This window comes from Platichthys flesus, chromosome 23 (genome assembly GCF_949316205.1).
Source record: "Platichthys flesus chromosome 23, fPlaFle2.1, whole genome shotgun sequence".
NCBI classification, from domain to species: domain Eukaryota; kingdom Metazoa; phylum Chordata; class Actinopteri; order Pleuronectiformes; family Pleuronectidae; genus Platichthys; species Platichthys flesus.
Genome location: NC_084967.1, coordinates 9,020,240 through 9,082,931, shown reverse-complemented (window position 1 = coordinate 9,082,931; position 62,692 = coordinate 9,020,240). Strand labels below are relative to the sequence as shown.

Below are 62,692 nucleotides of genomic sequence, written 5' to 3'. Positions count from 1 at the left end.
ATAAGTGTGCTTATGGGGCCTGTTCTAATCCATAGTTACAGATTTTAGTTTCAATCACAGACAATTGACATATAATTCCTTTATTAATCAGAATACCATATTTATACACCTTTGCAACTCCCTTAGGATGTTAGAAAGATAGGTGTCATTTTTTTTTTACATGATTGGTTGGTTAAGAGTAATTTTTCACAGAGCATTTTCCCCTGACCCCTTTTGTTATGAAAGGGTTATCTAAGACACTAATAGGATTAGACAGAATTGCCCTCTTAAAGCTTCACGTTTGATTCTTTAGTGTCTCACACAGACATAACTCCATCCTAACAACACACACATACACACTCAGACATCAGCACCCCTCCAGCTCACCCCTGACCTCTTCCTACGCTGAATTGTTCCCGCAAAAGCGGAGATCAGACTGTCCCAATAATTGACACACAGAACAAAAACACAGACCACTTCTGGATAAAACATATCATAATCCCTCAAGGTGGGGGTGCAGAGGGGGTTTCAAGGCCACCAAGATTGCTATTCACGGCATCCAGAGTCGTGGAGAGACCTCCGGGAAAGACATTGTGAGGTGTTGGTATGAGACGTGGTATGACACTCCTGGGAAGAATGGTGATTAGGAACGAAGAGGATTGACTTCGCTTGAGGACATTGGTCACCATCTGGTAATGCATTTTGAAACTGACTAATGATCTCTACATGCTCTTCATGGTTGTGAGCCAGTAAAGATGCTGCATTTGATGGAAACAAGCTGGTTTTTGTAGCCATTTAATCTGTAAGTCTTATTTTGTGATGATACATGATCATAGATCCATTCTCACCAACGTGTTGTGTGGCCTTGAGCGTCCAACAACCTACTTGGTTGATCCACATTCCTAATGTGACATTGGTCATATGGATTAATGTCCTCTTCATATCATGCAATATAATTTACTAGATATTAGGTTCATATAACTAAACAGCAGACTTAGTGGCAAAATGTTGATACTTAAATACACTGTTTGCAATTTGTTTCTTCTGCTTCGGTACAAATATGAAAGTTTTGTTAAAGTTTAGGAACGACTGTGATCTTGTCCAGTACAGAATATGATAATAGTATATTTACAATCAACTTAAATCATGACCTTAACCAGGAAAACACTGACAACACAGTATCCTTGTTACAAAGTTTTCACCAGGAAAACTTGATTGCCTCAGGACACTGCTTTGCATTGTGTCAAAAAGGAGGCCCTTCTTATCCGCATGTTTTCCTTTTAGATTGGTATAGATGCTGCCAGTGATGGTCAGAGGTTAATATCTAAATTCAATGAATGGATGATGGGAGCTGAATCTCTCTAAATTAATTTGGGCATTCATTTTATATACTGTACGGCCTTACCTCAGGAGCCTGTCTGGGGCATTGGGTTTGCCCTAATTGTAAATTAAGATTGAAAAATTGACTGCACATTTGACATTAGAGCTTATATATTTTGTAATTACATCAGAAAGGTTTTTTTGTCCTGTCTCTCAACACGTGTTTAATGTCACATCTGTGCTCTGCCTATCCTCCTGCTTCTACTTTCCACTTTCTATCACTCTGTTCTTTCTGGGAACTCAGCTCTTCAACCCCACATTAACTTATTGTAGCGTCTGTATGTAAGGAGCACTCAGTTGCATCCCTTCTTTGCACAAATTAAAATTACACTCTGTAATGTTTCATATATAGGCGAATGGTATAGGAGTTCAAGTGATTGGGTTTTGTGTGGATGAGATCAAGCTGTAAAGCAATCAGTGACATGGTTAGAGGACCATTTGTCCCTGTGTATTAAGAGACAATGACTGTTGGTAATTATCTTAACAACACAGGCCTGATCAGGCCCCTCGACTCTCCCCCACTCTTATCGAAACCCTCTCTGTTTACATTCACGCCTTCCTTCCCTTCTACCACCATCCCCAGGGTGGGTTTGTATTTGACCATGATTTAATGCATCCATGTAGTTACACTAGTTAAATATAATTTCAGACAAAGAATGTTAATGGCTAAGTATGGTTGTACAGTCTGAACAATTTGGAGAACATGAAGATCAAATTAAAATTGTGTGAGCTCTCTTATTGAAGTGCAAATGTTCCATAACCAAGCTCGAGTGGAATATTTGACAAAATTAAATTACAACATCAATACACATATTTCTCTGATATATATATATATTGATACATTTCTTGAATGTACAGACAAATTATCAATATTCATGTCATCAATTGCTTACGATCCATTGTTACACATCGCATCATAATATCCTCAAAAAAGCTTGACCAACTGCTATTAACTTGTTATTATGTTTATACGACTAGAATAAGTATAACAATAACGAGGATCTTTTTCTAAAATATGTTAATAAACATACATTACAAATAGACTGTGGCCATCCGACTTATATTCCTATCTACTTGATAGTTTTTACAACACAGAAGCAGCATGATATTATCTAAATGCCATGATATGATCCCCAAGACAGTTGAAGAACACTTTGAGACTTTCCCTCAACTCATTTACATTGACTGTGTCCTGAAGTGGATTTAGTGCTTATCTCAACATGTTTATTAGGTTTTATACCTGCAACCGTTTGGTTCGGTGATGCCCTCTTCCCCCCCTTGGGCCACATTTCGTCTACTAATGCCATCAGGGCTGATACCCATGCACCTAGCACAGCCGGGGCCCCTGCATACTCCATAGCCTTTATAAGATTAATGCAATGGATGGAGCAGGTGTCTGCCAAAATTCCATTCCTATTTAAACCTCCAGGCCCATACCAGCAAGCCTAATCCTTTTAGGCCTAATTGAGTGAAGTCGACAGTCTTTTTCAGTTAAACTAAGTTTACACACTAATAGGATTCAAAATGGGGGCAAAAAAGTACAATGTGTGGAGAGTAGTAGTGAGTGGTGTTTGTGTTCGTGTGTGGCTGCATAGGGAAGTGGACAGGGTGCAACAGGGAGAGAGGGTAAACAGGGACTGTGTGTTGGGACCAGTGGAGGCTCCCTGCTGGGATTGAGGAACTGTGTTTAAGAAAGAGGGATTGAGTGGGCTGGGGGTCTCCCCGGAGGCTAGATAAGCTCAGAGGGGGGAACAAGAACAACATCATTTGTATTCGGGAACCCCTATTGTGTTTGTGTGTGTCTGCATGTGTGTGTGTTTGGGATCCAGGTGTAATAAACTGTGCACTGTATGAGGAAACCTGGTGCGTAGCCTTGGATATTTAAATCAAGACAGAAACAAAGAGTGTGTGTGAGTTTGAGGGGATTTAGATATTATTGCTGTCATGAAAATACAATGTCACATCACAAGAAACACTAATAGAACCATGTCTGGCAAAGTGGCAAAGGAAATGGAAAAATGATGTGGTTTAAAAGCATTAGCGGAATGGATCCCAGTCGAGCAAACATTCGTTTGAATGTCAGCACATGCAGCGGATTTTGGAAAGTCAAAACAGAGGGACATATTATATTCATTAAGCCTTTCATAGGGGTAATGTGATTTATGTCATTGTTAAACAAGGAATGCAGCTCAGGAAAAGGGTTTTAAAATTTTTTTTACCACTTGTATTAAGCAGCAGATATAAAACATAGATAAGCGGTAGGAACTTTGACTTCTCATGAGACTTAAAAAGCCAAATCAACACTTTCAGTCTTTAAGATATCTACACTTCCATCAAAAACTTCCTGGTAAGAAAGCAAGCACATGATACAATCTATTGAAACTTCCTAAAGTCGAAAAAGACACTAGGAAATGCCAGGCTGGGCCTTGAGAAGGAATCAAAGAGCTTGTCCCCTCATTGAATCCTTGTTTTTGGCTTGTGGCTACTACGTGATCTTATCAAAGCCCTTTGTCAATGTCCCAGCCCCTTTGTTCCACCGCTGAAAGACAAGATGAGCAGTTGTGATAGGCAACCCCCCCCCCCCCACACACACACACACAGAGACAGCAAATTATCAGGAGGTCAGAGTGGGACACAGTGTTTAGCCAGTGGCGTCAGGGACACAGACATGGCCCAAGGACCTAACCTTTCAGGGCTCCCCGTAGCAAGAGGTGCTTCGTGGGACCCCCCTTTGAAGAAATCACTTCACACAGAAGGGGTTAGCGTAGAGTTTAGCCTTTCAGTGATCTTACACGGCCGATGTCTTGAAAGACAAATTGACAACAAAGGCACGGAAGGGTCAACTTGCATCTAACAGGAGGTGATCAAGCAGATGTAATCTAGGTGTTTTAATGACACCAAGTTAACGGATTAATGATGAGTTTATTATTATCTGAGACAGATTTCTCGACCAGAGGTGTTCGATTTGGCTCCTCGTTTTGGTTTTATAACTTAAACTGATTCAATCAGACTTTATTCATTACGTTTTTTTTTTTTCTAGTGAAAGTTGCAAAGTGCTTAACAATTCTGTTAAAATACAACAGCTGAATACAATAAAATATACAGCAATACAATGAACAATCAATTAATAGATAAAACACAAATCTAATAAAAAAAGGTCTAAATGCCTAATAAAATGGATTAAACTAAGAAATTAGTAAAATTGAATTTAGAAAATGCTAAGAAAAAGGTAGCAAGTGAGGTTAAACTCTTTTTCTGCCGTCATGAAGAGATAGAACTGATACTGAAGCGTCATTTAAAAAAATAAGCTTAATAAATACAAATCAGTGAATTCTATTCTATCTGCTCATATAGACAGGATTTCCTCCGTGGTCTTTACAGCGTTGTTTGCTGACGTCTACTTTAAGAGACCTTTAAAAAACAATACATCTGTAATGCAGCCCTCCACATTCACGCTTCAGATAATGGGACTTATAAGTGGACAGATAATTAAGCTATTATATCCTGTCAATTCTCCTAATCAGGTTAAAGGGCTGTTATAGAGGTTTACAATTCAATTCACATTTCACCTCTTGTGGCAGCAGCAGACCGCACAAGACAAAACTAAGACAAGATGATCCTATACTGTGTATTTACCTCAATGTGACAGCTATATGTTGAATGTCATCTACTCTCGTGTTGGAGTTAAGATAGATAGATTACTTTATTCATACCCGAAGGGAAATTAAGTCGTCATAGCAGCCAGTACATTTGAATACAATAAAATACAATACAATACAATAAAATATAAAATATAAAATATAAAATATAAAATATAAAATATAAAATATAAAATATAAAATATAAAATGTTAAGAGGTTAAGAGGTGTTTGTAAAAAAAACAGCCAGAAATGATGATGTTAGTCATCACATTTTTCAAGAGTTACAGCAGCTTTGGAAACAGGATGACTTTGAGTAGGCTTGTCTGTGACTACCACTAAGTAAGCTAGCTGCAGGCTGTGGCTTCATAATTACTATAACACGACAGTGGCATCAATCTTCACATTACATTTTTTAGCAAGTATGTGGCTTGCAAGAAACTGTGCTGGGTTCCTTGCTAGTTAAACAAGTTGCATCGGCCTCAAACCTGTAGGGGACAGGTTTGATTCCTCTCACAGTGGTTGCAGGCTTGATACTGACCAGCCCTTCTCTCCCCAAGATTTCATGCATATATTTTCCTATCATAAAGGCAAAACGCCCCAAGAACTATCTTAAAACGTGGTATTACAACACCTTGTGATCGGTAAATACACTATAGGAAGTATTAAGCTGTGTCTCAAATATGTGGCGGCATCGTTTATGGGCTCCATTTTTAAAACTGATTGCGAGCTGTCACATTTTGACGGCTCTTTCAAATGTGTCCTTCCATCCCAGAGAAACAAAGAGTCCAACAAGTGGATCCTACCCGGCCCAACAGATCCCAGGATTCATTGCGCTTCAGTGCTGAACTGTTTTTCAACTGTCTCATTTCGGCTCTTCTGTCACGGTCTACCTGGCCTGCGAAGGATTTGGTCTTCGTGGTCGGGGGAGAACGCGTCCTTCCAAGGATGCAGCCCCTCAAACTGAGACACAGCTTGAGGACCATCATTGCAACATTTGAGCGCTGAGCAAGACACAGCATGAAAAGATGATTCTTGATGTAAAGATAATCATAACGCAAGAATGCAGTCTGATCTGAGAGAGATCATCTGCAGTTTAACCTCCGAGGACCATTACTGTCCAGAGTCTCGCTAAAATACCCACGCTCCTTGTCAAAATGTGTGTGTGTGTGACTAATAGTGAGAGATCCCACTAATTGAGACTGAACTACTACGAGTCAGGATGGGTGGGGGACAGATAGAGCTTAACGCAATGATAGAACAGAGAGAAGAAGGGGGGGAGGGGGAAATCAAAGAATTGGAATAATTGGCATAATTCAAGGTGGCTGGGCACAGTCAGGGGGAGTGTCAGTGTCGGGTGAATCTTTTGCCATCCTCAAAGAGAGACGGTCTGCACAATTAGCCACACGAACTCTGAACCCGCTCAGAATAATTAATGAATAACAGAGGGGATAAAGACAAAAGGCGCGGAGCGGTCTGGTTGAGTGGCGAGCGAGGGTAATACATCAAAGAATGCCGTTAATTGGCCCTGTGGCTTTCATTCTTTGCCCTATTTCTTTCAATTCATTGACTCAAAATAATGGGTTCAGGGTCATTATCAACAGGTCGTAAGCCCTGGGAGTGCCAAAATTCAACAGGAGAGTCGGGGATGTGTGCGCGAGTGGGTGTGTGCGCTCGCCAATGCATGTGTACAAAAATGTGTGTAATGGCTTAGCCTTTTTTCTTGCCTGCAGCCCCCCCAAAGTCCTGACGACATCAATTCCACACGGGGGAAAGCCAGAGTGGTGTTGGGATGAGAGCGACAGGACACAACTCTTAAGGTTGTTTTTTGGGGGTTTTGAGTTGTGCAAGAGTTTAGACGTACACCTTCCACTGCATCTGTTATGCAACAAGTGTCATCAAGATGCTGGAATATAACTGGTACGGACAGGTAAGTGCAACTAATACTGTGAAGTAAATGTCTGTCGGTGTAAACGGGTGTTGTGAAAGTCTGCGGGGTGGCTAAGGTCAAGTAGGAATATTGCAACGTGCAATGGAACTGTACGACTTGTATATTACGCACTGCACACAATGTAACTTAATCACATTATTTTTAAATGCCTCCGACTGAACTTCAATTTTATTAGTTCAAATTCAATTTTCAAACAATACGCTTGTGTCATGTGCCCGCTCTTTATCTTTGTCTGAATCCTTCAGAGAAAGAGCGGCCTTTGTTACTGATTCTGTGGCAGCGCTGGGACAGTGAAGACTCAGTAAGAGATAAGGGAGGTCGCTCAAGTCGCATTTCAAGCTTGATAATGTGCATTTAAATTGAGGCAGACTTCAGAGAGGGACTAAGTCAATACGACTCTGATGGAGTGGTAATACCAAAATAAACAGAATCACAGCACTGCAAGTGTTGCCTGTGTGGGTGCAGACTCTTGAACATTATGTAGTAAGTGCAGTATAATAATAATAATAATAATAATAATAATAATAATATTACATATTTGTTTCAAAATGTTGGGTTTATTTAATTGAAAAATTCAATATGATTTTGTCAGAAATAATTTTTTTAATGTCCAGTATAAGCCATGTTATTCTGAGCATGTATGTATGTATGGTGACTATCAAGTCTGTGAAACTGCATTTATATCAATATGGAAAAATATTGCTTGACATTATGGCAAAAACTTTGAGAACTTTAAGTAAACATTGGTTGTGGGCTTTAGTTAACTCTTGATGAATCAAAGAGAGAAATGCATCATTATTTCCTCGTCTATGTGGTCTGTCTTCCTTTGGGCATTGGTTTGAAATTTCTAATCAGATGGCATTTTCTGTAAAACAGCACGTAAGGTAGCTCCATATATTTATGATACAACTCTGGAACAAACTCAGACCTAAGTCAAAAGTAGGATTTACCATCGGTCACATCAGGGCGCCTGTCTCTCACTTTATCTGTCTGTGGCTCTCGTGCCCTTGTCTTTCTGTCTGTCTTTTGTCTCATAAATCTCATTTGCTGATATCTGTCAAAGGCAAAGAGTGAAGATTTGGAGCGAAAACCTCTGGTCATGTGAAATTACTCCCCCTCACGTACAGAACCAGACACACCATGAAAGAGTGAGGGCGAAGGAGGGGGCGGATAACTTAATTACCATAACTTTGTCATCTCACCACACGTGATTTTGTTAGAAATACCTCGCCGCTTGTTACACACGCTGAAGCATTTCAGCCATCCTCTTGGCCGTCTACAGCCCATGTCCAACCCCCCCACCCCCCCCAGCTCTCTCCTCTAGTCCTTTTAATTGCCAGACGAAAAAGGTTTCCCATACCTGGGTGAGCCATGTCAAGCAATTAATACCCTGAAATACGCCTTTTAAGTGAGTCTTTTGGTCTGTGGGGCTCCCCATTGTGATGAAAAAGATCGGCGTCGTCTCACGTTAGCCTCGCACAGGTGCCTCCTCTGCCTGCACATCAGATTATTGCCATAACCAGAGATGGAGAAACTGATCCAGATTAACAGATAGACAGAGGGGGACGGCTATAAGGCATAGATGGATAGAGACAGAGGGAGAGAGCGAAGGGGAGAAAGGTAAAAAAAGTGGAAGAATCAATCTGTATCATTTCCTTTGGTTGGCTTTAGGTCTTTCACAAGCTCAGAATGTCATTATGACCTCTGCATACCTCAGAATGCTAAAGACACACACAAACAAAAAGGGGTGTTATTGTAGACTAACTCCACTTAGACAATTTGCAACAGCTCAAAGGATTATCACGTTTAGCCCAGTAACTGCAAATCAAGTTTACGTATACAACTGCGCATAGTAGTTTTTTTACTGCATTTATATTGTCATACTGTTGTACTGCAGATAAGAGGATAGACCAGGAGCATTTGGAGTATTCACGTGTGGTGGTGTGTTTAAGGTCACTCTACTCAAGCTGTGAAAACAGTTAATACTTCAAACTCGGTGGGTACGTCTGTCTGATGACCTAATCCCCCTGTGTATTTCCAACTACACTTTCTGTTCATATATATATATATTTATATATATATATATATAAATATATATTATATATATTTATATAGATCTATAAATATATATAATCATTTATATATTTTTTCACATTCCTTAACATGACTTTTAAAAGGATCATGTGCATTAGAGGTTGTGCTACTATTTCGGCATGCAAACTACATTGCCTTCATGAATTTGTAGGTTATTTGTATCTCTTGCTTGTCCATAAATGTTTAATTCTCTGTTCATCATCAAATCCTGTATCTTAAGTTGGTAACTGATCAGTTGTTGTTGGGCTTCTTAGGTTTGATGGAGCATATTTCGGAAAAGGAAGTGCTTGACAATTTCACTGGAAGTGGCACATGGTAGTCTCTGGCAGACAATCTTTAACGTGGTCGTCTATGGCAGACTTTAACACACGTGGAAATGGCAGTGATTAAATGATTGAGAAAATTAATTGAACTCAGGCACAGCTCATCCCTGAATTTACAGAGAAAAGCAACAAAAGTGATGAGAGTGGGCAGCAATAGGAAAAGCATCATCCAATAAAGACAATTAGAGAAATTAATTATGATTAAATTAAGTCTGCATCTCCATCCAGCTTTAGAGTGGATATATTTATATATTTTCATACTGGTCTAAATACTCCCCCCCACACTTATATTCCTTTGTCAATATTTTCTTGATGCATAACCAAAGTCATGTTTGGTGAGGACACAGCAACCTTCACCTTTGACCATCAGATTCAAATCTGTTTATCCTATAGTTCAAGTGGAGGTTTCTTTGAGATTTAAAGAAAATCCCTCCAGGTGCTCCTGATGTATCAGCAGTCCAACTTGGACGAAAAGACGGACGGAATTTCGAGAAGACTTTAAAGGAGTTTAAAAAGACATTGAGTGTATTATGTCATAATGACAATTTTTTTCTGGAGTTAAGGCCAAAACTCCAGTCGCTGTTGGTTAGGTGACCTGGACCTTCAACCTGTGTTGATTAAAGTCCAAACCAGTTCAGTTACAGGTATTTTCATGCATTTTGTCATAATTAGTGCACAAATTCTTAATGTATCATCAAAAACTGTGACGTTCATTGTTGGTCTTCCTCTCTGATGCGCTGCTGGGAAGAGGAACGGCCGGCGCTCCTCCCCATTCAAACAGCAGGATCACAAAAATAGAGCAAACAAACTGCTCTTTGTCCGCAGCACAAACCATTAGTTCGGGTAAGGTCAAAGTTGATTTGATTTTCTGCTTAGTGCTCATTAAACAGATATTGCATTATTTAATTTCCCACAATCAAGTTAAAGGACTAATCAGTATATGTCCACCAAAGGCTTTTGAACCGTGGCTGGCAAATTTAGACCACAAATGACCTTCATGTTGGTCAGGCAGAGGAGGACCTTCCTCTTTGGTGTCACGTTAGGCTGAAAAGATCACAAGAGCTGCATCGAAATATTCTGACCTGCATGGTCCAGATCCACAAACCTGAGTTCTGTTGAATCTTAATGAACAATGTTTTCTGTAAATCTCCAACCTTTATATAATGTAGTGGATTACATGTGAACTGCTGATTGTAATCCAGCTATTTCCAACCAGGGATTATAGGGAGTACTATGGCAGTTTCTGAGGAATGCATGTAAACATTTGAGCTCAGGTAACTTCAAAACTTGGATGACACCTGACACATACCACCAGTGTAATGCAGAGCTATGGAAAAGACCCTTTGAACCAGATCCACACAGAGACTAAACGGGTTCCTCCCTGGTTCTTGTCCGGTCACTTCCGCCATTAGGGTGCAAATCTTGTTCTGTAACTTTTGCGTACAATAATCTATTAATCCAATCTTTATCATCCTATTAACATGAATGGGACAGACTGTGGAAATGAATTGCGCCTTTTAATTTAGTATTCTCAGTGTGGCACAGCTTTGGCACACGCATTGGAGGAGATGGGGATTGAACCACCAACCTCCTGTTTAGCGGACAACCCGCTCTAATTGAGCCACAGCCGCCCCTTCAGTTAGAGACTTTAGTCTAAACTGCGTGTTAACAGTAATGGATAAATAGCTACAACTTTGTCCAAATGTCATGTCCTGTAATGCAAATACCCCAGTGAACCTAAATTACCCAAAATGCATTAGAATTGATGATGGCTAAATGAGTCTGACCACATTATTGACGAGGTACATTAAGACATTTTCAGCAGTTACCATATCCACAGCTGTACAGTAAATAATTCACTTTATATAGAATATTGATTGATGAACAAAGTAAATTCCCTTAGCTGATAAAATGCCGAGAGAAGTTTGTGGGCAACAGGCAACTGGCCGACAGGAAACCAGCTTATTCTATATACACACATGTGTTAAGAACATGGACGTCACCCCAATGGACTCCAGCCAACACAGTCCAATGAAACCCTGGTTGAGTGCTATCTCCAGACATCAGTAACAAGAGCATCTATTAATCCACTAGTTACATGGTGTTGTCTAATATTTTATATTGACTTAAAATGTTAGAGTCTAACTACATCAGTCTGTAATGGGTTACGCAGAACGGGATTAAAGAGCTTGGAAAAAGAAATTCCCAGTTCATTTATCACAATGACTAAAATAGGGGTTGTATTCAATAAAAAACATGAGATTAAAGTAAGACATCAATGTGAAGAAACATGAATATACTGGGAACAAAGAGATGAGGAAAAGGTTCGATATTATTTCAGATTTATATAAAATAAATTACAAATTTATAAGGCAAACATACAGAAAATTGTGGTACAATTTTTTGTGGTACAATTTTTTAGTTAAGGAACCATATCGCTTCACGTTGGTTGGATCTACCTCATCGCCCCGCCAACACCGCGGCCTGCCGTGTCGCCTGTTGTGCCCACAATGCACCACCTAATCAAATTATACTTTGCAATCAGATTTAGCAATAAGGAAATGCTCGTGATTTTAGCCCAGAATCATCATATTATCATAATCATCCTGACTTTGATGAAATATTTATTTCCATGAATCTGGCCCATTCAAAAGAAAACCCTGGCACTGTTTTGAGAGCTGGCATCGTCACCGGATGCCGCCATGTTGCACCTTACTAATAATTTCTTGGGACAAATCCCAATGTCTTGATGCATTGGCAGGCTGGTGGATTGTCCCTCCCAGTGTCTTTGTATGCCTTTCATTTAGGGTGCACATGAGAGATTCTGTGTGTGTTCTGGCACTGGGATCACTGGCCAATCGCAAACCAAGCTGACAAAGATTCACCGAAATTGCAAAGCGAAAAAATTATGTGGTTTCTTTTAAAAAAGAATACAAATATCTCAGGATGAAAATGAGGGACTATATACGTTGATCCATGTCACATCCACTAACAAGGTGAAGGCGGGGGTTTCAGACCTATACTGCAGCCAGCCACCAGGGGGTGATTGAGATGTTTTGGTTTCACTTTTTAGGGAGAAGTCATGTCATCCATCTTTATCTATAGTCAGTGTGGCTAAGACAGCGGTTGGCCAATGTATGTTTAAAAAACAAAGCTGTTTAATGGAAACATAGCGTCTATAAGCAGCTGTTTTTACTATTGAAGTTGTTACGGCTACTACCAGATACAGCATCACCCAAACATCGTGAAAGGGAATAAACCATTTTGTGATTCTGCGTGAAATAAAACTCAGCATAAATACAGCATCCCCAGCTGACAACTAAGAATAAACACAAGGAGCTTACCTGTATTAGTGCTTGTGTCCCTCTGAAGCACAGTGTGCGTACTTGCTTGTATCGCCCAGGTGTCCCTGTGAACAGGCTCCTTTTCATTGCCTGTAAAGAATGATGTGCTTTAACTGATTTAGCGGCAGAAATTGTGTTATTTCATTTTGACTAATCACATCTCCTCTGCACTGACGGGGAGGCCAGGCTGCACTGCATCCTCCTCTTTTTCTCTCTCCTCAGCTTTCTGGACTTTGACACTGAGCCCAAGCCGTTAATGTAGTTTTGTTTGTAAGGTAAAATATTGAAATAGGTGAATTTGAATGTATTAATATGATCTACACTACTTATTTAGGTTTACCAAAACTATACTCCAAATTATTAAACTGTGGCGCAGATCTGGATCAAGAATTTATTTTTCACTTTCTCCAACACTGCAACTAAGAAATAAAACAATTAATGGAGAAAAATGCAGGCATGCTAAGGGGACAGATTCTGATGAATGTGAAAAAAATGATCCTAATAAAAAAAAGGATCTAGTGAATTTAAATGAAGTTCTGCAACTGTTGTACGTCAAACTGCTTTGCTTCTTCTTCACAGTGTTGGTATTTCTACAAACAGAAACACCCATTCAGGCCATAATCACGTTTACAATATAATATAATTTAAAATCTCGATAAGGCCTCACACCAAATTTGTTTTTTTGTGTGTGTGTGTTTTAAAGGTTCAAAGTTGTTTCTTACAAGATGTCTTTACTTTAAATCTGAATTTTAATTATTTTCACAGCGCTGTCGAGGCAGGCCATTTTCATAAATTCAATATTTCATCAAGGTAACAAGCGCACACGCGTGCATACACACCCTCTCACACCCGGGTTCACATGTAATCCAGTTAAAATGGCTGTAATATTTAATTCATATGAGAATCATTAAAAGTGCAGTGGTGCCGTGTCCATTATGCATTCCTTTTCTAGCAGGATAAAACAGTCCTCAGATGTGGGAGCTGCACTTTGAAGTGTTGTCTCAGAAGCAGGCCAACTCTTACAGGAAGTCCCTGATGTTTAAAACATACAGCGCGGGGGGACTAACAAAGGTGAGCACTTTTGGCTTGCACCGCGTGCGAGCCCAAAAATGGCCAGCCAGGAATTTCGATGTGATGCGCACAGCGGCCATCAAATAAACAAGACGTAGACAAATATACACGTGGGTAATGGCGAGAGAGTTGTGAGGGTTAAAAAAAACTGTGTTGTGTGGACAGACGGCTTCATACACACTCACACAGAGACACAACAGACACGAAGAACAGCTGAGCGTGAGCCACCGGAACGTAAATATTGCTCAACTAACACAGCTGATGGACGCTACAGGATATTAACTTGTCTGCTTGTCTTGGGAAATACATTTTTTACAAGACACTGATTCAAATATAGCTTCGAGACGGCCAATCTCCATGTAATGTAATCATCCGCCGTCACACACATGTGGAACAAACTGCGATTATAACAGCTGAGCGGACATGTTAGCTTACTGTGCGTTACCGTGTTAAAATCAAACTTGATCATTTAATTTTGTTTTTATCTGCACTGGTCTTATTTAACTGAGTCATTCAGATTCAATTTGTCTTATTACATTCAATGTCCTGATTCTTTTCTTTATCAAAGTGTATCAAAGGATATAACCATCGGTCACTGTTTGTTATAATCAGTCAGGTATTCACTGGAAACTGTCCCAGTTCACTCCTTTAACTAGTGGACATAGGGCAGGTTCATGCAATTAAACCAATAGTAGGTTCAAATAAACTTAAACATATTCTGTGCAAAAATGATTAGCTGCAATGCTAACATTTAAACAAGGCACAATCAAATAAAATGAATAGTTGCCCAGATTTTTCTCAAACACATAGAATTTTCTCTCCGTGTAACAGCTGTGGTACTTACAGTCATCTTATGTGGTCGTGTCATATATTTTTTATATAAAATCGTTTTCTTTTGTTTTAGCTGATTTTCATTTATTTATGACTACTGCGATGTGAGGAGTATCTCAACAAATAAGATGTTTCAGAAACAACTAACCAGCTCTACCTTTAACCGTCGGTCTTTGTGCCATACCCTCTTATATTGGAAATTAATAATACAGAGAGATTTGACTGCTGACTGTGGAAGAATTTTAAGACTGCATGTTCTTGGCGTCAGATTCTGTTGATTAGTTTTATTATCTTTAGCCTGGGAGGACTTGCGGTGACCCTGCTCAATTTTGCTGTGTCCAGGATTTCAAAGTGGGAAGTCCTGCACCAGCCTCTGCTGTGGTCCGACAGAGGCTGGGACACCATGTTTGTGTGTGTCTAGATCTGTCAGATTTAGCATATTTGCACACATCCACAGATTGCAGTTTTCTATGTTTCCCCCTGTCGCAGCCTTGGCTGCGGTGTGGAGGTTTAAAAAAGCCGTCCAAGGGAAGTGGGTGTCATGTAGATAACCTGGGAGAATGTGCTGAGCGCGGCTGGATGTTCTGCAGGCAGGAAAGTGCAGTGATCCACAAGCAGGAACTCACATTCTGACAAGTTATTGCACCCCTACACACACACTCACCAACCCCCCTAACTGCCATCTGTATTTCTGCCTCTGTCAGGCCTTTCTCTGACCAAAAAGCACACACATGTACTAACACCGACACACACACACAGGAAATGGCCTGTGCGGCTCCCAAATAAGCTGATGTGTCATGCCTTCCTTTCCGATATTTCTGCTAAAGCTCAGGAAGGAGGCTGCAGAACCGCTCTTCTCCTTCTTCCTCTTCTTCTCCCCCTGTCTCGGCTGAGAGCTACAGCTGTAGCCGTGACAGCTCTTGTTCCTCTGCAAAAAAAAACACTCTTCAGCTCCTGCGGTGGGAGACGCTGTCGCTCAGGGGAGCCATGAGTCGCTGCTGTGTGGTCAAAGTCATCACTATGACAGAGATCCAACTGCTACAGGTAGGGGGGGGCGACTCCGCTATCGGCCAGGGATATCAGGATAAGATCAGATTTAGAAAAGAATGCTTGTGTTTGTTTGCATGCAAGAGGGTAAGCCTGGGCTTTATAGTGGCCATGCACGTACAACCAGAATAACTGAGTAATGCAGATTTTGCGTTCAGTTCGCTATCCCAGTCTTATCTCTCCTCACATTTCACAATCTAGGGTGTGGGATTTTCGGCTATTTACTGGTTAGCAGGCTCAGCAAAACTACAGTAGTTCCAGTAGTTCCATTTTCATCTTATCACCTCAGATTCAAGATGGGGAGAATAGATAATCGATCTTGGCTCCATGCGTCCTGCAACTGTGTCAGTGTGTTGGGAAGAAATCACAGCGCTTTTGGAGAAACGGTTAAAAATCTCCTACTTCGGTTATGTCCCAAATTTGTACAGCTATACTTAATGTCACCATCACCCACTGTTTCATAAACTGCTGGATTTTTCCGAAGTGAAAGGAGAACTTGGGCAAGACTGAAACTGAGTTAGGCAACGGCATGTCAGTGAAGAAGAAGAAACACCTGTGAGTGTGTCTGTTCTCATGGATCTGCGAGCGCAGCACTTCAGCCCGAACTAGAGAACTTTGTGCTTTGAGCTCAGAGGTAAATGACAACACGATTATATCTATCTCACAAACAGAGGCTGGAGAAAGAGGACCATGCTTTGAAGGCACACATAAACTGGACTCTGGAATGAGACATGTGCTTCTGTAATCCAGGGTTGTGTTTTTATTTTTGAGTGCGTATTTATCTTGTAATGGTAAGATATGAATGCATTTTTCTCTTTTGGGGCAAAGAACACTTGTGGTATTCTTGATAGTTTCAGTTGTGAGAAATCATATATTCTATTCTGGAAAAATGAGAGCAGAAGTTTGGATTTGTTTAAGCTGCAATATGCTTAAGTAAATGTCTATGTATGTGTGTATTTTTTTGTGTTTAAAATCACATTGTGTAAATTAAGTGAACATGTTTTCGAGTTAAGTTCAAGTCAGGGTTTTCGTTAAGGTTAAGGGTAAGGGTTAGGAAAGTTGTAAGTATGGGGATGTGTCCAGGAACTCAGTGCAGGTCAATGTTATCTCCTCTGAAATCATGGAGACGTGTGTGTGTGGGGAACCTCCTCAATTGGTCAAAGTTAGGGATAAGGTTAATTGTTAGACTGTCGACACTGAATAGAAAGTGCTGATAAGGATAGCTGTCTACAACTGTGTTTGTGTGTGTGTGTGTGTGTGTGTGTGTGTTTGTGTGGCTCTGACATCTTTATTTTACTGATGAAACATCTGTAATGAGCATAATGAAGTTAGGGAGATGCAGCTGATCTCTTAAGTTTTAACTTGATGCAGGAAGTAGAAGAAAACGAACTGGACAAATAATAATTTTGCACACTCAATCGTTATGAAACAATTTGAAGAAACAGCGCTTACATAAGCTTGAGGGATACTTAATAATTTTGTCGTTTGCAGAAATATCAGGAGCTGTGTAGGAGGCCTCGTAGCAAAAGCTTTGATATCGGTGGGTTGAGAGGTTTGGCCGACATGCCCAAAGGTTTGCATGTCAGGAATAACTGTGCAAATGTGTGCAAATTAAAAGTGAACCTGTGACCTCTCCTCTGCCAGAAACCTCAAACACTGCCTCAATTGTAGTAGCAGGTGCTTGTAGCCATATCGAGAAAGAAGGGGGAAAAAAAAGTGAAGTGTCTGAAACTTCGGAACAGTCACAACAATCTGGAACTTGAGCCCCGATTGATTCGATTCTTATCTCATTCCTGTCCCCATGAGTATGGCGGGCATTGATAATGTTCAGCATGTCCCCTTCACACATGCACAGGGCTGCCATTGTCGGAGTTGGCCTTGGTGACTGAAGCACCATTACCTCTCAAATCTAATCAGATCCCCTTAAGTGGATAACAAGCGTGTCTCCGGCATTTACAGTAGTGAGAAAGCTGAAGTGAAACCAGGACAATCCGCTGTCACACAAAGCAGATGTGGAGTGGAGCCGCGCTGGCATCCCTCCTGCTCTCCGTAGTGAAAAAAAAAAATAAAAATGTTGATTGGCTAACAACTGGCATCTTGTTTGGCCCGGGGAAGGCAGATAAGAGCTCCCAGTCACAACCGACAAGTTGAGTATTGTGACGAGCCTCCTCTTGCTTAGGTGGACGAATGGTGAATGTGGCCAGTCTGCGTTGCTGACGAGAGGAATTTAATGCTGGGGTTCAGTACCGAGCCTAAAGTTGGATCCCTGGGGGTTTAAACAGTGATGAGCTTGAATACCGAGAAAAACTGTGATTCCTGAACTAAAGTCTGAAAAACACAATGAGCTACAGCATCATAATTTCATCAGCATGTTATCACCGCCACCAGGGTCACGTCTTCCTTTGAACCTTATTCATTGAGTCTCTCATTCTCATATACAGCAACTTGTGTATTTTACTTCCTCTTTTCCGGTGTAATTTTTTGATGAATTCCAGCGTTTCCTCCTGAGAGACTCTGTAACTTCTCAGAGAAGAGTTCTCCCGCTGAAAACTAAACAAGGTGGATTCATTGGATTCATTCAGAACAGAGTCACTTGATCCGGCACAACCAGAAGCTTATGTTGGCTAATTTGAGTTAAATACAGATTAAGGTAAATTAAGCTGCATCATGGACATTACTAAATTAGTCTGCTGTACGACGTGCACTGAACTCTAGACCTTTTGGGGAAATTAGAACTCAACTGTCTGAGTCAGTTGCTCCTGAAACTTCTCCTGCCAGTATAAATGTCTGAGTGAGCTAATATGAGAATACAGCAAATGATGCAAATATCACAGGATATGAAGGAGGTGCCCGACACATAGAAGACTTCAATTTGGAAGTCAGGATTCAAGATCTTTAAGGGCCGATCTCTCTAAACAAAATGCATGATTTCTGCAGCCACTCGCGGCTTGAATGTCCTGAGAGATGTTTCTGTCTCTGACAATCTCCTGGTGTGTTCTACTCCTCTGGAAAGTGCCCAGACTCAATTTTACGCAAGCTGAAAAAAAAAAGGCTTAGGACTCTCACCAGTAGCTTCTGTGGCTGTAGCTCAACCAAAGTTACAAAGCTTCTCTAAATGATCGTCTTTTAAGGTTCGGTAACATGCTTAAATGTGACACCACGATTACATGAGCAGTATAAGGATTTAATGTCTAATTTCCCTCAGTTACTTAATATCAATGTCCACAGATTTAGTTACTAAACCCTGTATTGTTGCTTATCTGATTTTCCGTTCCTTCCAATTGACCAGCTGAAATCAATCATTGACAAAAAAACTAAATTTAGTGAATACAAAAAATGAAAGTCTTGACAAGCCCCAGGAGCAAATTATTATAACCAGTGAAAGGAATACTTTTAAGATTAAGTTAAGAGAATCTGGATAAATATACCCAGACATGATACAAATCATAAAATCAATGGATACATTAGTTGCATTATTATAATAATCATCATTATTATTAATACGTTTCTCCTAAAAATACTTTTCAGGACATAAACCAATAAAGCAAGTTGTAAACCGGCTTCTTTGTGAGCTCCAGTCAAATCGGTCATTTTTAGGTGAGATGCTCCATCGGAAAATAGTCCCAAACTTAGAGTGTTAAAAACCCCAAAATAGCTTTATCGCTCTTATTGTTTTGGAAGCTGATAATACAAAACTGTCTGCATTGAAACCGATGAATGAATGAAAAGGCACCGTTAAAAATGGCCTTAGAGGAGTTATTTAAAACCCCCTCTGGGGAACAAGGGTCAATTGTGCTGCCACAACCCCTGGAGCAAGCCAGCAGAGGACTATGGGAGCCGGCCGCTGATTGGCCGGCGAGGCAGAAAAGGGCGGTCCCGATGAATTACTGATATTCGCTAAAGGCAGATATCCTGCAGTGATCAAACCCTGGGTGATCTGACAGTCCAGTGTTTGAAGTGATTATCATGCTACGCAACATAAAAGCTTACCCCCAGCTTTGGGCCTAATTAGTTCACTTAGGGCCTTTATAAGACACTGGTAGGGGGACTGGAGAGGACAGACACTCACTGAGAAGTCGGCAGATTAGCAGGACGGCAGCAGCAGCAGCAGATCTGGATGCCTAGAGTTGACCTGCTGCCACATCAAAACAAACTGAAGATAATCTGCTTTTTCTGAGAATGCCACACTTAACCGACTGCAGCTACTTCACAATGCGGGATGCCACCAGAGCTTCAAATGTAAGACCATCGAAATTCAGATTCTCGTGAATCAACTTGTAATATTTATTTGTTTATTGCAGCATTTCCTTGTCGTGTGTCGTCATGTTTTCTGATGTAAAGTTTGCGCGGCTCTCGTTACTGTTTGGTAGTGGTGACTGCTATCTTAATGCATGAGTATGTGCTTCTGCATTTTAAGAGAATGTGTAAGTTTGAACCTTTAACCTATATCTGTTGACAGTTCCAGTCAGACGCTTGAGAATTTTTTAATAAAATGGGTCATTCCCATAAAAACCTTGCTACATATGATAAACATGAGTCAGTTTAAGGAGTGTTAAATACAGGGAGTGACCACTAATGGGAAATTGTGCGATCAACGATGACTAAGATAAAATCTATTTTTCGTAAGTCGACAGAAAATGCAAACAACCCTTGCATTTGGACGCCTTCTCCCCTCCGCCTGGACTACTTTTCAATGAAGCCAACTAAAACCAAGTGTGATTTCATTTTGCCGCAGGTCCAGAGCCACCTCGAGAGCTCCAAGTTCCACCTCCACCAGAGCCAGAACCAGCAGGTCAAGCAGTACCTGACGCTGGGCTCCAAGCTGGCCTCGGCGACCGGGCAGGGCCACACCATCCCTCACCCACACGGCCCCGGCCCGCTGGCCACCATGCCCATCATTAGGAACGGAAACATGGCCTCGCTCAGCGACGGCAGCAACCCCACCAGCCCCATCACCTTGCTCACCATGGCCAGTCACGACAGCGAGGTGAGTCAAACGGACTTGAGCTGTGGTTGAATTTATGGAAGTGAAATTGAGAAAAACTCTGAATGTGCATGGTGGTGACTGGAAAAGCGTGAAACTTGAAACCACAAACAAATTTAACCACAGACCGGCTTAAATGTTTCATAATATTTGTAGGTTTCGCAACTTTAAGAAACACTTTCCTGTCAACCGTCCATATTCCTGTAAACTAATTAATTGTAACTCAGGAGAATTGTTACCTTCCCTCTAAATTAAATTAAGAGAGATGAGTTATGGCTGACACTTTGCTGGGAGGCATCAAATAAATTCACATGCACCAGTGACTGTGTGTAACTGTAAAAAGTTTGAATCTCTAATATGCTGGAGCAGCTCCGACTAATCATCCAAAACAAAGTGATGCCATTATTGATCGCCCCCCCCCCCTCTCTGATGTGCTCATCAATAACTTCAGACATTCAGTCTGTGATGAGAGTACCCATTCAAAGGAGGAAACTAGTTTGATAGCACATGCATGTTTCTCCCCTGCAAACGCCTCCAACTAGTTGTGAGAACATGGCAGAGGAAAACTTTATGAGTTATTGGATTAGTGTCTGGACGCTGCCCCCCCCCCCCCTTGTTTTTTCTTCCTGTGTCTATATTGGTTTGAATGTTTTGAGATTTCCAAAGCACAGATTTTGACAGTATTGAAAATTCAGTAGTCAGTATTGAAATGACTTGTTTTCTTTCAGTTTCCGATGGATGAAGTAATCGACGACCTGATTAGTCTCGAGTCCGGTTTCAACGACGGGGGCTTGGATTGCATGGAGTCTAACATGCTAATGCAGAACAATGTAAGTTTGAAACACTCTTATTGTAGCACTGTTTTCAAATGCCACACACTATCTATGTTCTGAAGCGCTTTTATATTGATTTCTGCAGCACAGCCCCTCGCTTTTTAACCTGCAGTGCACGTGTATTTGCAGCAGGGCTTATGTCAACTTTAATGTCGTCATGAACGACTTCTGAATTTGAAACTTGACGTTCTTCCAACCAGACGTTTGACTCGCCTGGGAAAAGTGGGACCTCTCTCAGTTTGAGTACGGTTTAAGTCTGGAGACGAGTGAAAGTTCATTGGGGCTTTGCAACATTTCTCACATTGCTCGGGGAAGTTTAACAATAAAGATTCCATTTAGAAGAAGGACAAGGAGCTAAATCTAATGTCTATGTCTTACTTAATGTCAATCCTAGGCTAGAACAAAACTGGCACCACAGCACACTTAACAGATTCTTACTCGGCGGGAAGGAATTCTAAAACTGTTGAGTAAAAATCTGGGACAAGGCGTCCATTCGGTCGGTGAACACAGCAACACCTGTAGCACAAAGAGTGGGTTGGATGGGAACACTGGGAATCCGGCCTAATTCCTCAAATACAGAGGGACAGACTAGGAATGATACACAGAGATGAAGCCAAACCAGATACAGAGGTGGAATGGGAGGGGCTGAGGAAGAGATAACACAACGGTGGGCGGGGGGGGGGGGGGGGGGGGGACAGCAGTAAGGAGTTAGGAGTGGGAGTTTCTCAGGCGTTGGATTGGGTTAATGCACACACTCCCCACGGGCTGGTTCAGAAATGATACCATGCTTAAACGGATCAATTCATCCTAATTAGTCATACAGTACGATGCATCAAGCCGTTTCGCCGTGTCAACACATCCGGGAGAGGGATTGAAGTGATTACAGTGGGAGTAGTGGGGGGAAAATGTTGCAATCTTTCATTTTGATAAGCACTTCTTTCCCCTCCTCCTCCTCCTCCTCTCCCCTTCCTTTTCGATGAGATAATGCAAAAAAAAAAGAAAAAAGAAAAGAAGAACCAAAAGCAAACCGACTGGAGATAGTTGAAATGTCTGCAGTTTCCTCCTGTTTTGTTTCCTCTCGCTCTCCGCTCCTTCCCATCTCTCGACTTGGCACGCAGCCTTATCACATTCACCAATCCGGGAGTTGGATGTGACACACACAGACGCACACACACATCGCGGGTAACATAGGCTGCGAGGGTCCTTGAATCCGTGCTGACCTCTGTAGCCTCTTTTTTTTCTCCCATAAATACACAAATTCGGATTAGACACACATGTGTATCAGCACGCTACATGTTGACATTCACCCTCCCTCCCCTCCCTCTGTCCGTGTAAAGGCGTCATTATAGCAGAACCGATCCATTCTTTTCCCAGACGAGCAGACACCCGTAGGAAAACAGTTTTTCCTCTGTTCGGGCAGTTGACATGTGTAGCCTCCTCATCTAACGGGAGGCTATTTTCAACACAGAGGACATGTTTCATGTCGCTTTCAAGATGGGGGCACTCGCAGATCGAGACACTGCCTAGTTATACCAATGTAGGAAAGCACTTATACTGAATTGGAGGTCAGGAGTGAAGGCCAGTGTGTATTTTTGAGTTACAAAATCCTTTGTACATGCCCCTGCGTATAATTTGGCAAAGAAATTAGTTTTTTTCACATTTAGATTAAGTTTTGAGAAAGAACCACATAAGAGAAATGTCTTTAAAAGATATTAGTTGTGTTTTCAACATGTTTCTCCAGGTTAACACTGAATACGCATATCTTGACTATTTAATGGAGGAATCCAGAAACCTCATACGGACACACTGGCAGTGAGCCCTCAGCGGAGAGCCTCCGCCCCATCCTCTCAACGTGCACCTCCCTGGAAATGTAGTTGCTTTGGAACTTTGCAACAACTGTGATAGGCGCACTTAGAACGTCGGGTTTGCCTTGTCCTGCTGTGGCGGACATGTGGGTAGAATACGGCTCCCGGCAGGAGGGCCGCAGCCGAGCCAGACTGCTTGTCTGCAAGGCTCTGCACTTGCCCTGTGGCATTTTTCTTGTAAATGACCAACAAAGGCACACAGCAGCTACAAACAACTGTTTGTGTTGTCGCTGTCGTCAAGGTGTGAAAGGGATCAGTGCTAAGGAGTGTGTGAAATGTAAATGTGTGTTTCCCCTGAGACTGACCCACCCTCCTTTCTCTTCCCCTGCAGGTGTCCCTCAGTGGCAGCATGCTGGACCTCTATGGGGGTGAACCAGGTATGAACGCCCCTAATGGTGGAATGAGCCCCACATCTAACCCCAGAAAGCTCACTGTTAAGAGGGAATACACAGGTATGCACCCCAGCTCTGATCAAACCACTAATCAATTAATGACTTATCACAAGCTCTGAGCCTCAAGTCACACAAGTTATGGTTGGAAAAGATCCAAACCTTGAGGGTTTAGGTAGCAGAACAGAGCTTACCTGTGTCGGATATAAATGGCAACACATTGTGTGCGTCTGTTCCTGCTGAAAATCCAGTCCAATTACGCGTGTCAGGCAAATATGTGAGCTGATTTGTGTCCAGTGTTTGACAAACACTGCCCTGCTTGTCATTGCTTCCGTTAATAGGCTGCAGAAATGTGTGGACTTTTCGTCACAGTGTGAAAACAGAGGGCTCCTTTAAGACATTTCTTATTAATGTCATGCATCAAGCGAAGGCGTCTAATTGATTTAGGAAATCGAAAAGGATGCCTGAAGAAGCCCTTCGCTCTCAACCGGCAAATAAGTAAATTGCCAACTGGTTCTGAGTGTGGGCGGAGAGGACAATGGGCTGTTACACAGTCTAAATTGTCCTGATTGAATCAACAGAGACAAATTGGGAAATCCAATCTCAGGTCCCCAATTATGTAATTTGGAAGAATGTGAATACAAATATGGATGCACTGGCAATTTGGGCCCTCGCCGGGAGAGATTAGGGAACCGTCTTAATTGCGGAGTAAGTAGTTTAAAAGTGGCCACCATTTTTTATTTTCCACAAAGAGCTTCAGACAGACTGCACGGGATAAATTGGGCTCTTTCAGTGTGTGTGTGTGTGTGTGTGTGTGTGTTTGTGGAAAAGAGGTCAAACTGTGGTGTGGGCTAGCTGCACAGAAACTCCACTCTCTTGACCCCGGCACCGAACTGTCTCGACACAACTGGCCCGCGCCTCTCGTGACTGGAGGTTTCACGGCGTTTTGTGTCTTTTTTAAGATGCTAAATTAGTGTGCGTTTCTAATCACTTCGTTCCCCTCTCTGTTTTTTTTTTTTCCTCCCAGAACTTGACTCAAGGGGGATGGCCAAAGAGCGACAGAAGAAAGACAACCACAATTTAAGTGAGTTGTCCCCCCCGCCGCCTTTCAACTCCATAACAGTTTATGGTCGGGTGATGAGTTATCGCCGGCCTCAAGGGCGTTTTGCTTTTATCTTTGGTCGAGAAGTTCCTTTGTCAGATGGCCAAAACAAAGTGTGCACTTGTTTTCTGAAGACACACATAAAGGGCCTCACTCTGCACAAAGTTGACTGAGCATGTGTTTATTGATATAACTGGCCTCAATCTGGATTACACATTAATCTACTCTGTGATTTTAACTGAAATTTCAAAATTAATACTCATCTCTTACAAATTGATAAATGTGTCTTTTTTTTTTTAAACCTCTTTTTACTTAATTCCAGTAAATCAATCATTCAAAAATGTCAGTCACCAGTCAGCTTCCTTTGGCAGGATTTTCAGAATAAAATTGTGGCTGACATTGACTACCGCGAACCTTGATGAGCTTCGGCTAATTCACTTTTCAAATTATCTTCATATCCTGATGACCCACATGCAGTAATGACTCTGCTCCTGATCCACTCATAGAAAAGGGAAACAAGGCATGAGGGATTTTTTTTTTATCACAAACTATTGAAATTAGAAATTAATTGCGATGGAGACATTTTCAATTTTGTTACACTCAAAACCAATTAAGTACAAATACAGTTTCGGTTTCACGACTGCTTCTTCCGAGCTGCAGCTGGTAAACAACTGTTAATTCAGCTTGAAAATGAGGGTTTCTATATGAAGTGTATATATGATATAATTGAGTATCCCCTCATATTTTGTATGCAACACTCAATCATCATCAATGCTATTCATTTCCATATCAAAGGATATGTAGGTTTAGTGTCATATGTATTTTTATATTTCATTGTTTATTTAATTATTTCTTCATATTATATTTATCTTTGTCCTCTGCACCAAAGAGGAGCAGCACTCAGTGATAATATGTGATTTCTGATTCCTTCACTGTCCAAACCCAGATCTACCCCCATTGAATTGAATAGAGGAACTGAAGAGGGTTTACTCATCTCTTTCTTTTGTTGTTTCCTTAGTCGAAAGAAGACGAAGATACAACATCAACTACAGGATAAAGGAGTTGGGGACCCTCATACCCAAATCAAACGACCCGTAAGTTGCACAATCCGAAAAATGTATTTACTGTAAGAACATGAACTGCTTCTCGTCTTTGTCTCATATCCCTGAAACAACTGCCAAGACAGAGAAATTGTCTTTCAGGGGGAAGTGTATTAAAAACCCGAGCACAAAGACACTCAAAATGTCGTTCGCTGAATTCAAATGAGCGCTCGAGCACATTTCAGTCCCATTTGGAGGGGGCACTTGAACCTCCATTGTCGTCGGCGCTCCGAGAGCCATACGTCCTCTCGCTGGGTCGCGGCGGTTCAGCTCAAAAGCACTGAGCGACGAGGAGACGGGTCAAACGCAGAGAGGAGGCGGGCCGCGCCGTTCGAATCAAAGTTTGAAGCACAATTGAAAACGCAGAGATGGAAGAGCGGAGGTGAAGAGAAATCCACCGGCCATCTCTCGCAAATTGAACTTTGCCTGCAATTTAAATGGAAGGTTACCGTTGTCGCGGCGCCATTAACACAGGATAAAGGAGATTATTAGCTGCTGATCAGACCGGTGTCTCACTTGTGTGAAAAAGGACAATTTCACTACAGGAACCCCTTAAAAAAAAGTAATAATATCTGCAAAGGAATGACTTGCACCCTTGCACCTTAACTCCATTTCTCCACTCCCCCCCGTCTTCCTACTTAGCTCATTTTCCCCTCACCTATTTTTACTCAAGGATTAATTTTACCGAACAAGGAGCCACGAGAATGGACTTTCCACATAGCTACTTAACTATTCTATTAAATTTCCCCATTCAGTGTCCCCATGTAATGTCCAAGGATGAATAATTGCGCAATGTAAATCACCATTTCTTATTCATATCATAAAAAAGGGGTAAAAACCTCCACGTTAAAACTTTTTTCTCATTTTTTTTTTTATATGCGGAGGATATTCTGCCGACATCAGGGGGTTCTGTGTTAAAGGTTATCTTTTTTACATTTCTCCTTTCTGCAGGGACATGCGCTGGAACAAAGGCACCATCCTCAAGGCCTCGGTGGAGTACATCAAGTGGATGCAGAAGGAGCAGCAGCACGCCAGGGAGCTGGAGACCCGGCAGAAGAAGCTGGAGCAGGCCAACAGGAGGCTGCTGCTGAGGATCCAGGTAACAGAACACAACAGGGCGATGGTGGAAACAATAAAATCACCAGGGGGACAAAAGTACAGTGGATCACGAAGTTGATCGACTTAAAAACTCCCACTTTTAAGCAAGTTGGATCAGTCCACTAATTAGTTTTCTAAGGAATGCGCACTTAAATCCATACAAGTAATATAGTGAGTTATTATTAGCAGATATATGCAGGTTTTCTTAAATGTAGATAGACCCAGAAAAAAAGCCACGCCGGAAAACGAGAAGCAGTCTCGCCAGTGTTGCCTCTTGCACAACACAAAAATTAGAAAACCAAATGGAGAGGGGGATTATAGGTAACCAAACTTGCATTGCACGTCTAAAGATGCGCCAGAGGATGATGACAAAATGAGTGTTTACCGGGATGGTACATTTCCATCACCATGTGTCGACCGCAGAGTCATTTGACCTGGGAGTGAATGTGGATTGTAATAATTCCCTGTTGCAGACAACAGCCAGATGTTAGTGTGTTTTCTGACCAGTGGAACATGGGCTTTACAGTCCATTACACCAGAGACCAGTCTAATAAAGACCCCCCCCCCCCCCGCCCCACCCCCACCCCGTCTGTGCTAATTACCTGATGAATAAAGACAATCAGCTAATCTCTTTCAGTGGAAATAAAAGCAGAGGGTTGTCAGAAATAGATGAGGAGCACTAATCAAAGGCATATCTAATGGTGCATGCGTGCACGAGGCTCGGCGCATTACGTTTGCACTCTTGAGCGCAAACACAAATTGTGGTTTATTGGAGTTGGCGCAACGGGAAAGAGACAAAGACAAATCTGGAATGATCTCTGAGGATGACAAAAGTGTCCAGGAAACCTTTACGGCCACTGACGATGAAGGGAGAGTTTGCAAATGTCAAACTGGGCTTGGTGATGACACTGATAGGTGATTAGTGCTGAGAGCGTACTCTGAGAATGTTTGTGTGTGTGTGTGTGTGTGTGTGTGTGTCTGTGTGTGTGGTAAGATAATATCGTAAGTACAAAGTGAGCAGGTAATTTTCCAAGAAACACGTTAAGTAATGAATTATTTCCCTTCCTTTTTCAGGAGCTTGAGATCCAGGCACGAGCACACGGTCTCCCAAACATGACCACTTCCTTGGGGACAGTGGAACTCTCCTCCCACCTCCTCAAACAACAACCACAGCAGCTGTCCCCCCAGGCCCAGCAGCCCCAGCAGCCCACAATCTACCAGGAGGACCCCAACAGCGACTACCTCCAGAGGATAGCCGCAGTGGCCGGCGGGGCCTCCATCCCTGGCGCCAGTGGCCCACAGGACCACATCACCGGCCCCGACGGGCTCTCAACGTTCTCCGACCCGCTGTCCCACTTCACAGACTTCTTCAGCGGCACGCTCAAGGAGGAGCACCGGCTGGACGAGATCCTCATGGACGACCCGCTGTCGCCGTTCGGCACCGACCCGCTCCTGTCGGCCGGCTCGCCCGGAGCTGCGTCCAAGGACAGTAGTCGCAGGAGCAGCTTCAGCTCCGCCGGAGGGGACGACCTATAATCCCCCCCCCCCCGCAGAACATACTCTCAAGTTATCTCCTTCCGACAACACGGTTGTAATCTCCAGTGTTAAAGGGCAGACGCAGAGACTGAAAAAGACTGAGTGATGGCTCTGGGCAAACAATACTGACTCCTCACAGGGCTGCGAGTCATTTAACTGAGCACTGACACACCCGGCAGAGCCCCTCAAAGTGCCAGTTGTGTATTAACTGTACTTCCTGTTGAATGGGGGGGTGTTATCGGACCTAAAGCTTGGATTCCCCAAAGCTCAGCGGCACCAAAAGCATCTCCAGGACCCTCTGCTGTACACCCTGCTCTTTTTTAAAAGTTACTACAGACTGTATGTTCCTCTGCCTCCCACATAGAGCAGAAACAGACCCAGTAAAAAAGGGAGACATTTATGTACATAATGTAAATAATAAAGCCTGTTTTGTACACGGTAACATGCAACAACAATCACTTAAAAACCTGTGTCCATTTGTAAGGAAAATACTACTTCCCGGAAACGACTGTAAACTGTGGCTGTCGGGATTATATTTGTGTAATGTGCCTTATTTGAAAACCCAGTTCTTTCTATGAATTACTGATGTACTCACCACAATGCCTAACATGTCCTCAGTCCTGTCTGTGTCTTTTACGTGTTTTGGATAAGTAAGTGTCCATATGCATCTTTTTTAAACCATGTATTCCTTCAATACGTCATGTATGTATATACTTTTATATCTAACAGGTTACCTTTTTTTATTCTTACCTGGGGAGGGAAAAATATAATAAACCCCTTTTTTATATACATACTTTGGCTTCTCGTTTCTCATCTCAAAGTCTGCATTCACACAAGTGCTGGATCTATTTATTTAGGTTTAGGGTCCAGTCACATGTGTGTACATATAAAGTGAATATAGAAGTGGTAGGGAGACAGATTTGTCAAAGCATCGTTCACGTACATTAGACCAGGGCCTTGTGCTGGGGCCAGTTCCCCCTTGGACCCACCCCTTGACCTGCCCCTGATGCACACCAATCAAAAAAACCTGACTTTAACTATAAGTGGAGCCCTAAACTCTACATACACTACCCTAAAAAAACAAAAGTATAACTACTATATAACTCAGTAGAGCGCATACCTCCACCAAGGCCCAACAGTCCCCCAAAAACCCATTCCAGTTCACTAGATCTGGACTTTAATTTGGATCAACACTAAATTTCACACACTCATACATGTCGGGTCCCTGAACATGCCTGATTTATTGAAGTACATATACGCACTAGTGTTAATCAGAGTTCTCAACGACAGCAGGACAGAGAAACGCGAACAAAGGCGGAAAAGTTCTGCTGAGCAAGAAGGTGAAGGAGCCGGTTTATAAGGTGGCTGACCGGCAATGAGTGCCGGAATAGGAGGAGAGGGGAGGGAAATTGGATAATAAAGACAAGTAGAGGAGGAGTAATAATTCTGATGAGCCCACTGTGAGCTGATGAGCTCTTGAGGATGAATCATGGTTATGGGATAAAGAGTTGCCACTAGAGCTGTTGGCGAAGAGCAGGGAAAGTTTCCTTTGAGGTTAGCTGGGCGACGAACATAGGAAAAGTTTGCGGGAAAAAGTTTGTGACTACACACTAAAAGTGTATTTTTCTGGTTGTATCACTCATTCGTCAACATAGTTTTCTAAAAGTGACGTCAGGTATTAATAATACAACAAACACAATTCTTCCCAAACAGATTCATCATCAAAGCCTCCCTGAATTAATGCCTCACAATGTTGTAAGCGTGTTTCTCTGTAATGGAATCGACAAGTTCCTCATCCGCATTTTCTCCTCTGCCGCAAATAAGCCCGAGCCGATCAATCACAGAGCGAGTAGAAAACCACTCACAGCTACAAAGTGGTGAGTGATGTTTGTGGGTAATTGGCCAAAGCAGCTCTGGAAGGTAAATATAGATTTTCATTACGCTAAAAATAAAGAAAAAAAAATACATTGAGAGTATCTAAAGAAAGAGTCTGCAGATTGAGTGAGATTTCAAAAGGCTCCATGTACATTTTGATTTTCACAGATTTTCTCTTTTCTCGTTTTATTTAAACTTGAGAAAAACATACAAATCCAATTAGTGTCATGCAGGATTTGATAAGAAACAAAGTCAGGGGTAGCATAATATGAATGAATATAATTATAATACAACACAATATATAAAAATAAGGGTATTATTTATCTATATATTTATTACTGCTTGTAACCCTGTTTTTAACTGATTCCTTTTTATTCTTATTGTTGGTGTTTTGTTGTTTTTGCATATGAGTTACTTGATACTAGAATTAGAATAGAATAAAACAGAATATAGAGCAAGCAGTGAAAGGAAAATACTTTAATTTAAGAATTAGGACTTGCGCTTAATGAGAAAATATATGTCCATGATGTCAATTTATACAAGAGGACAATAATATGAAAGACTACGCTTGAAAAGAATAGAATTGAAAGCAGTACAAGACAATTTGAGATGGTACTTCTGAAAACGGTGCATATTTATACAAATCTAGTTGAAAATCCGACAAAAGACCATTCAATATGAGACTAATAAATATTTAAAATTACTGTTACCATGTTGCAATCTACAAATATACAGTATGTGTTTATTTCACTTTCTCTCCCTCTATAATATGTACAATTGTTATAGTTTTATTCTTTATATTTTGTATAGTTATGGTCCTAAAGTTTCACATCTTGTTGAGAGTGTTGTGTCTGATACCTTTTCTATCTACCTATCTATCTATCTATCTATCTATCTATCTATCTATCTTTCTATCTATCTATCTATCAATCTAAAATATCTAATCTGTAATTCTAAAATATCCATCCAAAATAGAAGTGATTTCCTATTACACTTAAAAATGATAAGATTATTTATGTCAGTAAAGTAAGAACATTTAAAAACCCTAAACACATCCCCAACAGCTCCCATTGAGGAAAAGCATTCTCTCCTAAAAAAAGGGGGAAAATCTGATTAAACTTCCTGACTGATTCATTCCCTCCATATCAAAGGCTAACGTGGACAAAGTTCAAGGCCGGTTATGCGCAGGCTTCAAAGGGGAAAAATGCGGTCGGATGAGGCAACGGTGACATCAGAACAAGCGACTTTTTATTTGGAACATCGCAGTTCATCAACCCAAACCACGGTACTGGAAAAAACACACACACAGGAACATGAATGCGAGAAGCGAAGTGCGACGTGGACCGAGATGCGGCACTCAACACCACTTTTATGTTATTAAGTAAATCTGGACGTGTAGGACACATTGTTTGGAGGAAAGTTTGAAACCTACAACCGGCATCTCTCACTTATCCTACTTCATACAAAACAGATTTCAAGTTTCTGGCTTTTTGCAACACATCTGCAAAAAACTGTGAACCTCTGTAAAACACAATTGTTTTTTAATCTTACTATTGACTGCACGGCAAAATGGGGTCCCTGAATGAACGACCTCACTGCCAGGTTAAAGGGCCTGCTGCTGTGACATAACTCCAACAGCAGGTGGCAGCAATGAGCTGTGTTTTGTGCTCACTCTGTGCAGTGTTCATAAAAAGAAACACATCACACACATATGGAAAAGAGAGAAACATTTGTGGTGGGTTTATATAAAATTAATAAAAAAGGGGTAATAAAGTAAAGATTTAGCTTCACACAAATAATGGTAAACAGTGCTAATACATATGGAACGGTGCCGAGCCAGAATAGGCCCGAGTCCATGGTAGTCCCCATCCTTTGCAGTATAAACTGACAAATCTAACGGAGGCGAGTGATGTCGCGAAGCTCCCACACGCAGTCGTTCTGTCACCAAAACAACGTTGTCAGACCCGCTGCCACCCACCAACACTGACACTGCCACAGAGCGGGGAGAAGCTGTCACCGGCGCACATGCCACAGCTGCCAGCGTGCTACAGTGCACTCACCTGTCGAGCCTGCCATTGGCAAAACTTAATCACCTTCCGCCGAGGTGACTCTCACACAAAAAAAAAAAAAACACACGCACGGGGCCACACACACAAACAAGCCCAATCAAATGTGCTTGGTTGCAAACATGCCAGCACCGACACACACACACACACACACACGTGCACAGGTGTGTATGTCTTTGCCACACACACACACACACACACACACAGACAAGCGAGGTAGAGAAGGGAAGGGAGGAGAAAAAAATAAGCACCTAAAAGCCCTCATCAGAATCCGGACTGTGACAAGACTTGTGCACAAATTAGGTGAAATTTGACTGGGAATAACAATATGACAGCCGGCAGTGAGGCACCAAACATCAATTGTCATATCTATTTTCAGCCGTGACTCAGAGCTGTGTGACAAACAACACCATGCTGCTTCTCAATCAGTCTGGAAATGTGGCAAACCGTAGGCCCCCGGATGAGACTCTACCCCCTTAAGGAAAAGAATGAGAAGTGATCTGAGGTTGGGGTCAAAGCCAAAGGTGAGGCTATGAAAACCTTGACGGAAAAAATCAGAGCAAATCTTTTTTAATGATCGAGCAATCGGCATCGTCGCAGTAATTCATCCCTGGATTGTGTTTGGGCACTGGCCCGCGTGCTGGTTTTTATTAAGGACCACACCCTGACCAGTGCTCGACAAACTCCCACATCACTCGGCCCCACGTGCATTAACGACGCAACGCAAGAGAGACGAAGGAGGGGGGGGGGAAGTGGCCCGGGACTTCTCGAGATGCTATAAAATTAATGTGATTTCCAGAGTTTTTATGAATCGCGCCAGATGCCAAATACATAACTTCAAACAAATTGACTTCCAATTATTGCTGCGGCGCACCACTTCCAGATGTGCAACAGATGGGGGGGCCCGGGCGGCTGAAAGGTGTCTCGGCCCCCTCGCTTTGTGTTATTCTGCCGTAAAAAAAAAAGAAAATGGCAGTACAGTTGTATGTGTTTTAAATCACTGAGCATGGGCTGCGGGCTGGAGGTGAAGGGAAGGACAGGACAGGGGGGACAGCAGAGGGGGGGGGAATGAAAGCACATCATTAGGAAATGTAAATCTACACAGTGCAGACAGTGCAGCTCCATATGTAGCATTAATACAGCTTGATATTATGTAAAGGCAGATGAGATGCTGCGGCTGAGAGCTGGAGCTGTATCAAGGAGTTGGGGGGGGGATTCAGAAATGTAAATGTTAATGTGATCTCCGCTGTATCTTCCAGTGCTGGGATTAAATGGTAGAAAGGAACAATTATGGGGCTCGCTTTTTCTTGTGCATATGTTAATAGCTTACAATAGCCTTGCATACATAAAGAACATTAGATATGATTAGAACATGCCCACAGTATAGAGCTTTTTAAATATATATATATATATTAGAAGGTTTTACAATAGTCATGAGCAGCAGCACACTCTGTTCCGCCGTTAATGAAGTCTCTTCCTGGAAACTTTTGGTAATTTGATTAGTCGCCGTTAAAGCCACATAAAAGTAAAACAAATGTGATTCCGGCGCGAGAAAAGTCACTGAGCACGGATTTCTTTTCACTGCGCAGGAAACTAACTGAATATCAAACATCGGGACGGTGTCCTGGGAGGGTCACGGCACTGATCCCATTATAGCCACGGAGTTGGGTCCCCCAGGGAGGCAGAAATGGCTGTGTATCTTTCCCTGGGCCCATATTGGAGGAGTCCAACAGGGCCCTATCTGCTTCAGTAGTAGTCAGTTTGAGCACCACAGGTCCCCCCCCTCTGATCCTGGCGGCCAAAGGGCACCCCCCCCCCCACCACTCTGTTTTTCATAAATCTATTTAAATACGGCTACCGGAGAGAATAGGGGACTAGTTTTTGCTCGGCCACTGTTCCTCTGTGCTGCCTTTAATTTCCACAGAGTTGTATGTTAATACGAGTGACAGCCCCCCCACACCCACACTCACACACACACACACACACACCCATCCCCACCAGCAGGTCTGTGCACGCACTTTAACCTTGTGTAATCTGGGTGACCTTGGACTGAACGGGCTAAAGCGGTTGGAGAGAAGTCCCTGATTGATTTGTAATTCAAACGAAGAGCGCTGGCCACTCTGCCCCCCTCTGCTGCCCCGCCAAAATAAAATAAATAAAAAGCATATAAGAACCGTCTTACTCGGAATCATCGCTCACTGGTGAGGGGCAAATGTCAGATTTAGGCATGGAGGGGTGCGGGGTGGTGTTTGGGGAGGGCATCAAGATGATCATCATTAGCAGGGGAAGATAATTGGCGCTGCGTGGGCCCCCATGCGTTTGGGTGCTCTGATGGGTATCTCGTCTGCATTATTCATCCATCTTCCCCTCCATCTCTCTCTCCCCGGTTCCCCCCTCCGACCCAGGCCAGGCACTGGGCCCTAGGAGCTGGACTCATCTATTATAGATGGGTAATTGTTTATTAAATGCAAGGCCTGACCCTATTATGCCTATTACCCGGGTGCCGCACACCAGTGTGTGGCTGTGTGGTTTATTTTACCATATTCTAGAAGATCTGACAATCCCCTGTCGAGGACGCGAGGCCGCTTTGGCATGAGCGAGTCAGGACAGAGAAAAGGAGAAAAAAAAAGAGATCGGAGGAAGAGGAGGAAGCCGGCAGGGAAGAGAGGAGGAGAAGAGGATGATGAAAAATAAAGCCAAAGCCCGTGTGGCTGCCACTGGCCAGAGAAGTATCTCCCTGCTTCTCCTTCAAGGCTTTGGTGGACGGAGGCAAAGACAAAGGGGCGAGCCAAAGCGACGCTTTGCCTCTCATTACATTGACTCCTAATCTACCTCTGCCCTATCCTGGGCAATCCCCGCTCCAGGCGTTTGGAGGCTAAAGCTTCAAACTCGCCAGTCTGTCCAAAGCGGATTCATTACCTTAGATAGGACTAGCAATGAGCCGGCTGAAATGTCACATGGAAAACTCTCACAGCAGGAGCAGCAGCAGCAGGAGCCGGGCTAAACCGACACTAGAGGTCAGTGTTGTCCCAGACTTCAGACGCCCCCTCTTCCTCTCCCACAACCAGACAACACTGAGCTTTAAAGCAGATGCAGACATTACAAAAAAAAAGATAGGAAAATAATTCAGGTAATGGAAATGAATCGAAATGAAATGATTAAGTTCAGTTAATTACTCGGTAGCTTAAGCAAATCAGCTTAACTTATATCAAAATCATGGTTTCGGCCAGAACAGCAGATTCAGCGGGAAGATAATTCATGAACTTCAAACCACTGTATGTAAAGTAGGGATGGATTTGATCTGATGCACGTGGAGCTCGTCAAAGTGACAAAAATAAACGTGCTGTTGGAAGCTATATCGCAGAGGTGGGGGGGAAACACACAGATTAAATTTAAAGCCACAGATGGTTTCGGAGCAGCCGAGGTGTCGGTGACATGTTTCTCTGTCACCGTTACGAGTATTTATATCACCTCAATATCACTTTGCGAATGGCAGCCGGGCTAAATACAAACTTTTTGTTCGTGTGAGGGGGGGGGAAAGAAACACAACAGTAAAACAGTTCAGCCTCACACTGTAGAGGAAGTCAAAATATCACTGAGACGTCTCAACAACGCAGGGCATGCATGCGGGAGAAGGAGGGAAAATATCGCCTCAGCTTGGATGTGCATGCTGTGCTGCGGTATGATGTAGTGATCTGCATGATGGCATGTCACTGGTTATTGGCTGGGTTGAGAGTGATTAACATGGGGTGTTAATTAGTGGGTTTGCGAGGAGTGTGTGTGTGTGGCTAACGACATCTGAACAGCTCGGTCACACATAAACACACACACCGACACACACACACACACACAGACACGAGGAACTCAGCTCAGGCCTTCTTTAACAATAAAAATGTATATGTGAATTAACGCAGAGAAAAATCATTTAAATTTCATCTAAAACACACATCTGAGGATATGTCAAAAATAATTCAAAAATTGTTGTAATGATTCAAAAATGATGACTTTTACTATTAAAGACAAACAGAATAATGTCTATTTAAATTATGTGGGATTATATCTTTAGAGAAACTAATAAACAGGATCATTAAAGATGAAGAAGTAGAGCAACAAAATTCAAGTCAAGCCTCCACACAGTGTTATTTATTGATACAATTATGGGGGGTAAGTGTTTCGTGATTTAAAATTACAGCCTCAAATAATCAGAAATGTAAATGTGGTTATGTGTGGAGAGGAGCACATAAACATTTAACTCTAAATAATAAAACTTAATATTAACTATTACTGTTATCATCCAATCCACTTCAAACCAGTGAGTGTGTTTCTGAGGACCTGAGGAAAGACAGTGTGTGAAATATTATTATAAACTGCAACTGCAACCGTGACCCTCAGTGACATCGCAAAATGTTGCTTTGTGAGTTTTTTAATAGAACCTATATTACTGTTTTTTTTTGTAATAATCATAATATCAATAATGTAGTGAGTCTCAGGCATCAAGTACAATCTGTATATATCACCCCCACTGAGAAACAATACCAACACTATGTGCAATAGTACTTTTGTCAAGTTTTCTCATGCATAACTGCTATCAATGTGCAATATTACTATGTTTTTTTCAGCATATTATGTCCAACATCATGAACAATATTCCATCTTACATACTCAATACCACTTACTGCTTTTTTAGACCTCATCCAGTATTGTTTTATGATACTGTACTCTACTGTATATTGTGTTAGTATTATCTTGGTGCAGTATTGTTTTATGATACTGTACTCTACTGTATATTGTGTTAGTATTATCTTGGTGCAAGCTGGGACAGGTATTTTCTTCAGGATTATTACAGTGTATCTTATTTTATCTTATCTTATCCCAATGATTTATTATCTCCAACATTTTCCAACCCAAACTCACTGGTAGAGAAACTGGGGCAGCCGGGCGGAATTGTAATTCCAGTGGCACATTTGGCGTAAAGCTGTTGAGTTGATTAGACGAGTGAGAGGAGAGTGACTGAGAGACTGAGTGAGTGAGTGAGTGAGAAGTGAGGAGGGGAGTGAGCGAGCGAGTCGAGCCGCCCCCTCTTCCCCGAAGCTTATTTATTCCCGCAGCATCCAGCCCACTGATTAGGCCGCCACCGACACTCACTAATGCCTCCCCACAATGAACCAGCCGCAGCAATTTCAATGGGCTTAGCTGTCGTGGCCGCGTTCGGTAAATAAGGCGCCGGGGCCTTGAGCGCGTCGTCATCCGATGTGGCTAATGCTACATCGGGATTAGCTGCGTCGGATGTGCCAAAAGCGCCAAACACAGTTTACAGGACCCCCTCTGCCCCGAGTGGAACAAACACAACGCAATTAAGCAGAGATGAGAGCATACAGGAGGAGGAGGTGTAGTATACCACTCGTGCACACACAAACACATCCCCTCACATTTCCTCCTGCAAATGCAAATGCCTCTTTGTTATTTGTCGTGCCTTCTCATACCCAGAGAGTATTAAAAAAAACCTTCTTTTTCTTCTCCTCCACATTATGGAATTTGTCATGTTCAGTTGGAGCTGTCATAGCTAGAACAGTGTGCGCTAATGTGTGTAATCTGCTTTGCAACACATCAATTATGATGGATTTTGCTCCGCAGCCATGCTTCCAGTTTTTTCTTTTTGTTTTTTTTCCACACAAGCCTGCAGGGGAATCAGTCTTTTCTTGTTAGGCAACCTGTTTAGTAAATAATGATCCACTTTGTGCCTGGCTGGCTGATGCCGTATAATGTGATGTGTGTGTGTGTGTGTGTGTGCATGTGCGTGTGCATGTGTGTGGCGGTTCTTTAGTGCGCCAGGATCAAGCCGACTAGATCAAAAAACACTTTACGCGCAGGCTGGAATTCAATCACGCCGCGCGCCGTGTGAAAAGCCGCGTCACGCAGGAAACCTAAACCGCTTCTGAACGCGCTGCGGGCCCGTATGTAAAAACCATAAATATTAGTGACTCCAAAAGTATTTCCAGAACTGTCTGGGCTAACAAAGAGACAGCGAGATAAATATTTGGATATTACGCCGTGTCAAACTAAATAGATTTATTTTTTCTCCCCGCAAATCAGCTTTTACTCCTCTTTCTTGTTTTTGCTCCGGGGTGAACACACTCCAACCCCAACCCCCCCACCCCAGTACCTGTCATCTTCTCCATCCACTCCACTAACATCACGTCTGTTTGTCTGTTTTTGTTCTTTATCTCACTCTCCGTTTTCAACTCTATGCTTTTCATATTTCTTCTGGTTCGTGAACTCCCTGCACTTGCTTTATAAATGATCCATCTCAAATTCTCTTCTCTCTTGCTGTCTCCAGGACGGGGGCAAGCAGGAAACATGGAGAGAGAGTGGCACAGATTTCATCTCACACTTGTTCTGAAACCACTGTGGTGCAACTCCATTCCTCTTCCTTCCCTCTCCTGCTCTAACAGCGTCCTCTGTTTTCTGCAGACCAAAGATTTGAAGGAGGGCCAGTCCTCTTCAGAACTCTCTCGGCTTTGAATCATTCACCTCCTGGTTTGGACGCAGAGGAAAAAAGTGGCAACGTGAAGTTAACGTATCCAGGGCAAGCTCCTATGACTTTGTGGATAATAGTGTTTCCTTTTTGCTGGAGCACATTCTGACAAAACGCACTCTTTCGCACTCTTCAGCTGAGGTACAAGACTCTCGAAACTCCGGGCCCACCCTGCGAGCCCGGCGCCGCTCAACTGGTGTAATGTTTCACCGGAGAGGGGGCTTCAGCTTTCAGGGCCCTCCGGGAGCCGCGGCGGATCGCGTGGAGATCCCTGTCAGATCCCCACCACACTACCCTTCATTCACCCAGTCAGTCGGTGAGTCAGTCCTTCAGCGAGGCGGAGAGACAGGGAGCGAGAGGCCCTTCGCTCACAGATGAACACATTCTTTAGTGTCAGCATAAAACCCTGAGCTGCACTGGGACCTGCTCACACACACTGTATGTTTTTGTTGGCTCGTTGAAAGCGCGCATGTACACATCCATGTGTCTTCACACACCTCCGTCAGAGTGAAACACCGCTGAGATTTTTCGGGGCTTAATCTGAGATTGGGGATTATTTACTCCACGGAGCTGCTCCCCGACGTCCCGTAAAGCCCCTCGCCTCTGAACTGAGCCGGTCGGGGTTAAAGCTCCCCAGCGACGGAGAAGACAGAGTACCTGCCCGGAGTGTGTGTGTGTCAGCGTGTTTATGTGTGTTTGTCTGCAGGAACACAGAGCGCTGCCTCACTCCGGCTGTAATGGCTTTATTTATGAAGTGGCACCGGCGAGTATCAGGCAGGCGATAAAGGAGGTGATAGTGCGTGCCGTGGCCTGCAGCTATGCTGTCCTTATAGCTTTTAAAAGATTGATACCACTTGACGTGGTGTGTTCATCGTGTGAGACAAGAGGTAAATACTGCAGAGAAAGAGGCAGGAGGAGGAAGAGGAGGTGATAATTCACTCACTCCTGGTTGTTTACAGAGAAAAAAACATTTTTTGAAGTAGTCGAATGGAAAAAAGTAGCTACATGACGTCCAAAGTTTAATTAATCCAGGAGAGAAAACCAAAAAATGACAGTTGATGACGTCAGTTGTGCTCAATGAGAAATACTGCATGACAGGTCAGTGTATAACAGAGAGATCAACTCATTCTGTTCCAGGAACAGTTAGACGCTCAGTTCCTGAAGGCCTCATCTGATTGGGAAAGTTCCCGGTCAGGCCGGTGTCTTTCTGTGTGGAGTTTGTTCTCCCCGTGTCTGAAGGGGTTTCCTCAGTCTTCCTCCCACAGTCCAAAGACAGCTTGGGATGAGGATAATTGGAGATTAAATTCTCTGGTTTACACTGAAATAAACAAAAATAGGTTTTCACACAACAATTTAAACCTTATTATTCTTATTTATTCACAACTACTTAGATTCAGTTGGGATTGAGAGAGGAAAAACTTTTTTTTCCTGTGAATGAATTTATCTTCTAGAAACCGAACCTGCACCTCGGGTACTTTGCACCCACACACACACTCAGACACACACATTTACATTGAGGTGCGCCTGTAAAAACAGAAAATGAGGACATTTCCTCAGTATTCCCCAGAGCAGCGGCCTGTCAGCCAATGAGACCGGCACGTTTCCTCAAGAGCAGAAACCTGTTGGAACACACAGAACTCATTCAAGCTCGTCTGCTCGTCCTCTTCCTCGCTTCAACTTTCACCTCTCTCCAAACTCCCCCGCCCTCCGCCGCACTTAAAGTATGTGCGACCAGGAGCATAAACTTTGCTTTCGACGCACCTGCGCACCCGTCATTAAAGTTAACATATGATGTGCCGTTAAAAAACGAGCACATTCGCCCGTGTTTTCCTTTCTCGCCGAGCCACTGCGAGGCAAACTGCTGAGCGGAGTCAATAGTTCTCTGGGGTGCCGTTCTTGACCTGTTTACCCGAATAACTAATGTGATTTACTTGTTCTTTCAGAGCCAACGACGCAGGGATTGATGGCGTCTGACCACGCGCAACGGTGCATGACAGCGAAAACAGCTTTCACGCGCGCAGTGAAAGCAAAGTTTAATCGCGGACCAAATGCAAGTGCCGAGCGAAGCAATGTCTCCCTGCAGAGCGAAGCTGTGAGGGAAGCCGGCTGCGGTCGCGATCACCTGACGTGTGAATCCGAATAGACAGACGGAGTAAAGAGAAGAAGAGGTGAACGACTCTCTCTCTCTCCTCGAGACTAAATATAGCGTTTGGCTCTTGTAGCCTCCACTAGATCCAATATTTAAGTCTGACCCTGATCTGAAGACAAAGCAGGAGCCCGCTGATTATTCTCTTGGTTGTTTCTTTCTATCCTACGCCTCCCCATCCCAGTGTCGGAGTTGTGCCCGAATTTACAGCTAAGACAACAGAGTCAGCCTTTCAGATGTGTCATCTCAGCAAACTGCTCGTTTGTTAGCAGAGATGTTATACTCGCTGTCACGCCGGGGTCCCGGCTTGTTTTGCCAGGTGGACGGGGGCCCTTCCCTGCTCCGCACCGACCATTCTGATCCAAAGCAGCTGGTAGGACACGACACCCGTTTAGTCTGAGAAATCAGCTTGTGCAAACAAACACCTCGCTCGCTCCACATAGCCGGTTGCATCTGCCAGCCATTATAACCTCATATCTGCCTCGTATCAGCCTCTCTCGCAAAATAAGCCAGATCCTGTTTCCAGGCCAGCAAATAAACAAACCCGGCCTCGGCCATCATTATTCATTATTAAAGATGATACGGTTGAGGTCGGGGCAGTTTACAGAGAACACCTGCAGATGCCCACAAAGCGACCCAGGCTGCATACCGCATCTCTCGGGGGAAATGCCGAATGCTAGGCACAGGTGTGGCGGGTTACTCAAGCTGCAACTGACAAGGATACGCTATTATTACCACATATGGAATTCATCCATTTCTATTCATTTATTCGTCTCATCATGAAACACAAGAAAGCCAATTCCAGGTTAGTGTAAGGAGAGGAACCTGTGAGAACTCGAACTTACGGGGAAGCTCGACACACACGAGGTACAAACAGGCGGCAGATGGCTGTGTGTTGTCAGTCTTTCCAATGCAGAAAAACTGCCAGGCTGATGAAACCAAAAGTGCTGCGTTCAGCAACTCTGGATTGTCACGGTGGTTGAAGTAAACTTGTGGGCCTACCGAGCACCTCTCCCCAGAGAATACCATTTGTTACAAAAGTACGGAAGAGCTTTGTGTCGACGTCGGGGGGGACGGGGACTGAAATTGCCACGTCTGTTGGTTACGAGGACTCGAAGCTTGAAGACACCTCGCTCACGCACAAGCGAGGGAGAGGTGGGAAGAAGAGAGAGGAGCAGGGAAGTGAGAGTCGGGGCAGCTGCGGAGGTACAGAAGGAGGGGAAGTGATGGAAAAGAGGCCGAAACAGAAGAAGAATGTGTGTGTGTGAAGAATTACGGGATGTGTTTAAAAGGGTAACGGGGAGGGTCGGGGTAGCTGTGGCTTGTTTTGCTTGGCGCACCTGCCAGCGAAGCAGCCGTGAACAGGAAGGTCTCGAGCTTAATTGCATTAGCTGTCCGAGCCAAAATAAATGTCAGCCCCTGATGGATGCTGCAACACCTCCTCGTCTCTCAGCAGGCACTTCACCTGCTTCACGTTAGACGTCCGAGTGCTCACAACCTGGATATGAATCTATGCAAAAAGGAGAGGATTGATACATTAAGGTAGAGGGAGTCGATTTACAAAACTTGACTGACTCCAGCGGTTGTGAAGCATACAGATCCCTTCTAGAAGCCTACATCTTGGAAGCTGTAAAAAGTGGTTCACAGAAGGGGCGGTGGGGCTTCTAGGCCCCCTCTGCTATGTTTGAATTCCGCAGCCCCCCCAGGCTGAAGGCACACCCTTCCTTCGGGTTGCCATCTTGTCCTCTTGAACCTCCCCGGGTGATAAACCCGAAGGCACGAAGGCCGACGACGAGGGTTGATGTCCAAGGCTGATTTTCAAAGCTGACTTGCAATTTAACCGAAATAGAAATACTTCAAAAGTTCTTCAAACATTCTGCAAAATCACACAAAGAAAGTAACTGCATATGCATGTAGCAGGAGCCATATAACTAAAACCTAAAGGCCACTAACCCCATTGCCAGTTGCTTATGCTCTCTGCATCGACTATTACTACTATTGAGTCTTGAAGGTATTTCTAAGCCTCAGTTGAAGTATTTCTTGTCTTACTCTGAACAGTCACTCTGTGTATGTTTCGTCCTTCTCTCATGCATATAAATCTTCTCCTGAGTCTCCACCATGCTCCTCTTTCTCCCCAGCCATGTTCATTAAGCAAGCCTTGCTCCAAAAGCACCGCTTCTGGTCTCTCTTGCCTCCTAATCATTCTTAATTTCACACAGCACCTCAGGGTGCCCTTCCTTGCCCACTGCTTTCACCAATCCAGCCCCTCTGGCCTCCCCCTCCTAAGACACACATCCCCAAAAGACCGTCTTTGCCAACTCAACGCCTCCTAGCCCCTGCACCATCCAACCTCGGAGCGATATGGACCTTAAAACACGTTATCTCCCGGTACACTCGGATGATCCCAGCAACATTAGCATAACTTAACCCAGCACCTCTGGTCAGCCTTTACAAGCCACTACAGAGAGAGAGGGAGTTATTTGACACTCAGATGAATATAATGCACTCAACTCCTGTGTCAAAACTTAGAGAATTATGAAGAAATATGTTATGAAAACATTTATTTAATATGTGTGTTCTGTGTGTATACTACACATTACATTTCCCAGGGAATGTCAAGCCTTCTTTACCCATTACTGATTTCAACCGTATATCATTATTGATAAACTTTGTTGTTTCCAGTTGGATGATGGAAGATCCAGAACTGCACGTTTGAGTTGAAGATCTATGAGTTTTAAGGTTCAGCTTAAATAAAGACAAACAAGCTGTGAGCCACAATTAATATTCTTGTAGTTTCAATATTAGCTTGTGTAGAAGTGGCTAAATCAACATGGGGATTTAATTATTAAACTCGAAAGCCCTCGAGATGCTCCGGAGGACAGGTGATCTTTTTCACTCTGATGAAATACACTGTTGTGATATAGTAGAGGATCAGAGGGCGGGCAGGTGGTGGAAGGTGGCACATGTCGCATCTTCCTCACGCTGTCACTTGTAGCATCTTCCTCTCCTCCTCCTCCTCCTCCTCCTCCTCCTGCTCATGACGGGAGCACAGTGCGTGGGCGTCGCTCAGGAGACATCATCATGAGCCACTTCACTCGAGTGCTGCCTTGAATCAGCCCTCGAATTAATATTAATCATTCCTCCATCCCCCCGCACACAACAAGCCCTTCTTCGGCCGGCTGCGGCTGATAATGTGAAGGGAAGCGGCAAATAAAGGATTTACAGATGTGATGCGTGGACGTACGCGCTCCGTCAGTGACCACACCTTGGCAACGGGCAAAATCTCGTCTTTCTCTGCCAGTGGCTTTACGGTTCCCACTGCAATTCACGCCTTAATTGTCCCTAATCACTGCTGAAGGTCATGGCTACTCAGCGATACATCTCCTTCCTCTGCCCCGTCCTTCTCACTACTCCTCTTTTCCAGCCTCCTCCTTTGCTACCATACCTACTCAGAAGACACTGGAGTCATGAGTCCAGCAGGAATCATTTGAGGATTTCTGCTGAACAGAGTTTGAGAAATGGGCCGTGAAAAAAAAAGAAAAAGGGAGTGAAAGTTTTATGAGGACCTTCCTTTTAGATTTTTTTCTCTATGTATAACACAGCAGTTGTTATCAACTTGGAAACAAGCTGCCTCCATCCCTGAAAAAAAAAGTAAGATACAGCCAGAGAATGAGGGATGGGAGGAAATTATGAGCAGTAAAATCAGTAGTGATTATCCAGAGGAATGTTTGTGCGTGTGTGTGTGTGAGTGTGTGTGTGTGTGTGTGCGTGTGTGTGTGCGAGGGCAAAAGCGCAGAAGATGGCTGAAGGTCAGGGAGACATTGAGGCAATCACACTAATGAAAACAAACGAGGGATACAGTTGGAGTGAGCGAAGGAAAGAGAGGAAGGGACGGGGAGAGGGGTAGACAAAAATAAGCGAGCGTGTGTGTGTGTGTGTGTGTGTGTGTGTGTGTGTGTGTGGAGCTAGCCTACCTTGCCTCAGACTAATCAAACACAACACAGTGCTATAAATGGCGGGGCGAGGATGTGAGGAGACCAACTCTTGTGTCTCGCTGCCTGTCATCTACTGTTCTTTTATTTACATGCCCTCCTAACCTTTAGTGTGTCTTGCGGACACACACACACATACATACTGTACAGTATATACGCAGGCTAGCACACACAAACACACACACACACACACACACACACACACACACACACACTCACACAAGTACACATGGCGGCAGCAGCAGCAGTATGTGAAGGTTATTCCTGCAGAGGGATGACAGTGTTTATTCAGGGCTAGCAGGCAGACTCTGTGACATTCAGCTTGCAGAAAATGATTAATGCTACAATATACATAGGCACCAGGAAAGAGGAGAAGAAGAAGAGAAGTGTTGCACAGTTCTTGCACAGAAAGCAGAGGCCTGTGCAGCCACGTATACATCCACCTGTCTGGAGTTGTGTGTGTGTGTGTGTGTGTGTGTGTGTGTGTGTGTGTGTGTGTGTGTGTGTGTGCACAGGGCAAAAATTACAGTGATTATGACTCGGATATCTGATGCTTTGCCAGTTTTCATATCAAAAACCTCTCATTTGTTCCAACATGTTTGAATATAAAGGGAGGGACAGAAGCACGGCAGGAGACAAAAGTTTGATGGGCAAGAAACAACGGTGGGAGAGGAAGGGGAGACGTGCATGTGATGTGAGTGAGTAAAAACTCCATAAACAGAGTGAATACGCAGGAAGTGAGTTTTTGAATATACATTTAAACATTGTGGCTAATTAATGAGAGGCAATAGTTCAAAAAGAGAGGGAAGTACAGAGGAATATGAGAAGGTACAGTACACACAGGTTTCGAGCAGCTACCCTTGTTAGGACTTTCCATTGACTTCAAGCAGCCGAACCAAAATCTTAACCCTAACCTCAACCAGGACTGTTATCTCACAAACTACAGACAGACACTCTTCCCCACAGCCAAGTCAAGTGTAGTGGGGCAATTTGTATTGATGCAGGTTTCCCCCATCCCCAATAATATTTAATTAAAATGTTATAATATTTATTACTTCACTCTGCTAGAGACATTACAATTCATGCACTCAGCAAAAGTGCGATGGAAGTGGCGTTGAATAAACATGAACACGATTAAGACCTACTTAAACTTTTTAAGACCCAGGACGGAATATTTTTTCAAATATTTAAGACGTTTTCAGGACTGAAATTCAAAGTAATTACTTTTCAGGAAATTTTAAAGTAAAAAACGTAAAAAGAAGCAATAAAGTTTGCTTGTATTATTTTTCATGTTTATATTTTGTTCCAGTAAAGAGAGATAGATAGAACCAGTTCGTCTCGTAAGACCTCGTTGGATGAACTGTAAAAATATATTTTACTAGCATTATTCACGTTTGCTGTCTTTCTGAGAGCAAGTGCAGAGAAACATGACAAATTAGAAACCTCACGTCCTCATGAAGATGAAGACAAGTAACTTTGAAAATTGGAAACAAGTGAAATAAAATTACATCAGCTATTTTCAGCCATTGAGGTAAAAATTTAAGGCTGTGAATTAATCAAATTTTGGGGTGTGTGTGTGTGTGTGTGTGTGTGTGTGTGTGTGTGGGGGGGGTGATAAACGCAGCCTTGAATGTCCCCGTAAACCACCCGGGCGCTCCGTCAGCCAGGCAGTCAATCCAACCAGTCAGCAAGCCGTTAAATCATCCAAGCAGCCAGTCACCCCCGGGCGGCCAAACAAACTGACTCAGCAGCTCTCAGACAGCATCCTGGCTGAGCCGCTCCGCTCTGCTCCGGCCTATTCCACTTCAGAGGAAGCCCTCCAGTTTATTTTTTCATTGGAAGGGGATTTGGCTGCTATCAAGTGGTGGCAGCCCAGTATCAAACGTGCGTCTGGCTTGTAAACAGGCAGCTGGCAGCTCTCCAAACTCCCCACAGCGTGCAGCGGAGCCGCCGAGTCGAGTGGAGTTGTGACACTGATCCCACCCCTATCGCTCCCCCCCGACAGTCCGCGCTAATAGACCCTTCAAACACACTCACCTCTATCTATATTTTATTTGAGACATGCCAAGTCTGTTGTGTGTACAAGTGTTTATATGTTTGTATGTGTGTGTTTGTGTGCTATATGACTGTGGATGTGCATTGCATGTGCGTGTGTGCATGTGTATGTGTGTGTTGTCTGCCTCATGCGTATCTCTCTGAATGAGGCATCTTCTTTATTGCTTGTTGTTGACATGGATCCCTTTAGCCCTTAACAGGAGTCAGGGGGAGGGCTAAGCTGCTAACCAGCCACACAGACACACACACACAAGCATTATTCAGCAGGTCAACAGCCACTCTCCCTGCTCGCGGTTGTGTGTTTGTATGTGCCTGTGTGTATACAGCATTCGCATGTCTGCTGGTGTTTGTGTGTTTGTGTGTGTCTGCTTGTGTGTTTGTGTGTGTGCTCACACTCAGCGCTTCAGGCTAAGGCACTCAGAGTGAAATTATGTTCTCAGACTGGCTCCGTGTTGCCCTCTTTATCCTGACAGGCGAGGAAACAGCCACAAATAAATAAGCAGCGCTCTCTCTCTCTCTCTCTCTCTCTCTCTCTTTCTCTCTCTCTGTCTCCCTCCCTCCCTCTCCCCAGACGTGACCGCCATGGAATAGGAGCACTCCAGAAGGCAGCGTGAAGAAAACAGAATTGTGTTTTATTGTCGGGGGTGGCAGGGGACCGTGACTCGATAAGCATGGTGCATTTGTTGTATTTGTGCCACTTAAAGTGAAGCTGCGTCTGTGGGAATAGATGTTAAGGGGAGAGGGCGTGTGAGGACACAACAAGCGTGGAGGAATTCGTTGCACGGGCAAGGACCATTTACTGCTGCAGGAGTTGTTCTTTTTGAGGCAATAAAACTGTGAAAAATCTTGTTTATTAAAAAACGTGATCAGTTTACAGATCTAATAGGATTTTGTATACATTATTTAAACATAACTGTCTCATTAAAAGATTTAATCTCGTACATTTTTCAACATCCTTTTTATATCTCCATTGTCTAGCGGTGCATCATAAAAAATAAAACATTTGAATAATGCTAAATATAAAAAGCCCATTAACCACACAGGTTACAGGTCACTTCTTCAGGCTAATTAGTCTGCTGCTCAGGTTGGAGTTGGGCAGAGTCAAACTGAAATTACATGAGGTCGCTCTGTAGGTGCAGCAAACTAAAGCGAAGGTCAGGGATTGGTTAATCAAGCAAAATCCTCAGAGGAGGTGAAGAATAAGTAAATACACCTGTACAGGTGCAGCAAGAGCATGCAGGGCCTTTAAACAGTCCAACAACATTATAAGAATTAGCTTTCATCCCAACCTCGGACTGGAAATAAAGATGGACGACGCATGTCCACCTCCTTCCACTATCCAGAAATTAAGCTGAAGTAAACACCGGATATGAACACTGCCATCTTGCATAGAAGAGAACAGGGGAGGGAGCTGTGGTGACGAGGCTTCACTGAAACACGTGCTTTGAAGTCAGACACCAACTTTGAGAAAATGTATAAATCTTTACATGACCTATTCTGCAGCCATCCACCAGGTGGCGATCGAGACACTCTGGCTTCACTTTTTGGGAGCTGCCATGTCATAAATGTTTATATACAGTATATGATCTGAACCTATGTGGATTTCCAAAAGAACTTCACATAAATCCTAAAGTCTGAAATCTTGCCTTGTTACATAGATTTTAGGAACGACAGGATGAAATTTGCAAATCAAAATAAACTCTGGCTGTGACCCCTTCACTTTGATCTGGTGTTTCTAAATCTGCACAAACATCACAATCATGAGCAACGCTAATCAGAATTCCTTCATTTGAGCGCCTTACATATTTTTTGAAAGACATGATCTTTAGAGTTTAGACTCCATCATGAACCTCCTGAACACAGTAAATTCTGACCTATGAGGAGCCTCGATACTAAAAGTCAAACTTCCGTCCTCTGCCAAAGGTTCCCAACTTCCTCATCACGATGAAGAGCAATAAGCTGATGTGATGTCTGACCTTCGTGTTTACTCCGCTCACACAAACAAGGTCTTGCTGGGGACACCGAATGGACGCACAAAGACAGAGTTGTGCAGTTTCATAAGAAGCAACCGTTTTGGCTTTTCTAGCCAGAGGGAATCTAATCGATTTCTGTGTGTTGACAGCGGTTTTATTCAAATGTCCGCAGCCGTAGACAAAAAAAGAGAAAGTGAGTGTTCAAATGGTGGCTGATGATAATGAAAAGAAAACCCCTCCCTAGCTGGCCTATAAAAGACTTTCAGAGAGACATCTTTGAAGGTTCTCCTTCAAAGCTCCGGCTTGCCTCCGCAGCCGCATCAGGGGATTTCTGTTATTAATTGAAGTTAATTTTCTGGGATATCAGTTTGCTGGGCACGTGGGAAAGATTGATAGCCCCCGCGCGTCTCCTGAGTGTTGGGGATGTGGATGGAAGGGGGGGGACGGGCGAGAGGACAGAGAAATGACACTGTTCCCTCGCCATCCCAGAACCCTGGCTTTCACTTTTATCATCCCCAAATCAAATTACAAACATCGGAGGCCAACCTTGGCTGGAGGAGATTTCCATAAGATTAATTAGTGCGGCTAGCCAAAGACAGAGTGGGCAGGGGGAAATATAAAATAATAAATAGAGGAGGGGAGGGGGTGGCGGTGGTGAGTGTGGGGATGGGGGTTGGTGGAATGGTGGCAAATGAAATGTGTGTGTGTGTGTGTGTGTGTGTGTTGAATGTGCAAGTCAATTGGACAATGGGTAATTAGTGCGAAGAAGCAGATTCTCAAAGGCACGGAGAGGACAGCCAAGCGGGGGCTCTCCATTGGCCCCCGTGATGTGGAGGGCCGTACGGCGGGGCCCACATTTAATTAGCACCACTTTGATACCCACAGGAGTGCCAGGGGCCCCGGGGCAACCTAAACAGTGACTGACAACCCCACACCTCCGGACGCTCCCTGCTCTCCAATTATAGATGCACCAAGCAGAGAGGGCCCCATGCTCACCCCTCATACAGAGGAACGCACACGTGCACACACACTCACACATATGCAGATACACACCTTTGTACTATATGTGCACAAAATGCCCAAACAAGCCATCCAACCAGGCAGCTGGCTCCAGCCTCTTCCTATTTGTGTGCTACAAATTGGCATTTGGATTAAATGGAGCTTGAGATGCCCCGAAGGCGAGAGGGGAAGACAATCTTTCACCTGGCCTGATCTGCTGGCAGAGCAGGCGTTTAAAATGAGGATTAATTTTTGGCGGGAGGAAGGATGGAGGGAGGCAGGAGGAGTGGAAGAAGAAGAAGAATGGAAAGAAGGAGCACAAAAATACTGTGTTTTCTGAGACCAAGGGCACCAGCGAGCAGGCGGTGAGAACAGCCGCATGCAAACACACACGCACAATCTGCAATATTAATGTGCAGCAGCGGCTCTGAATAAGTGACTGGAAAGCTGTGCTGTTGCACTGGTCTATTTTTAATGTGCGGGGGGGCGTCTGACAACACAACAGTTTACGAGGCTCGAGCTGCGCGAACAAACAACGTCTGGCTCCTTGAATTATGCAACCGCCGCGTTCTCACCCGAACCCCAAAACACATATTTAGTAAACAAACTGCTTACTCTTCAGCTAACAAGATGTTTGTTTGAATAATAGATATTCAAATCTGTTCTCCTGACAGGGAGGAAGAAAGTTGCCGTGTAATTTGTTGTATTATTTAGCACGCTTTTTTTAATCTCCCCCCCCCTGTCGCTCCCTCGCTGTCGATTCACGGCGCCTGGTTGACAAACACACAAATGAAAACATCAACAGCAACACAGAGGATGTTCTTTCTCACGGTATCATGAGGAAACACTGCTTTTTTTTTCTTTCTCTCTTTTTACACGGTAACAACACCCAGGCCTGTCATAAATGAATTACCAGACTTTGAAATATTAATCCGCATGACACACATCCCTCACAAAGGAGGGGAACGGCAAGACGCTCGCAGTGACAAGCCGACAACCGCCTGCTTAGATTTTTAATCAAAAGAAATCAATAGGATAAATACTGTATGTAACAGACGGCAGCACTAACAATATGGCATCTAATCACATGCGTTTGCTTGTGCTGTCAAAGGTAATTCCTCTGCACGTCTCTTATGGCGCCGGGCCTCAGCAGCGCTTTCAGATGAAAAGTGGAGACTTAGCGAGAACAGATTGGTGTCACCCCCCCCCCCCCCTCCCGATGATGGTGGCGTACACAACAAGCGGTGTTGTGTTTATTCAGGGCCCGGCAGGGTTGTGTTGGTTTATCAATAAAGCTTGTTTGATTGGGGATTAGCTTTAATCGATAAGAGGAAATCAAACAAACGGAGACCGCTAATGGCTGCGTGATCGCTGACAGTGAGCCCGGAAAGCCACTAAAAGCCCGGGGGTTTGATACCCCTCACATCACAGGGCGATGGGGAGAGGAGGGGAAAAGGGAGTGATACTGTCGCACGAAGCGGTCTGCCTCCACTTTAATGATAACGCATGGAAAGCAAACACACAAAAAAAAATCGGTGGACACATTTTTTATAATGTCACTGCTGACTTTGTGACGTATTTCATCAAGATGGAAGGGTTCTCCTCGCCCTGTCCAAGTGCTTTTAATTTGGTTCGACATTTTCTCAATCTGTAGGACGACATGAACGCAGCAGGAAAAAGTCCGGGTCAGATGATGGTCGGATGCGCAAAGCTACCGTCCAGTAGAGTTTGGCTGCAGCAACATCCACCTTCAGGATTCCTCAAAGAGCTGGAAATGCACAAAGAAACCCTGCACCAGACCATAAAAGAAACATCAGCGACTGCAGAACGCTGCAACCAACAGATCTGGATCTGTTATAGTTTTTACAAGACGGGGTTGGCATCCATTACTGAGGTTTCACAGCGCAATATAAACAATAAATGTAGCATGAACATCACAGGGTGTAACGTCATTCTGGGTATGGTAACGCCCCTTCCAGTAATACAGACTTATTGATATAATATTTGAATGTTTAGAAAATATGTCTCTTTCACTTTCTGTTCACAGCGCAGATTATTTGCATTTTTGGACACAGTTCATTTCTCAAAACTCTCAAAGTCTCTCTCTCTCCCACACACACACAAACACACACACACACACACACACACACACACAATGCATTCATTGAACCCTTCCTACAGGGCTAATGCAATGCCCACCCATCTCTACCACCGCATTAGCTCATTCGTCACACTCCGGGCCCCCCCGACGTTGTGCATAGCGTCGACCCTCTTGACCCAGACACTCTCTCACCCGACTGCCTGCAGAGCCCGGGGTGTCCCCTCCGTAACCGCACAACCACCCGCCCACCCAACCGACCCTCCAGCCTCACATACCACCATCACTCCCCCCCCATCGACCAACCTCCTTCTCTCTGTCTACACATGGAGCCTGGGGAACCTAAAGCAGCGCCAGATGGGGCCTCTTGTTACCACAACAGGCAGTCATGCATTCGTTGTAAAGCGGCCTCCCTTGCTCCTCGCTCTCCTCCGCTCGCTCGCCCTTACACATATTGATGCGCCGAAACTTGGCATCACACTCGGAAGTTGACTCGATTCGCGTCGACCCCCCGACAGCTGTCAGACATTACGTCCAATCAGTTTGGCTCTGACCAGCTATTGGGCAACGAGCCCGGACTGCTGAGCACCAATGGCCTTTATTAGAGACGACAAATTGGAGCCTCTGAAAAAGTCGGCGTTTCCCCAGTAATGCAATTTGTCGCCGCTTCGCCCGCGTTTTTCTGGTGGTCGCTGACAGAATTACACCTTACGCACACTACAAGAGAGTTTACTTTACTTTTTTTTTTACACCATCTCCCCTTTTCAGCTTGCTGTGATTGACAAAGGCACACTGCACATACATCCCTCTTCTTCATCCGCATGTCGCGCCTTCCTTGAGGTGACATCAGAGGAAAAGCAGCTGTCACATCGTCAGCGGCGTCTTTATCTTTAGGATTGTGATTTGTTGTGAATACCGGGATCTATATGCAAACAGAATATCGGCGGTCACGAGGTCACCAGCTGTTCAGTCTCATAACGGTGCCGTCAGTCATCTCAGCCCTGCTCGATTGTTGTGTTGATGTGCTTCAGGTACAATTAAGCCTCTCGACTTGTCAGAAATCAATAAAAATCTATTTGCCTGTGCTCGGATATGGAAGAAATCAATATGGAGACAAGCTAAAAGAGACATTGTGTTCTTCATTAGCTGCAATGATATGAATCTTGTCTACATGAGAGCGGATCCACTCCAGAGTTCTTGATTTGAAGGCAATTTGCTCTCTCAGTACTGTAATCACCTTCTCCGAAATCTCAATCCATGCGGCAGTTTACAATAAAGAAGCCATAAACCTCCCATTAAGACCAGTATTGTTGGGGCATGCGTCATGATTGGTCACACAGCTCATACTGAAACCATCAGGGCCATCGTTCGATACCGCGCCTCGCCCGCCACACAGCTGCGAACCATTATCATTTGTTATAGATTCTGTATATCGACAACATTACGCATAAAGCGTTCCACATGGCCAGGAGGAGACGACATTTTGCGTTTGTTGGACACTAAACGGTTTGGAGTAATTTCACATGATCCCGTCTGAGAAGGAATCTTGGCCTCTTCCAGTTTCCCAACAAAACATGTGGCGTTGGTGCGTGTGAGTGCAATAACATTGACTCTGCAAATCACTACCACATTGAGCCGCGTCAGGTACGCTGCCTCAACGATAACGGCTCATATAGTGAATTGCACTTTGTGTATCTATTAACTAATTCTTTCTTGAGCAGGGTTTGCAGACATTTCCTGTTAAAACATATTTAGCCAGTAATAAATCAGTTACAAGTGCATTTTGACACATTTAACAAGTCAAATTTCCGCACGTGTACCACATGCGGACACCAGTTGTGATGGAAACGGCGGCCGCGGATTCGTCTGCATGTATTTGTTTGTTGGCAGACCCGTGCGCCACGGACCTGTTGCGTCTTGGCTGCGGCCCAGGGCTTCCAATTAGGGCGAGATGCCAACAGCACGTGCGGCGCTGGATTGTTGGATCATCACGCGTGCCAGACAAAACAGGGGCAGTGGAAGTCTCTGTTCCCCGACACCGCGCCACATTAAGGTTTTAATGGCTGTCGGCTCGTCGCTTAACTGCTGTAAACACCCTGTCTGTGAACTGTGAGCAGCCCACAGCGATCTGTTGGTAAATTAATGAGGAGGGGGCAACTCCCGCCCATGCAGCTGGCACGCTGCCAGTTTCAAGGCTGCAGCAAAAGCAGCGGGCTGGTGCAGGGATGTCAGGGTGGAGGGTTTAGGTGGAAGGCACAGTGAGGGGGTTGAGAGATACCAAAGGTTAGTAACCGACCAAGGGGATTGTGTTTTCCCCCCCAAATCTATTTGTCTGTTGGTGGGATTGTAAGTTACACAAACACTACTGAAGGATCAGAACTATGTGGAATGGGTAAAGATGGGTTAATGAACATATTACTGATATGGTAAATGGTAAATTGCTTTGTATTTATATAGAGCTTTTCTAGTCTTGATGACCACTCAAAGCGCTTTACAGTACAGTTCTTCATTCACCCATTCACACACACATTCATACAGTGCATCTATTTGCAGCACTTAGTCATTTTATGGGGGGGCCATTCGGGGTTCAGCATCTTGCCCAAGGACACTTCGGCATGCAGATGGGTCAGACTGGGGATCGAACTACCGACCTTCACGTTGGAGGACGACCACTCTAACCCTCAGCCACAGCCGCCATGATATGTATGTGTGTGTGCAATTTGGTGCACCCTGATTGAATTAAAGCGGACTGGTGGGGTTTGGCAGAGTAAGGCCCCGAACCCACACACCAACAACAAGCTTCCTTCTCAAAGAACATCACTATCGTAATATAAAGCAGCACTTGATCTACAAATTGAAAAAGCATGTGTGCAAAGACCAAATTGACCAGAAACCAAGAATCACTTCTCCGCTGTGTCCAGGTTCAAGAGAGCTGCACGAGTGTGGATCAAATTTCGCATTCAACAGGCTCCCAGGCTTCGCCGGTGATGCTCGGGCTGAGCTAATTTACTAAATAGTCTGTGTGAACAACCCCTGGCCCCACTCCACCCTTTTCCTCACTTCAAAGTAACTTTATTAGGGGAGAGATTAGACTGCACTTAACCTCTAATGATGCCATATGAGAGGCTGAAGAAAGGAGGGTTTCCTGCACGCCGCTGTTTTATTTGATGGTTTCAATATGAAGAAATGAAGGAGGGGGGGCGGCACGGGCGGGGAGGAGGGAGTGTGAAGCATGACAGCTCCATATCTGGAGGCAGCGTTTGAGTCGCAGCCGGCACGCCACCGCAGCCGCCGACCCGCCATCGCTGACAACATACAGGTGTTCCCCCTCCCGCTTTCCGCCCCCATCACCCTTCTCGCTCTCTCTCTCTAACCTTCTGCCGACCCTTTTTTCTCTTTTAGTCAAACTACCCCCTCCCACCACCCGCACATATACACACAGACACACAGACACACACACACACACACACACACACACACACACACACACAAATAGGCCAAGGTAACTTGCCAGCAACCCCCCTCCCCTCCCCGGGGGTTTGTGTGATATTTAACTACGGCTACAGTGGCATTTACTAATTTTATATGTGCAGAATTTATGTCAGATTCTTATTCAGCGAGAACAGGGGAGAGGAGCAAAGGTGGCTGCCTCCGTGTCCGCTGTGTATACACTGATATTATGTGAACTATTCACAACACGTCCGCTGACACAAGCGTCGCTATTTTGTCTATAACTCCGCTGCTTTCCAGCCCAGGTGCCACAATTAAAGCCTAACCTTAGCATTTGGAGAGGGAGACCAGAAGGAGCCAATTTGTTGTCCACCATGCACCTCGCCTTCGATACTGCGCTACAGATAAAGGTATTCTGTCTCTCCCTCCCTTTTTTTCCCCTCACAGGCAGCTCGCAGCCCGGGGCCACATCCTGTTGACAGGGGTGCAGGGGTCAATCAGATACTACCGATACTGTGTCACAGGGACAAGGCAGAAGACAAGCAGGCCGATACACAATCACACAGAAGGCAAGCATACGCACAACTATGCAGACCTGCAAGTGCATGCATGCTTACTTGGACAATATTAACTTAACTTCTTTTATTAGCCAAAATTAATTGAGAAATTAACCCACAAACAAATAATACCTAAGCCAAATTCATTCAGTTCCATAATATAAAAGTAAGATAAGAGATAACTTTAAAGCTGATCAAGTTTACACCACACTGTCTCCACTCTCCAGTGATGAAAAAATGGACATCATGACAGCTCCTCAAAAAAAGAAGCCAAAGCGTCTCACCTGCCTCCTTGTGGCTGGATGGAGAAAAGGTTAAAAAAACACTGCCTCCTCCATGTTAGTGGGTGGGACACGAGTTGAGCTAAAACGTCCGAACACGTCAAATCAAATCTGATCAAATAATTTTTTTATTAAATCATTCTTGATTGGATATTTTTGCTTGATTTCTCAGTCGTGGGATTACGTGGAGACGCATCATCCATCTTTATGTACAGTCTATGTAAGTACACACACCCAAGATGGAGTTAGTTCATTTACATGAAATGATGAGCTGGGGACAGGAATGTCATTATGACATTGCCAGACTGGCATATTTAGTATTGAACCATAAGACCGGCTGCTCTGAGAAGAATAAAATCACACTGAGAGAGAGAAATATAGTGATAAAAGTCAGTGAGTGAGAGACAGCAAAGGGAGAATGAAAGAGAGAGAATGATAGAGACTCAGAAAGAGAAAAAAGCAAAAAGAGAGAGGTGAAAGATGGGGAGAAATAATGATAAAAGGAACTGCCTGAAAAGGGGGTTCAGGAGATTGACCTGTGGGGCTTAAAATCAAATTGCAACGGTATTGTATTCCCTCCCATTTCCAGTACGGCTAGTAAGCTCCTTATTGATAGACCAGAGATGAGACCACCCATACCTGGGGCTCATCCTGCTGTCACCGCGCAGGACGGGCACCAGGAGGAGGGAGGAATCACACATCACACGAGGGGCCCTTTTTCTATTTTGCAGCCAAAGCCAAAGCCAAAGCCAAATCCCCGGGGTGAGATCCCACCTCGTCCCCCAACTCAATAAAATAATTAGCTTTTGGACGGCCCGGCCGTTAATCAAGCTGCTCTAACATATGCAAAGGCGAAAAAGAGGAGGAGAGAAAAAGATATATTCATTTTTTTATCCGTCTTTTCACTTGGCGAGCCGTGGCACTTTTATCTGTAAAAGTCGCTGATGTGAGTTTTTTTTTTTTTCTTCTTTCTCTCTCTCTCTCCCCAGATTTCTATAAAACATACGGCGCAGCCAGATTGCTTTTTAATTTTATGTTTAGTCTACAGGAAGCAAGATTATTGCTTCCCGGACCGAGGGGGCTGAGGAGTAAGTGAGAGAATCAGCACAAACTGTTTCGTTTCAAATAAATCTGATGGAGGTGCTGGGGCGAGGGCATGTCATGTGAAGATTTTGTTTAAATAAACTTGTGCTTTTCTCCCCCCCCCCTCCCGCCCTCATTTCTCTGTGTGTAATTGTTAGCTGTAAATGAAACATCTGCTTGACTGTGGCGTTGAAGTGAAAGAATGACGCACTGAGACAAATAAGCGACTGTGTGTGGGAAGTATTAAAAGTTTTAGCAGATTTTCTTGTAGCACATTTACAAATCCAATTGGTTTACAAACACTATAGCATTATCTCTTTGCTTTCGGAAATGCACTGGAGCCTGGACTCTTTCCTTAAATGATCCACTCAATTGCTCCAGACATTCTCGGGAACTTTTCCTGACAGCCCAACAATAAAATGTGAGAATACATCGGGAAAATTAATGAATGGTTTAGAATACGCGATGGACGCAAAAAAAAAAGGATTGACAAAAAGTGTTATTCATGTAGAAGAAGACCTCAGTTTTGAAAAGACAAGCTTCAAGAGTTGTTGGCCATAAGAACCAATGCCGGTTGGATGCCTGTAGTAACCTGAATGTTCTGAACATGGTCCTGATGTTGTGAACGAGTCTGACCTGGACAATCTCCTGCCGCCTACTTCAAACGTGATTCTGGAAAGTGTCCAGAGTCCTGTTGACATTTCGACTGGTCTGAAAAGTAACACTAGACTGTTTTGTAGTTTGATTCACAAGCTGGAAACAATGTGTGTAAATAGGTGGTAAAGCTGATAATTAAAATGTCTAATATCAGCTCTAAAAAACTACATTTCAGTTGGAAACGGCTTTAATCAGTTTAATTCTACTGAAGATGTTCCCGACACTGTATTGAAATGTACACGCAGAACAAAAGGAAAAAGAAAAGGCAGGATTCTTTCCGTGAATGGTTCTCGCTGAATCCAGATCAGATGCAAATGAGTGAGAAGTGACGCCGAGGGGACGGGAGGTCGTCTGACAACAAGTGAGATTACCTCTTGTTTGTGGAGGCCTCTGCAGATGTCACTGTTGGAGGTGACACTAAAATATGGAGCGCTAATTTAAGGTATAACACATTTCACTGTCTAATTTTCCAATTGCTACACATTACAATCAGGAGGTGGAAGATATGCGTTTTACACTCACCCCTTGGGAGGGATTAATCAGTATTTTCACACCCACTGTATATGAAGGGCAATTGGGCTTAACCCGAGATATGCAAATGAGGCCCTTTCTATACATGCAACACTCAAGATTGTGTTTCAGTTGAAAGCGAAAAGGTCACAAAGCCAAGTCCTAATAACATAAACCAGTGCGAGATGTTCGTTTGACTGAAGCGCCACATCGAGATGAAGCACCGGTTTCGGAAAGAAGTGGTAGAGAGTAAAGTCAAGACTTTCAATTCCTGGTGGTCAAATACCTCACACTGTCAAAACCGAGCACGCGCTCAAGGAAAACCATGAAAAAAACAACATTATAGACAAACCTGCAGAGAGAAGAAAACAAGTCAATGGCCGACAGTCAGACACACTGTGGATGAGAGCACTGATGGAGCTCTTTTCCTTGAGAGGGAATCGGTGAGAGCGCTCATGGATTTTTTTTCTTTCTTTTGCAGAAAGCATGAGGCTAATGCTGAAATGCTAAATAACAACGACTTCTGTACAGTCCACCGAAACAGAGAGAAACACACAGACACACCCACACCCACACACACCACAATCCCCCTCGTCCTCCCCTGATCTTTTATATTTTCTTTTCCATCCTCTCCGGCCTCCTCCCCCTGTTCCAAAGCTCACATCTCTAATGTATGAACCCATCGCCAGGCATTGTGGAGGAATCCGGGCATCAACCAACAAAGTGTTCAATAAAATATGGAGGCACGGTGTTCAAAGCCATGCTAAACGCACCTGACATGGGGGAGAGGGAGCGGGACGTGCAGCTTTTGTCAGATGGAGGGAGCGGAGAGAGAGAGGGAGAACGCAAGGAGCACATGAGAGGGGAGAGGCTGAGAGGAACTGTTGGGTGGAATATTGTAACTTTCAGATCATAACACTTCCACCGCCGCCTGGGAGCGATGATGGTGGACCGGTGGCTCACACAGGTCTTGCATGTGAGCGTTGCACGTGTGTGTTCAGGTTGTGTGATTTAATGCGGCAGCTACATTCCACCCTGATGAGTTTCACCATAAATAAAGAGCACCGCGGTCACCAAAGAAAGATCAAATCCCAGATGCACAGTTTAAACTCTGTAACCACTGCTTCGAGGAATCGTTGACATTTTGCCATTCCATTTCTTGCACAGAATTAAATAAGATTAATATTGCTCTTGTGTCTGTGAAGTAATTGTGTAGCTGGAGTAGTCAGTTTGCCTCGCTTAGCATGGTGGAGTGGAAATTGAGGGAAATAGCTCTTCTGAAGGCCACAATGCACTGACTTGATTAGATCACTTTGCTTTGCCCCTGATTTTGAATCATGTTCTACAATTTTATTCATGTACTGATACAATTTTGAGATTTTGTAGGATATCATTTGCAGCCTTTGATTGTAATTATATGTATTGTTATTCTGCTTGTTGCCTTTTGTTTTCTTGTTTTTAATTGTCCTGAAGCACTTTGTAATTTGAAATGTGCTAAAGTTATTGTTTTTTTAACCTCGGAAACGTAATCTTCTCATAACTTAATCCTCTGGGTGGAATTGTAACTGTTAAAAGGAAAACATGTGTTTAGACACATCCATAAAAAAAAATCATGGTTTTTGCACTGTGCAGATTCAAATCAACAAACACATTTTCTTTTTCACACTTCAGGTTTTACACAGATAAATAAACAGACAGATTTGACATGTTTATTATTAAGCTTTAGAGATCCTAGTTAGTATATTTTGAAACCTTCAGATATTTGTTTGTGCAGTGTAAACATTAAAATTAACATGTACTGGAAAAATGCCCTCCCTTTCCACTCTTAATGCTAAGCTAAGCTAATTGATAGCTACCTCCAGCTAAAAACATTCCCTTTACAGTTATGACACTGGTATTGATCATCTCATCTGCCGCAAAAAAAAGGGAATAATGGTGCTTCTGTCACCGTCGTACTGCTGCTTAGAAAACTGAATCAATAAAAGAAGCCATTATTTTCTAATGACTCTAACAAGTATAGATACTCTCCATATTTCCAATGCAACAAAACAATGCCCTGCTGCTTTCTGACGCTATGGAGTGTGTGTCTGTTTTTGTGAGTCTGTTGTTTGTCTGCGTGGGTGGGTTACTGAGAGGAGAGACAGCCAGAGCAGGGAAGATGGGGCTCAGCGGGCTGTGTGGCCACCGATGTCTGCAGATCATCATGTATCATAATTACCCGCAGCAGAAATTAGAGCAGGGATGTTGAAATTTCCATCATGTCTGTTTTCTTTGGGCCTCGCGCACCTAATCACCTCCAACGGAATGCGGCTGTCAATCACTGCGTGACTCCTGTCCTCAATCCATAATTCCAGGGGTCCCTTGAGTGGCGCTGCCTGCTGGACCAGAGCTGCAGAGCACGTGTACTAACACACACACACACACACACACTCTGGCTGGTATGCACAATCTCTCAAATTCACACAAACAAGGCTACACACACGCTCGGCGAGATTAGTTAATAACAAGGGGCTGAGGAGCGAGAGGCCAAATGAAATAAATAAATAAAAAATAAATAACTGGATAAATAAAATACAAGCTGGTGTTCTCATAAATTTTAGATGACAGGCTGGTATTGATTGGGGTGTGTTTGAAACTAAACAAGCTATATCCATGGCCCAGAGCACTGAACATGCACTCTGTAATAATTATTTATGATATATTTGGAGAAGGGCCCAGTGATGTTTTGGCATAATAAGCCGGAGCAGACTACAGACTGTAATCACCTGGGCTCTCCTTCGGTATTGAACACCAAGGCTAGATAGAAAGCTCGCTTTATGAGAATAACAAACTTTTAGCTTCTTTGGGGCGGAGAGACAAAATCCCCCCCCCCCCCCCCCCCGTAGAATAGTTTTGGGGTCGAATCAAACAACAGCGAGGATGAGATGAAACGTGCACTTATGAATGATGGGGAGTAATCACCCGATTGAAATGACAGGACATGAATTTTAATCCGCCGAGGAGATTCTCGACCCGCGTTCGCTGCCATGTTCAAAGAAAAACACCAACAGGAGATCAAATGCACGGACGGACGCCGTCCATACATAACCGTGCTCCATTAAAATTCAAATGAAACAGCCGCCGCGTCCATCAGCGGGGCCCGAGGAAGAATGGCAGGTTGATGATCGCGCCTATTTAGTCTGCTCCGTGTCGCCCGGACAATCATGTGTCGGAGCCTCATCGCTACAGATGAGGCCTTAACACAAGCAGCCTTGTAACCGGACGCTGCAGTGCATACAATATCTAAATCTGATTTGCAAAATGGCGAGATTCACCCATTGTGTGTGCATGCGTATACGTGCATGTGTGTTTATGTGCTGATAAGCCCCAGCCAGATGAGACGGGGACCCTGCGGGTGACAGGTGATGCACTTCACATTTAACAAGCTTACACTCCAGTGTGTCCGCACATACAAACAGGGCGTAAGTAGCTGGGAAATCAATGGCCTCTGAGGGGAAGAGCAGTGTCTTTCCCCCCTTGTGTCGGGCCGACGGGACTTTAGACGTCGCTAATCCATGTTTAATATCAAGGCGTACAAGGAAGAGGAGGAGGAGGAGGAGGAAGAGGAGGCATGAAAACACAGCATCCTCCCATTTCCAGTTTGGAACAAATAAAAAATTGAACCACTAATCAGGGGCTGTTGTTTACATAGCTGTGATCCCTGACTCCATGTGTGATGATGTTTTCCCAAGGGGCGTTGCTCTGTGCGTGTGTGTGAGTGTTTGTGTACACGTGTGTGTGTGTGTTTCTAGATTACACCGGGCAGCTGGAGGACCGCGCTCCCTCCATCCAAACACTGTCACGGCACAGA

The 62,692-nt window shown here is 43.8% G+C and overlaps 1 protein-coding gene across 3 annotated transcripts; it reads left to right on the top strand.

Annotated features, from left to right (window-relative positions):
- Positions 1-15,476: 15,476 nt before the first annotated feature.
- On the top strand, positions 15,477-29,358 carry tfec (transcription factor EC). Of its 3 annotated transcripts, none has more exons than XM_062382310.1 (8): positions 15,477-15,655; positions 20,394-20,645; positions 21,371-21,472; positions 23,672-23,792; positions 24,757-24,813; positions 25,850-25,925; positions 26,883-27,030; positions 28,104-29,358. In XM_062382310.1, exons 1-8 carry the CDS (start codon positions 15,599-15,601, stop codon positions 28,563-28,565), a joined length of 1,275 nt encoding a protein of 424 aa, XP_062238294.1. In that variant the 5' UTR covers positions 15,477-15,598; the 3' UTR covers positions 28,566-29,358. The 3 variants fall into 3 exon arrangements, with proteins under 3 accessions (XP_062238294.1, XP_062238295.1, XP_062238293.1); XM_062382311.1 differs by lacking the exon at positions 15,477-15,655 and adding an exon at positions 19,649-19,897 and having other exon boundaries at positions 23,672-23,717; XM_062382309.1 differs by lacking the exon at positions 15,477-15,655 and adding an exon at positions 19,649-19,897.
- The last annotated feature ends 33,334 nt before the right edge of the window (positions 29,359-62,692 follow it).

What these genes read in the sequence shown, in the direction of transcription:
- tfec (XM_062382309.1), top strand. Translation starts at nt 19,838, where the DNA reads ATGCCACACTTAACCGACTGCAGCTACTTCACAATGCGGGATGCCACC. An exon ending in ACATGCTAATGCAGAACAAT is followed by an intron (nt 21,473 to 23,671) that starts GTAAGTTTGAAA and finishes CTTCCCCTGCAG; the next exon opens with GTGTCCCTCAGTGGCAGCAT. An exon ending in GAAAGACAACCACAATTTAA is followed by an intron (nt 24,814 to 25,849) that starts GTGAGTTGTCCC and finishes TTGTTTCCTTAG; the next exon opens with TCGAAAGAAGACGAAGATAC.